Below are 72,089 nucleotides of genomic sequence, written 5' to 3' on the forward strand. Positions count from 1 at the left end.
CATATCCCAACCCACACCTTTTTGAATTACTTCCTAGGTCAGAGGTTAGTGAGCCAAAGGGCATGGATGTCTTTATAGTGCAGAATAATGTCCTGCCAAAAGAACATTATCAATTTGTAGAACTACTAGTGATGGCTGAGTTTAACTGTTTCCCTATTGTACACAGTAGGTTTTATTCAACATTTTAAAAATTGCTATAATTGTTTACATTTCCATTTTATCTACTAGTGAGTTTGAATAACATTTTCAACGCTTTATTTTTTTAATGAGTAAAACTCTTAATCTACATTCTTACTGTAAGGAGAGAACTCAGAAGTGCATCAAATGCAAAGAAGTCACACTGAGAAGAAATAAAACGGGATGAAAGTTAATTCCAGAATGATGGGGAAATTTCTCCTTCTCCCAATCAGAACTCTCTGGAAAAACTGTAGAACCAATGTTTCTTGGTTTAGCATCTCCCTGACACTGAACAAACCCTAAAGGAGGTGGGGTTTCTTCAATAAGTATCTTTGCTTTTAAATTCACATATATTGCACAGAAAACATGTGTCAGTTTTCTGTCACTATGATAAAATACCTGAGATAGACAACTTGTAAAGAGAAAAGTGGTTTTTTTTTTTGTTGTTGTTGTTATTGTTCATTTGTTTTTCAGTTTGGCTGTTTCTATTGTTTTTGGACCTGCAGTGAGGCAGAACACAATGGCAGGAGTATATGATAGAGCACAGCTGTGTACCTCATGGCAGCCAAGAAGCAGAGAGAAACAAGAAGGGCCATGATCCCCAAATCCCCTTTAATGGCATGTCCTCATTACCTAACTTTCTTCTACCAGGCCACTAGGTTCTGAACACCACCCCTCTGAACACCACAGTCTCGCAACCAAATCTTAAACATGGAGGCCTTTAAGGGACACCACAAATCCAAACTATAAAGTACAACAGAGATTACTGAAATTTTGGTTAAGATTTCAAACATTTCAAAAATAATTCCATTTTCTAAAGATTCTGCTAAATAGAAAATTATATGAGAAGCAAAAATTTAGGAAACTTATAATACAATAACATCCTAGTATACTAAAAGTCCAACTGAAAAAAAACAAAGTTTGGATTGAGATAATTGTCCTTTTCCTAAGATTACATATTATTGGGTGAATATAGTTCACACTGATCTGTTCATTTTTCCCTCTGGAAAGAGATACAAATGAAGTAATAGTAGGAGAACATTAAAAATAAGATTCAAACATGAAAGTGAGGAATTAAAAGTCCTTGCTCTCACAGCAACTGCCACAAAGCCACATGTATATGTGACAGGCTTGTCCTTAGACATGAATCCTTTTTCTTGAAACTTATTAATTCCTGAGCAAAGGTAAATACAAAATAAAATCAAAATGAACGACATATGAGACCAACATGCTATAGTTGTCTAGGTAATAGCAATCTTATACTTCCCATGGAAACTGGCTGATAGCTTTGTATATGTTATTCACCTCACAGAGCCAGCAAAAATGTTCCACTCCTCTCACAAGATGTGCTCGAAGGTGTAAGATCTGGAATGTAATGTGAATAATGTTTTTTTTTTAAAATGCTATTATTAGAGTTGTTTTCTAGATCTCCAGGAAAAAACAAAAATTCTGGGAACAAAATAATGCCTGTTTCCAAAGAAACATAACCTAGATATGAGCCTAGTGCCTAGTAATGTTCAATAAACACCCGCTGAAACATTGAATGAACATATTTGTCAATCAATCAAGAAGTATGAATTGGCAAAACACCAGGTAGTATATTCTACAGGACTTTTGTCAAATTCTTCCCCTACTCTAAAAGCTTAGCAGCGGTTTGTACCCCAGGCCTTGTGCATGCAAGGCAAGCACTCTACCAACTAAGCTATATTCCCATCCCTGTACTGATCTTTTAACTTGCCTGTCTCTATATATTCTGTGACTTCTGAGTCCCAACGTACAACTTTCTGTTCATTCTTCAGAAGACATAACTTTTTGACTTACCAATTTTATTAGCTAGATTTTTGTTGCTATGCCAAATAACTAAGAGAAACACGTTAAAGGAGGAAATATTTATTTTTACTCAGTTTCAGAGGTTTCAGTCAATGGTCGGCCAGCTCCATTGCTTTGGCCTGAGGTAACATCACAGAAGGGCATGGCAGAAGAAAGCTACTCACTTCAGGATAGCTGGAAGAGGGGAGTGGGGAGAGGGAGAAAGAGAACAGGCTAGGGATAAAAGATGCCCTTCCCGGGCATACCTCCAGTGATCTACTTCCTCCAACTAGGCCTTACCACCTAAAGTTTCTACCATCTCCCACTAATGTCATCAAATAATTAATCCATCAATGGATTAATGAAGTAAGAGCCTTCATGATCCAATCACTTCCCAAAAGTTTCATCTCTGAATATTACTGTGTTGGGGATCAAGTCTTCAACACACGAAGCTTTGGGTAACACTCTGGTTCCAAACCATAAGACCAAGATAAGGAATATAAGCAAAAGAGGGAGAGCTTCAAAATGTGCCTTAAATTCACAGGGTTGACAGTAAAGGGTTGATGTTCTCTGCATCAATATGTGTGTGTGTGTGTGTGTGTGTGTATTTATATATATATAAAACTTTGAGAAGATATGAAGATATCAAAGTTTTATTTTTTAAAAATAGGTCACTTTTTAATAAGAAACAATAGTAAACCTAAAATTTAAAAAATAAAAATGTTGCTATTAGAGGAAAGGTATGAGACCTATCAGGGATGTTTCTGAGTTCTATTGGTGACATTTGTTTTTGTTTTATATATATATGTATATATACAAATTAAATAATTATATATAATTATTAATATATAATATTATATATAATTATTAAATAATTTAACTATAGAAATTATATATAATTATTAAATAATTTAACTATAGAAATTAAATATATATTTATATATAATATATATGTATTATATATATTTATATTATATTAAGTACCATCCTCCAGGGTTTTAAAGGCTTTTAATAAAGAAATTAATCTAGATTCATTTTCTTTCTAATTTGTGATATCCAAAAGCATACATTCTAGGCCAGCAAAAATGTTCCACTCCTCTCACAAGATGTGCTCCAAGGTGTAAGATCTGGAATGTAATGTGAATAATGTTTTTTGTTTAAAATGCTATTATTAGAGTTGTTTTCTAGATCTCCAGGAAAAAAAAAAAAACAAAAATTCTGGGAACAAAAGAATGCCTGTTCCAAATGAAACATAACCTAGATATGAGCCTAGTGCCTAGTAATCTTCAATAAATACCTGCTGAAACATTGAATGAACACATTTGTATGTGTAATGAAAACTAAGAGGATTTGTGACAGAGATGAGGTGTGAGAAACTATGCACAAGAGTTCATGTGTGTATGAACCATGTGTTAGTTGTGTGTGTGACAGAGAAAGTCTGAGGGAATCTCTACCAAAAATAGAAAACAGGTCTAACAGATACATGCAAAATTAATTTAAATGTCATTAATTTAAATGGCATTAATTTAAATGTCCCTCGATTTCCCTTTAACAAAATGGATGGGGTAGTAAGAGAAATAATTATAAATTGGATATGTCCCCTATTACCCACTGAGACCTATTCTTACCCATTTATAGAAATATACAGAGGCTACATTAAATGATCCCAAGTCTCCACCAAAGACCACATACCAGGGAGCACTCAATACAGAGAAAAAGACACAGCCCTTTAAAGAGATACTAGGACAGAAGGCAAAAGAAAAGAAACACACAGAAATGTGTGTTCCTTGCAAAGGTTGGACAGCTGTCCTTAACAGGCAGCCAGCAGCATAACCAGCATATCCAGTGCCAGGCAAGAACAGAGGGTCCCTCCTGGAGAGTGTAAATGGGTGTACGTGTATGGCTCCCACACTCACAATACTGCCTCCCTCACCCACAAAAGCACTCTCTTACATCACACATTGTCTCTTTCACACACCTTGCTCCCTTCACACGTAAGTCTCTCAGTTTCTCACTTTCTCCCTCATGCCCACAATTCTCTATTTCACACACACAAAGGCACACACACTCACAAATTTCTCTCATACACTCCTTCATATCACTATAGTCACGCACATTCAAATCCTCTTATAGACATAGATACAAGATACACACACACACACACACACACACACACAAACACACGCACGCACACGCGCGCCTTGGTCCCGCCCCCGCCTTGGCCCCGCCCCGGAGGGCTCCTCCCGGCGGCGGGGCGGGGCGAGCCTGTGACAGGAGGGGCCGGGCTGCTACTGTACTTTGGGCGCCCAGGCCGGCAGACGCGCTTCGCAGTCTCCTGTCATCCACAGGCGCTGCCGACTAGTGCGACCCTGGGGCGGCGGCCACCGCCTCGTGCGACTCGGCGTGGCCTTCCAGCGGCCGTCCCGGGCGGCGGGAGTTGGCAGCGGGATGTGCTCGGCTGGGGAACTGCTGCGGGGCGGCGGCAGCGGGGATCGCGACGAGGACGGGGACGCTCTGGCGGAGCGGGCGGCGACTGGGACGGAGCGGGAGCCCGGAGCGAGCCCGCGGCGGCGCGGGCTGCAGCCCCCGGAGGAGAGCGAGCAGGTGAGCGCCAAGAGGGCCGGCGCGGCCGGGCCCCGAGCTTCACCCGGCGGCGGAGGGAAGTGGCCCGGCAGGCGGGCGGCGCCTGGGCTCTCCCCGCGCGGGGCGCTGGGGGCCGCCGCGTCCTGGGAAGCCGCCGGAGGAGCGGTTGGACGGCGCGCGGGGCGGGGCTGCAGGCTCGCGCGTGTGCGGCTGCAAGTGCGGGCCACCGGGCGCGTGTGTGGCGGGGCAGCTCGACCCTCCTGCCGCCGTCAGGAGGACAGTTGTCTGTCCGGCTCCCTGCGGAAATACCCTCCAGAGCTACCACTTGCCTAAAAGCCCTACCTGTGAACACTCTTCAACTTGGAGTCGGTGCGCCTGAGCCTGGCTTAGGGGACAGCGGCTCCCCTCCTGCCCTCCATCTTGCATCTGAACACACACCTACCGTCTCGGCGAGGTGTGGGTGTATTTCTCGCCATAGGCCGTCAGTGTGTGAAGACGTGTAGGTGCGACTATTACAATAGATGTCTTAACAGGGACTCTCCCAGACCAAGTTCTGTATAAGAGCAGATGGAGATCTAAACTTCATTTAAAAAAATAAAAAAAGCAGCAAAATTGCTTTCACTGGGCACCAGAGAGGCCAGACATAAGGGAAAGGAGAACAAGCCTTCTGGATTTGATCTCATTAAATTGAGTGTGATCAGGGACATTTTAATATCAAATACCTTAGGTGAGAAGTTTAAGAAACTGAATTACCTGTCGGAAGAATTTTCATGGGCAAATGCAATAATTAGATCTTCAGAAATATTTGAGATAAGCTGGTCTTCAGAATCACATTAAGAGGCAGGAATGCAATTGATTATTGGCCTTTACTGTAACCTGTACTGTTGGGTCAATTAATACCTGTCACTTCTCATCCTTTTCCATCCGTCCTTTTTGTTACATTTCACAAACTCCAATACCATCACTAAATACATTAATAGGTATGTTACTTAGGAAAGAAATTGTATGTGGCACACAAAATAAGCCTTAGTAGGTTTGAACATCATGTGGATTGTAATTGTTCATGTGTGTGACAATATAGGAGATGGTGACTGAAGCAAATAATTGGTCGCTAGGAGATCTTCCTGATTCCCTTCCTGGTAGTTTTCCCGTTAACTGTAACATGCATGACTCAGTAGATAAAGGTCTTGGTTTCCTCTTACCTTAGTTGCTCAACTGGAAAGGTAAAGGAAACAGCTACAAGAACTTCCTTGGGAGTAGGGGTTCATTTGAGGAAGGTTTCCGAAGTACATTTTCAAATGACTTTTAAGTAATTATATAAAATAATTTACTTAAGCTTCTATGGACTTCATCAGTACAATGATGTGGACATCATCATTAACTCTGATTTTACCAATATTATTTATGGTTAAAAGAAAAAGGATGAAACAAACAACTAACAACAACAACAACAAAAAGAATGAAACATTTACACTAGAAAACAAATATTCCTTTGCATTCCTGCTTCCTTCATTGCATGTCATGAAATTGTTATTCTTATCATTTTTATCCCATGATGTATGTACCCTGAGCCTATATACAGAATAATTGAAAATGTGCTTACTACATCAGCACCAAAGAAGAACTTTTTACCAATAAGCCAAAAACAAGCACCAAAAAAAAAAAAAAAAAAAAAGGTGCAACCCATTGGTGTTAAGAAGCAAGCTTTTGAGCTTTTGTGATAAATTATCATCACGAAGCCTTGTTTCCTAGCTTTTTTCACATCCTACAAATGAAGTTTAAAAATTTTATACACTGCCATGTAATGATGGAGGAGATGATTTTACACACACTAAGATATTTGAGGAGAATTAAATGAAGTTCACAACTATAAAACATCCCAAGAAGAAATTTTAGTTTTTCTTATTCATTTTATTTGTTTTGTTGACATTTTAAAGACACAAGGATTCCAAATTATAAACATAATACTTTGAAAAATTGGTTCCCAAGCTAATGATTTAGAACTTACACTGAATTTTTCCATAAAAGCAATGACATAAACAGAAACAGAACCAAAACTAATTAGCTGGAAATGAAGCAGAGGTCATCTTCCTGCTTGTTCTTTCTGCTTAGCATGCTCATGCTCACTTGGTGTTCCAGAGTCTTAGTATCCTTATGGATATTAAGAGGAAATTGAGCCTTCTGAGGCTCCTTATCTTGATCAATGCCTTGAAGGTGTAATCTTGAAGTCAGAAGCTCCAAAGGCACCTGACTTGTGCTCCTTCAGTCTTTGTCAGCACCTAATTTTCTGTGTTAAATCCCTTTCTGTTTCTGTTTCCTTCACAGAGTTTCCTTTCCTGATAATTTGATGAAGCAGGTTTCTTCCTTGGGCTTATTTCCCAGGCTAAAGACTCCTTTGCGTACATCCTTTGTCCTTCACTGATTTTCTTTCCATTCCTTTTTGAAAGACTCATTCCCCTCCCTCAACTGGGAAGTCTTGCATATGCTTTGACTATACAAAACCTACCTTTGGCTCATTGTTATTATAATACCAGTTCAAAAGTTATTGTATTTCGGAACTTATTTCATGTAATACTGAAATACTGGCATTTATATCTGTGATTTATTAATAACTAATAGATTGTCAGCCTTTTATAAATTGTCTTTAGCTGCTACTCTATTTGAGAAAAAGCTAAGTAAGTTTCTCAGTTCTTCTGACCTGAATCTTAGAGGTAGGATGATTGACAAAGGAGGTGTAGTGAAAATCAAGTATCCTAAGAAAGGAGGCTTTGAAGAAGGCCGTGAAGAAGAAACCTGTGTTAGGTTTAAAGTAGAAGTCAGACCTTTAAGAGAGAAGAAGGAGCAATTTCAGGAGATGTTGAGGAGACAGGACATATTCTGTAGGTGTGTTGATAATCATGTGCATGAGAGATAATCCGAGTATGTTCATGACAGTCAATGCCAGAGTGACTTTAGGCAAGAGACTCTGTGCCCTTCTGCATAGCTGGAATGTAAACATTACTGAGATTTTTATTATGTCTGTAGCATCTGCTTAGATGTGGCACACAGTACAGTTCAAAATCTGAATAACCTAAGATGTCCACACTGACATAGAATATGGGACATCCCATTATTCTTACATTAACTTTAGAATCATTAACTCTAGTTTTAGGGTCTTTATGATTATAAAAGTAATGTGTACTTTGAAAAATAAAAATAGAAGTATCTAAAGGAAAAAAGTATTTAAAATCCTATTCTGGGTAATATTTTGATATCAGATATTTGTTATTGCTATATCTGTGTTTGTATTTGTACATGTTTTAATATAAGCACAATTTTATATCTTCTTTAATGAAGATGAATGCTACATGTTACAAAAATTATGTAAAAACTATTTTTAGGATTGCCTGATAGTATGTTCTCTTAAGCAGTGTACACTTCATATCATTTCTTTTATAAATAATTGTTTTGTGTATAAATAAAATATATGAAAATATTTGCTTTTAAATCCTCACACTTCTACCTCGAAACAGATTCCTAGAAGAAAGAACTAACTCAGTAAATGAAATGCATTGAAACCCCTTGAAACATCCTAAAGAATAGCATTTAAGAGTGTATATGCTAATGTGCACTTCCAGCACTGATGCTTGAGTGCCATTGGAATCCATATGTGCCAAACAATGAATAATATGTGTTCATCTTTGCCATTTTAGTAAGCAAAAATTCTTATTGTTGTAAGACATTACTAGAGAGGTTTGCTAAAACGTGGCATATGTTTATTATGCATTTGTATTTCTTTTTAATCATGTTCTTTGACCATTTTTTTCTTTTGCCATTATTACAAGGATATTAATATCTTACTTCACATTGATTATAAATATCTACATTGTTTGATATTTACTTTGTAATTTTATTGTGATTTTTTAAATTTAGAAATGTTTCAAAAGAAGAAATGCTTTAAATTTTTGTCAGTCAAAGGTATTTCTTTTTTGGTAATTTCACACATACACACGTACACATTATACAGATGTACACATATTTAAGTATTTTTGTTTAGAAATTCTAATACTATAATGAGTTAAATAGCCACCAAAATTTCTTTTATATGTGTACACTTGTGCTCTCTATATTTAATCTCTTTAGAATTATTTTATGTATTGTATAAGGTATGGAGCTAATTTTTTTTCTATCATTGAAAAGTCCACATTTTCCCTTGCTTTACTATTCTTTATAATAATATGTGTGTATATATATTTATATTTATAGTCATATACATTCATATATAGTAATATAGCTATTGACACACATATATACATGTATACATTTCATGTATACCTACAGACTAAAGCCTGTATAAGCTTTTTTATTTTTGTTGTTATTATGACAAGGATTTATTTTCCACATTATGTTTTCTTGCTGCAATGTATAGCTATTGGCATTTATGTATTTATTTTTTAACTTGCTACCTTTCTGAATTCTTTTATTAATTCTAACATTAAGAAATACTGATTACTTTTAGACTTGATTGTTTTGCATCTTCTAGTTATATAAACATCTTGTCTATATGTAAGGATGACTTTGCTTCCTTTCAAATGATACTGTCTTCATTTCTACTTCTTGCCTTTTGCTATGCCTGGAATTTTTCAAAGACCAATGCTGTTTCATAGATATTTAAGTAAATTAATGAAGAAACCTCTATAACAGCATTGAACAAAGTTTTCAATTAGATGACCTTTCAAAAAGGGAGAGGCAACCCGTGTGTCCTTTTTATCTATCATTAGAAATATGACTAACTATACCAATTCTATATCCAGAATATCTAGGTTTATACTTACTAACTTTAGATTAAAGTTAATAGCCTTGTTCATTTTTTTGGTATACACAAAGTATTAACTGTTGGACCTAATCTTTAAGCAGAACCATAACTGAAAAGAAATCTAACAAAGGTTGTCTTTAATATATCCAGCCTCTACAGTTAAAAAGGAACCCTGGGAGAAAGGCAGAATATAATACTTACTCCTCAACTTTAATTTTTATGGCTATCATCTCTTTCTTGTTAAATACAGATTTTGGTGCAGTTGGTGTAAGTTCTGAAATTTTGCATCTCCAACAAACTTCCAAGCGATGCCAGTGCTATGCCCACAGACCACACTTTAGAGGATAGATAAGCAAACCAATACAGTACGCGCCACATTTTCCCTTCGACATACTATCAGTAATAGATGTATCTAAGGAAGTTAGTTTTTTTTCAGAAGTATATATTTGAACTTTTTGTAAGGTATATGAATACAACAGGCCAAGTGATTTGGTCTAGGTACTACAACTGGTGTATACCAGAGCAGACCAGAACCCAGGTCTCTAAACTGCAAAGCCAGATCTTATGTGCAAAGAGCCAGTCACATGGTAGGAAACCAGTTTCTGAAATCTGCTGCTCTCCTTAGATTGCGTAGTTCAAAACTAGATATTTGCTTAGACCTAATTCCTTTCACATCCTTTAAAAGTAATTTTTAAACAATACTATAACAAGTACTATGAACTTAAGATAAATTCTACACTGATTTAATTTTCTCTTGTTCCTGAGGACGTTTAGTCAGAGTGATACAGGAAATAATTTTGCATAATTAGGCATCTTTTGTTCATTTTTATATCATTATCTGGAGCATAATCTCTAATCAGTAGTCCTCAAATGGGGGTGATTTTGCTTCCAGGGGACATTTGGTAATGTCTGGGAAATTTTTTATTGTTGAGACTTTAGGGGGTGCTACTGTCATCTAATAGGAGGTTCAGAGATAACTGTTAAACATTCTATAATGCACAGAAAGTCCTTTACAACAAAATATGTCTGACTCAAAGTATCAAAGTTGAGAAACTCTACTCAAAATATATAAGGGTTAGAATTTAGAATGCCTGAGTTGTTAAGAATAATTGCTCTAATCGATATTCAAAAAATAGATAAAAATTGTTTTTCCCCCTGAAGTCTACGTTCCAAACAGGTAGTCTCCCAAATGACTCCTTTCCTGTTTCTTCTTCATGTTGTACCTTATTCCAACTTGTTCAGTTTTGATTTGATCTCCCTCACATTCCTTTCCTGCCTCTTTCCTACCACCCATCTTCTTTTCTATTCCTATTGATATTCTTTCTTCCATTGTGCTTTTTTTTAATTGGCTCATATTAATTATACAAAATAGTGGGTTTTATTGCAGCAGATTGTTCCATACTATAACATAATTCTATCAAAAGTAAAATTGATACTTTTCTTTACCCTCTCGGTCTCTTTTCTTTACCCTAAAGATCTCCCTTCTACTTTCATGGCATCCCTTTTGTCCCCCTGCACCCCAGCTTTCACATAAGAGAGAAAATACATGATATGTATCTTTCTTTCTGTGTCAGGCTTATTTCACTTAACATGATATTGTCCAGTTCTATCCATTTTTCTGCAATTGACATAATTTCGTTCTTTTTTATGGCTGAGTAAAAATTCATTTTGTATATATACCACATTTTCTTTATCTTTTCATCTGTTGACAGACACTTGACTAGTTTCATTCTTCTAAATATGGATATCCAGTTTCCCAGTACCATTCGTTAAAGAGGCTGTTTTTTCTCCAACCTGTTTTTGATACCTTTTCCAAGAATCAGATGACTGTAAACTTGTGTCTATTCCTTTGATCTACGTGTCTCATTTTAATATCAGAACCATGCTATTTTTATTACTATGGCTCTGTAGTATATCCCATTGTGCTTTTTTCTTTCCTACACATCTCAGCCACTTTCTCTGTTTTTTCATTCATCTTCTCCTCTTCTTCATATCCTCTTCTTCTCTGTTGAAGATAAGCTTTGTGAAAACAATAAAGAAGTTTTTGGAGTATGAAAGTTTTAGGTTTGAATCCTACTACTTATTAGTGTGATCCTTGTTACTTAATCCCTCAGAGACTCAATTCCCTCAATTGTAACAGGTCTAATACTACCCATCTCTTAAAGTTTCTCTGAGGATTTAGTTAGATTTTTTATTACAAAATGCTTAGCATACAGCAGGCCCTAAAAAAAATGTTAGTTCCCATCAATATTGAAGTTCCTTAAAAGAGTAGGAATGGAACCACCATATGACCCATCTATACCATTCCTTGGTATTTTTCCTAAAAAATTAAAATCATTATATTATAGTAATACCTGCATACCCATGTTTATAGCAGAACAATCTACAATAGCCAAATTATGGAACCAGCGTAGGTGTCCATCAATGGCTGAGGAAAATGTGATATAAAACAATGGAGTTTAGCTGGGCATGGTGGTACATACCTATAATCTCAGTGGCTCTGGAGGCTGAGGCAGGAGGATCATGAGTTCAAAGCCAGCCTCAGCAACTTAGTGGGGGCCTAAGCAACATGGTGAAAACCTGTCTACATAAAATACAAAAAGATGTGGCTCAGTGTTTAAGCACCCTGAGTTCAATCCCAGTACAAAAAAAAAAAAGTTTTACTCAGCCAAAAGAAAAATAAAATTATGTAATTTGCAGGAAAATGGATGGAACTTGAGAATATTATGTTAAGCAAAATAAGCCAAACTCAGAAGATCAAGGGTCATGTGTTTTATATGTAGAAACTAGAGAGAAAAAAGGAAAAGAAAGGTTGGGAGGTTCTCATGAAAATCTAAGGAAGATCAGTAGAAGGAAGGAAAAGGGACTAGAGGAAGGAGGAAGGAAGGGAAAAGGGAAGTACTGAAGAGTGATATTGGCCAAATTACATTGTTATATTGTGTGCATATATGAATATGTAACAACAAATCCCACCATCATGTAAACTTTAATGCACCAGTAAAAAGTAAGGGAAAAAATCCCTTCCTCACAATTAAATTTCTTCCTTACAGTTTATATACATCCACACACCCACACACACATCCACACACCCACACACACATATGAGTGTGTGTATGTGTGTGTGTATATATATATATATACTTCCAATTCCTTCCTTACCTTCTCTCTTCCCCACTTCTCTAGGTTTTATTCCCTCAACTAATCACATTATGGAACTGTATTCTTAGTACATGTATTTCTCTAATTTATAGAAGAAATGTTATTTATTGAATAAAGCATTAAATTTCCTAATCTAAAAATCAGATAAATCAAGTGATTTCTAATTCTCTAAGAAAAAAATAAACCTGTCAATCTAAATTAATACTGTTTTTTTATGTAGATATTTTGGTGATTTTTTTCCCCCTGTGTGTCACTGATCCTTAAACAAGTATACCCATCCACTTCTATGTAAATTTTTCTCAATTTCCCATTCAAGAGAAGTAATAAAGCAAAATCAAAGGGAAAAACTAAAAGTACCATGACATCAGTCTTGCCCTAAGAGGTATAAGTAGAAACTATATTTATTTGTTACCTTCTTTAAGCCTTTCTTTTTTTCTTTTTTCCCTTTTTCTCTGGAGTAACAATCTTATCTTGTGATTCTGGCCTCTCTTATCCTCAAATATCTTAAGAGTTCCTACCAGTTATTTTTTGGATAAGTAAGTATATTCGTGTGTATTTAAAGAAATTGATAAAACATTTGAAAAGTAGCTTCGTCTGAACAAAGAATCTGAATTTCCATTTAACTTGATGTAGAAGATACTTTCTATTTTACTCTCTGATCTAATTTTTTCCCTATGTCCAGTGGTTTTTCTTTATTTTTTTTTTCCATTTAACTTCATTGGCAGCTGTGCCTGTTCTTGGAAATGATTAACTTTATTTGTTCCTGTTTTTTAATAACAATAGCTTCAGCTTATCAGAGTTATAATCAAAAAGAAAGCATGGTACACATGTTTTGAATTTCATGGAAATGAAGGATAAAATTACTATTAATACTTACTATCTAAACACAATGTTAATTATTTCCATTTAGGGCTCTTACTATATTTCCTTGGATAATTTTTTCTAATATCTGTGTTTGAGAATTTTTTTATTCTTATTCAATTATTAAAAAAAAGATTTTTGGTTTTTTTAATCCTTATTAAATATCAAAATTTTACTTGGATATATGCATGGAATATAAGTTTTCAAATTCCATCAGCCTAAATGATTTACAATTCCTTATTCTGTGCTTTTCAGAGATAATAACATGTAGCAGAATCTAAATTTTTACTGCTACAAGTTGAGAATTGAAAAGGAATGTCATTTTTTAGCAAACATGTTTGATGTTGACTGCTTTGAATAGACAAGCCCCCTCCCTCATCTTGTGGGTAGCATCTAGCATACTATCTGCACATACAAGGTAGTCAGTCAGTAATGTCATCAGATATCACTTTACAAAAAAGAAGTCAATTTTAGGAAAAGTACAAAATGTATAAATTTTTTAACCTGCAGCTTGAATTAATAAAGATGTTTAAATTAGTCATATTCTTCACTTCATGGCTTAGTATTATCTGTCATTATTTCATGCAAAGAAAGACTCTCTGTTTCTTTGTCACATGACCATTTCCTTCCACTATAATAAGCAACTGTGTTAATATATTTGATAGATGTCACTGAAATTGGGTATGTCCTTGTGAATACCTGGTTGTTCATTTTTGTATGTTTACAATCTGTGGCAATTTAAAAAAATATTGAAAATTTAATTAAAATGAAAAATGAATAAAAATTTTTGTACTTTTCAGTTTATACTAATTTCATAAACTAAGATCTGTACATATTCTCATTGATTTTTTATGAATCTCCTCAAAAAGTCTTTTTTTCCTTAATTGGATCTATGTAGGTTAGTGTGAAATAATTAAGAGAATGCTGTAACTTAATGACAAATGGCAGGTTGTAAATATGATAAACTAGTTATATTAAATGCTATGATTAGATAAGGCTCTATATAGTTAGTAAATTTATAATTATTCCATAATTTACATTTTATAAAAAATGAAAACTGTAACAAAAAGTAGTGTCCAATAAGTAAGAAAACGTGTCCATCCTTACTAGAAATAAAAGGAATATAAATATAAATATAACAATTACAAATGAGTTTTCACCTAAAAAGTTGACAAAATTAAAAAAGATAAATAATATAGGTTTAGAGAAATAGGATATATGATAAGAATATGCTAAAAGTTAGAGGTATATGTGGGTTCAGTCTTTCTGGAGGGAAATCTCGTGCCAAACCTTGTGATGAGGAACTATTATTACCTAGACTTTAAAATGTACAAATTGCAGCACAAGGAGGTTAAGTAACATAGTGAAAACATATCCCTAATCTGAAAATCTGAAATCCTCCAAAATCTAAAACTTTGAGATCTACATGTTAATGTGAAGAATTCTATAACTGACCCAAAGTAACAGGTTGTAAGTGAAACACAAGTATACTAAAAATGCTGTATAAAATTACCTTCAGGTAATTTTTTATAAGGTATATATGAAACATAAGTGATTTTTGTATTTAGTTGGGCCCCAACCCTATGATGTCCCATTTTGTATGTGTGTGTATATATGTATGTATATATGTATATATGTATGTGTATATATGTGTGTGTGTATACAAAAAAAATTCCAAAATCTGAAATCTAAAAGGCCAGTGTTTGGCCATTAAATCAATTTAGTGGAGTGCAACAGGATAGGATAGGGTTAGGATAGAACAGGTAGAACACAGAACAGGACAGAAATAGTTAGAATGCACTACATGTAGCTCTTTTTTTTTTTTTTTGATACCAGGCATTGAATCTAGGGGCGCTTAAGCACTGAGCCATATCCCCATCCCTTTTTATTTTTTATTTTGAAACAGGACCTCTCTAAGTCGCTGAGGCCTCCTGAACCACTGGGATTACAGGCATGTGGAACCACATCTGGCTAAAATGCATTTCTTATCCTGGGTCTCAGTCATGATCACTGCACTAGCCCCACCAGATTGGTTTTCTCAGGATCTCTGCCTAGAATTCTTCCCTAGAACTTTCCTTAGCATATCTTTGCATTATCAGTTTAACAGTTAGTTCTTCAGATATACCAGCTCTAACTATTCTATAAAAAGAACCTCAAATTCCTCCATTCCTCAGCCCTGTTTTATTTTCTTTATAGCTCTTCTCACTATTTGAAATTATCTTGTTTGTTGTTAGCATGTTTATTCTCTGCCACTCCTTACTCCCCCCTCTACAGGCACACTTGTAAGCAGTCTCCATGAGAACAGAGATTACATCATATGGCAAATATTTTATAATATTATTTTGGCATCTCTAAGATAGTATACAATATGTCAAAACTTCTATCCAAAACAACTCCGCTGTTAAAAACTCAGTTGATGTTTTTGCCAAAGCAGTGTATCTTCCTAGAAAAAAATCACCATGACAAATTGGTTTTAAAGAGGTAGAAACTTGGTCTTCAGTGTAACAAGAAATATAACTCTCTTGTCAGAATCAATAGAAATGAGACTAGTCATGTTAGTTGTGCATGAGCTTAAATGATCCCTGTGAAATATTTGTTAAAAAAAGTATATGTGTATGTGTATATATATGGATTATAGTCCTGATATGCTGTATTTAAAAACCACCATGATACAATGGTAAAATGCTAATATAAGAGTTGGAAATATTAACTAGTATATAATTGGTCTAGATTTGAAATTTATTTTTCTTGAGCATAGGGTAACAAGAAACTCAAATAGTATATGAGACTCAATGTTAGTAGAAAGATACAAAATAAAACCCACAGCTAACCAAAATTAAAATTCAGATCAGCCATCTCATTTATGTCAATGGTAAAACATAATTTTCAAAAAGAGATAAAAATTGTGGTTCTCATTAAATATAAAATGAATACATATTAAAGAGTTTATTTAACTCATCATTAATGAAGGAGCCCAGCAAATATTACAGCCAATTTAAAAGTAAAATCAAAGAACCAAAAACATTTATGATGAAAAGATATGTTGAGCCAGGCACAATGGCACACGCCTGTAATCCCAGAAGCTCTGAAGGCTGAGGCAGGAGGATAACAGGTTCAAAGCCAGCCCCAGCAACTTATCAAGGCCCTAAGTAATTTAGCCAGACCCTGTTTCACAATAATAATTAAAAAAAGGGCTGGGGATATGACTCAGTGTTTAAGCACCCCTGTGTTCAATCCCCAGTACTAAAAATAAAACATGTTGAAATTTGTTTTCAAATGGACATGAAACTGTATTTTTCTACAGGCAGAAGAAGGGAAGCCAACTGAACCTCCCCTGTAGCAGAACTTATTTGTGTGCCTATAGATAAGAATAATTTGCATTGCTATCAGTTATCTGTAATTTGCAGACTTGCAAAATAGCACAAGACCATGTGCTAAATAACACAGTTTGATATAGAGGCATCCAGTAATTTTTTTTCCTTTTTGCTTATTCTAAATCAAGTAATGGAAAAAGATAATTTTTTGCTTTATAATGTAAATTAATTTGTGAATAGCAAAGATATTTGATCTCTCCCTTTATGCAGTGTTTTGGGCTGCTATAAAATATCGATTCTATTCTGACCTTTTCCCATGTTAATATTGAATGTACACTTCTATGTAATTGTGAAATGCATGGTTTATACATACAAGAAAACCAAAGATTGATTTCATATTTGCATTCTTTCCAATGAGGTTATATAACTCAATAACCCTGAAAAACAGATTTTGGTTAGAACAACGTTATTGCCCCCCAAATTCCATATGTACCTCTTGGTTTTTTTTTTTGTTTTTTTTTTTTTTTTGGTATGTGTGTGTGTGTGGATTTGTTTGTTTGTTTGTTTGTTTTAGTATTAAGAGATTGAACCCGGGGCACTTAGCCATCCCAGCCCTTTTTATTTTTCATTTTGAAACAGGGTCTCACTAATAAATTGCATAGGGCCTCATTTAGTTGCTGAGTCTTACCTTGAACTTGCTATCCTTCTGTCTTAGGCTCCTGAACCACTGGGATTACAGGCATGAGCCACTACACCGGGCTTTCAGTTCTCTATATTTTATGACTATTTTATTCATTTTTTCCTACTATAAACAAATTAAAATCCCTCACAGAAAGATCAAAGAAAACAGTAAATTATGGACTTACTGAAGTAGCAAATTTCGTCTTTCAAAAAGTTTGTTTCTTAAGGAGGATTATATAACTATGCCTTATAAGGAATCTGTTTAAATACTTTGCTTTCTTTTTAATAGCTGGTTCAACTTCTTTGTATTAAGGGATTTAGAGATTTTTGAGTTATTGGTGTAAAGGAGTGAGAATGAGAAAGATAATGAAAGCTATTTAGAGTGAAGGACAGTTCTGAAAAAGGTATTTTCCAATAAACTGTAAGACTGTCTTACAGTTTCCTGGAATGGGATCAGGATTTCTTGTCAAATACTACTGCTTTCAAATCCTGCCAGGTTGTCTGGCTGATTCTGAGGAAGTCTTCTACAGGCTATTAGACCTCTAGAGTCTATAACACCCAACTTACAGCATCTTTTGGAGGAACAAGTGTTTAGAATATATGTGTTGAATGAGTTTATTTAGCAAATGGCTAATGGGCAAAGAAAGGTGGGGAAAGTTAAACTACAAGGATCAAATTAAAATACAACAATTTTTTTTAAAGACATTAAAAATATTTCACCAGTAATTTTCTCTTGGCCAGGGTATGATTTAAAATTTGAGCATCTTCAGCATATAAACTATGTAAGTATTAATAAAGTCATTAGAATAGAAATGAAATTTGCGTCAATAGAAAGTACAAAGTAAACAGATAAGATCAGCTGCAAATTAGCCCCTCACTTCTCACACATAGTCTCAAAAGGGAATGAACTAGAAAAAATAGAGCAAAGACAATGAGACAGATGAAAACATCTGGAATGACTAAAAGGTTATTCAGTTGCACTTCTGGTGGTGCCATTCATTGAAGCAGGGAATCCTGGAGGAAAAGTAAATTCGGGGCAAATAATTTGAATTCAGTAGTGAGCATGTTGTTTTTGAGGTTTCTAAAGACATCCACATGGAAATGTTGAATCTGCATTTTCATACAAATCTAGAATCCTGAAGAGTTGCCTGAACTTTAGAAAGACAAGAAAACTATGAATCTTTTGTAAAACTATGGTTCCATTTGATTAGAAAGGAATAGTGTGGCAGTGTTTAAATATGGGGATTGTGTACATATCTTTCATATTAAGCAGCTTAGTGGCAGTGAATATGGATTTTTTCTTTTGTGTACCCCATAGGACTTATCTTGCTTACAGTAGGTAATCAATTATTATTTGTTGTTGAACTAAATTAAAGGATTTATTTTTGCAAACCTGCATGTTCTGTGAATCAAGAATTATGAATTATCAAATTTAGACTTTAGTAATCAAAGACAAGTCGTACTTGGAGAGGACGTGACACACACCAAGAACCAGAGTGTGGTTTCCTGAAAGTAAGCAGCCATCAATCAGTCTGACAAATCAGTCAGATCTGTGCAGGCTTGCCATAATTAGTGCACAGCGTGCTTGCATAAAATGCAGGTGCAAAACTTGCTGAGAGTAGAGGATCATAACTTTGAAATATAACTATTATAGACTTAGTCATAGTAAGCAGAACACTTAATCATTTTCACTGTATCACCATTCACCTGAAATTAAAACTAATGGATTCTGTTATAAAATTATGTGGCTTTATATAAGATATACTATTTTTCAAAGAATTTCTTCTGTAGGAAATGTCATAAACCCACATATTTTTCTGTATTTACATGACCAGATTCCTGCCAATCATTTAGTTTTATAAATAATGAAAAACTATTAAACCTTTTTTCTCACTTAGTCTAAATGATTGAAAACTTAATAGACATTTCATTTAATAAGAATTGCACAGCAGTGGTTTAGAACTGCCAACAACAACAATAAAAATCAGCCAAGTTACTAAATTTAACAGAAAGACCAGTATACAAAACAGAAGCTTTGATTATACAGGACACAATAAACAACTCCCAAACATCTTATATGAATGGTATTTTCATAACATTTAAAAAATTGTCAGATTCATTAGTACTGTTAACTTTGCTTTGAGACAAAATTACACTTACAGATCTCAGTAAGAAAATGATAAGGAAAAAAATTTTTAAGAAGTGATGAGAAGTTAATTTTAAAGGAAGCAATTTTATAAGCATATTGTGTATATTTGTATACTTTGATTAGACATATGAACATGTTTAACTCTTCAAATATAATATAGAAAAGATATTTAACAGCAGTTTAACAACTAGAACAAGAGCATCAGCATTAGATTCAACGCATTTAGGGACCATTCCTCATTTAGTGCTTCAGTCTGATACCTCTGATTTTTATGGCATCTTTGCTTTTTTTAGTTTTGTCCTAAAAGGAAGTCTGGCTTGCCTGATATGCAAGTGCTCCAGTTCCAATCAGAACGAGTATCGGGAACAGAAGACAATATTTTACAACAAGGCATCTAAGCTCAATTTTTACCAGTGATATATAGCAGCCTAAAAAAAAAGAAGCAGGGAAATTGGAAGCTATCAAAAGGGAGTGGGAAAGAACATGGGGCTGTAAATTCATAGTTGAAATGATGACTATGGAATATAAATTGCAAGGAGAAAATAAAAGATAAAAGAGCTAAATAATAATTTACCTAGAGGCTTTCAAAATTCATAACCGCTTCTTTCTTAGTATATATTTTCTTTTTATGGGATACAGTGTGACTCTTTTTAAGTTTTTATTTATTCTTATACATGATAGTAGAATCTATTTTGATTATCAAACATGGAATATATATCTTATCTAATTAGGATCCCAGTTTGTGGATGTACACGATGTTAATATTCACTGTGTTATATATTTTCATATATTCCCTTTCTATATAATACTGTCTTATTGGTGTTTCACAAATATGAAGAGTCTTGCCCTTTTTAAAGAAGGTAACAAGGCCTTTCTCAAAAAAGCCTTTCTTTTGAGAAGTTGAATGGGATGATGGAGTGGATTAAATGGAACAAAACTTCATTTATTTTTTGGGAGGAGACTTTAAGTCCTTGGAGACTGCCTCCCAATTTACTTCTTTTCTTCTTCTTCTTCGTCCTTTTTATCTCTTCATAACTACATTCAGTTTAAAACTATGTTATCTATAAAGGCAGTCTTGCAGTGCATTCTGCTCATGTTAGAAATTCTTTGTTCTTAGTCATTATTAAGCACATTACTACAAAGGCCAGAAAATTTGGGGGACGTGGTTATTTTCTAGCCAAATAAAATAACATTTTCTCTCTTTACTGGATATAACTAGAAAACTGGGGGAGAGGGGATAAGGAGGGAATCCACCTCTGAAATTTTTTGTGTGCTTAGTCTTTTTTAAACTTCTATTTGCTTTGCTTCTGAGGGGCAAGGATGGGATTAAAGGTTAGAAGTTGATTTGGGTTTTTATTTTTAAGAAAATAAGAAAAATGTTAAATCCTGTTCAAATCTAAGTACCACGATTGAGACCAGGTGCTATACTGTATGGCAAGCCAAGTACAAACCACAGGACCATTTTAAAAAATTATTTTAGCTGAATAAACCAAAACAAGACAAATATAACTGAACTGCTGTCAAAAATGGATATATTAAAACAAACAAAATGTGAATAATCAAAAGATTAGTGTTGTATTTATAAGAAGCATATAGCATAGGGCTTTAAAACATGGGTTTTAGAACAAATTGCCCAAAATGGATGTTTTCCTTCCACCAATTATGAGGTGATCTTGACTAAATTACATAATCTGTCCTCAGATCTACTGTAATTAGTTTCTTTTATGTTTTTAGAAGATCGATGTACTTAAAACATTGCCCAGGACATACTAGATATTTAACAAATATTAATTGCTTTTGATTAATAAATGTAATGTAATATAATTAAATACTTTATTTAAACATTTTTTATTGATTTTAAGGCTTACATGTTTCAAAGCCTATCTGCAAGGGGCCAACTTTTGAGATGAAGAGGAATAGAAAGGAAGAAATGAGTCTTTGGAAGGAGCTAAATGCTGAAGTAAAGATGTTTTTGACAACCACAGGTTCAGTTTGTGGTATATCAGTACTGTAAACAGCTGTCCTATTATAACAATACAAAGGCAGTTAAATACACTGTTTTATCCATATTATTTTTTCAAAACATCATCTCACTAAATATTTGAAAGCGTAGCATTAATGCTTTTGCCAGCTCTCCTAGATTAATTTTTGGCCAAATTGAGCAAAAAATGCCAAAGCATTTTGAAACTCTTAAATACTTATCACATTTTGACTTAAAATATACGTAATTGTAATGAAGGTTGACTTTTAAGGAGGTAGTCCTTTACCTAACATATTATTGCCATAAGGAAAATTGAATTTAATTGGTTCTATAAAATAGAAGTTTCTTTAAAGCAAAAGTCATGCTGAATATAAATGATAGCTTAAATATTTTTATTTGTGCTTCTTGTGTATGTCAATATGCATATTTTTTATTTTTATTTTCTGGGCTGCCAAAGATTTAATGTGGAGAGTACAAAGGAGATCTTTTTTAATACAGAGCACTTTTGATTTACTTCTAATTGTTCTGCATCTTTTAAGAACTTTTCTGGTGGTTCATACATATTGATATAAAGTATTTTACTTAAGCTGATTGTTTTCAAAAGACAGATTTGGTTATAATATTTAATGTACTGACCACAAATAAGGGGAAAATGGGGCTTTTCTGAGATTTGAATTTCCTCTTAACTTTCCTTAGGCTTAATGAAAACCATGAATTAGTTACAGCCTGAAGTATTTGTTACTCTGCTGAACAAAGAAGCAAGATTGCCTACTTATAAATTATAAGTGTGGAAATTATAAGAAGGAAGAAAAGAGGAACCATTGATTTTTATTCATTTAAACTTTAAGCAAATTAAATATTTAAAGCCTCTTTTTAAAGCATTAGAAGAACATCTAATTTAATGGGTCCTCAAAAGTCAAACTTTGATACCCAGAGCTTGAGGGCTACAGGACCTATAAAGAATAACAAGTATTCAAAGTGCTTAAATTTCCAAAACTGATTCCAGAAAACTAGCTATAAGTCATCTAGCATCCTATGATTCAGTCTTAGAAAAAATGTCTTTAGTTCACATTAAAAGTAACTGATGTCCAGAAATAACCAAAGTAGGACTTCCAGAATAGTGAAGTAAGGAATTCAGCAGAATCTCAACCCAGCAAAGGAATGATTAAGAGGTGAAAACTTTTAAGTAAAATAGTCTTCTAAAATCTCTGGAATTATTCTAAGGGCATAGAGCAAATGGAGAAGCATGCATTCAAGAAACTAGTAAATCTAGGAACAGGGAGTATTTGGGTATGTAAGTCACAATCCACTTGCCGTCACAGGTCACAGTGCTGTGTTACAGAAGATCCACCCCAAGAAAATGGGATCTATTCTCCTCCCAATCCCCCATCCAGGGCTGCAGTTTCCCTGCAGTGGAGAGGTAGGCCACTGGTATTTCTCACCTCTTCCTTCCCTCCCAGCTCCATTTACAGAAGCTCTGTTCCAGGTAGACATGACCAAAAGGACCATCTCTATTTACCCTAACAGCCTCCACTTTAGGTGAAGCATCTGGGAACACTGAATCCCAATGTTCTCTGCTATAACTCACCATACAGCAGAGTTTCTACACCAGAAAACAGGCATAGAAGAGCAACAGCTGCTCTGGGGTACAGCTCTAATGCCTAATACTACAGCAGTGTTGTCATCATGGGGCAAGTGCATTGCTGCCCTCAACCAGTGCAAATGGTGCAGGAGCTGCCTAGGAGCAAGGACAAGTAAAAGAGGCAAAGAACCTTATAGAGCTTCCTGGTTTCACTTGGAAATGTGATTAGAGAACTCCGTGCCTAATTTTGTTGCAAACAATATAGATCGTTATGAAGAGCAGTTAAAAGGACCCTGATAACTACAGAATATATCAAAACAACAAAGCACCAAGAAATTTAAAGAGAGAAGCAGGTGGAGTCAGCCAAGAAAACCCTTCCTGAGTTAGAGCAATGCAGACTGGGGAAAGCAGGGTTCATGTGCTAGGCTGCACCCACTCAGGAGCAACCATAGCAGGATGTGGGGTGAACTTGAAAGCTTTCTGCATGCTACGTATAGACCCCTCAACAAAGAACAAAAGCCTCAATGGCACAGGGGCTTAAATTCAACCTCTGACATAGATTGAACAGTAAGCCACTCTGACAAAGGAATAAGTATTAGAAAACCAGAGTTTAAAATAATATCACAGTCATATCTGGCCGTCGGAAAAACTGTGTATGTGTCTAAGGCAACACAGGAGCAGTGAGGAATGAATGTGGGGTAAATGAGTAAAATTCCTCAACTGTGATAACGGTCTCCAAGCAACCCATATATCCACTGATAAAAGAATAAAAATCTAACTAGCTAAAGATTCTACATATATCCTTTAACCAGCAAATAAATGGCCAGAGGTAACTATATCTTCTTACTCCTTAACTGGTTAAATGAGGCAAAAGATGAAAATAAGAGGGATAGGAGACAGATGTAAGGGAGACTATCAGAGGCTGCACACTGCAGGAGAAATAGACTTTACAGAATTATTCCAGCCAAAAGCAATAAATAAAACCTACTATTATTCTCCTTGATTTTTTAAATCAAATGGAAATTTTAGAATTGAAAAGTAACTCAAGTGAAATTATTTCAGTTGGCAGAAGAAAATAAAATCAGCAAACCTTGAAAATAAGGTCAGTAGAGGTACATATTCTGAACAACAGAGAAATAGAGCCAGGTGCAATGACTCAAGCCTATGATCCTAACAATTCAGGAGGAAAAATCGTGAACTCAAGGCCAGCCTGGTCAATATAGCAGGACATTTATCTCAAAAAAATAAAAAAAGGAAAGGGAAAAACAGCATTAGAGAAACATGAGACATTACTAAGCACATCAACATACAAATAATGGAATAAGGGGACTATCAAAAGGAGACAGGTGCAGAAAAGATACAATAGTTGGAAACCTTTCAAATTTGATGAAAAGTTTCATACATCCAAGTAATTCAACAAAATCCAAGTAAGAAAAACATGAGGATATCCACACCCAGATATCACCTATGTTGGTAGACAGAAAATCTTGAAAGCAGTAAGGGAAAAACAACTCATCACATGTAAGGGAAGATTAATAAGATTAATAGCTGACTTCTCATCAGAAATGAATGAGGGAAGTAAAGAAAGAGATTGAGAAAAAAACAGAAGTCAGTAAACTACAATAAAGTAGAAAACAGTGAAGTTGAAAAATAGTCAATGGGACTAGTTGAATAAACAAGTTAAAAGAAGTTATAGCAGGAAGATTTTCCAGTTGTTCATTTACTCCTTCAGTAAGCCTCAGTTCACAAATTGCTATGCTATCCACAAATTATTTCCCTTTTACTTGGTGTGCACCCTGTAATGTTTACTATAATAAACTTACCTTCCTTATCATGACTTCCCTAGGCTCACATTATTGAGGCTGGCATTGTTGTATAGGGAAAGCCAACCGAAGTGACAAGAAGAAATCAAACCAATTTTTACTCTGTATTCTTTTGTGTTGTCTGAATTTACAATGGCCATTCATCCAGGTATTCTTTTGTAGTTTTTAAGAACAACATTTATAAAGTTCTATCTAAAAATGTCCAGTTGTGTAACTCCCATTAATTGTTTAATATTAATATATTCTTCAAATTCATTATTGCTATAACCAAATTAATGAGGAAGTCATGAACACTACAGTTAAGCACACAGGCTTTGGAATTAACTAACAGCACTCACTATAATAAATGAAGATTAAATGACATAATGAATGTAAAGTACTTAAAACAATACATAACATTAGATTAATAGTGGCTTATTACTTTTATTATATTTATCATCTTTCATAGTCAGACTCTTAGTTTCAAGTGACAAAAATTCACCTCCTACTAGAGCTTACAAAATAGGAAGTTATTGGCTCATGTTATTAAAAAAACAGAAATAGATGTGCTCGTTGAATCTAAGTATTCATATCAACAAGACTCTGTCTCTATTCATTCCTTGGCTTGACTTTATATTGGTTTTATGCTTGTTAAGCTTTAACAAGCTTTCCTCTCATGGTAATAAAATGTCCTATATCTTACTAGCTAACTAATTATGCTTTTTAAAAAAATGTCTCTTTTTCAAAGGAACCCAATAGAAAAGTTTTGGGTAGTTTGCAGAAAAGTTGTGGGTAGTTTTCACTGTTCTTCCATGGGTTACATGCTCACTCCTTAGCTAACCATGTGTCCAGGAAAATAAATTTTTTTTATTGTACAGGCCATTAGCTGGTATATGAGAACATCTTCACCCAACACATGGACCAAGAGTGAGTAAGAAAATGATTTCCCCAAAGGAAAATCAAGGTATTATTAGTAGAAGAAGGTAGAATAAATAGTAGGCAAGTTAAAGTAGCTGATTCCCAACATGGCATATGTGATACCATATAGTAATACAACAAAATGTTGTGATTTTGCTCACAGGAAAACAGTTGAAATTGAATCTTAAATTGTCATTCACTCAGGAAAAGCAGTAGCTTGTGCCCTTCTATAAGTGAAGAAACAGAGGTTCTACCATATTAATGTATTCAGATTGTTCTATGGTAAGGATGTTGCATTAAAAAGTAAACAACCTCAATTTCTATATAATTGTCATAACACTTGAAGAAAAATACAACTGAATTTAATTATCATGAGAAAAAGTATCTCTAAGGCATTAATTGTTTCAGTCAGGATGGTACAATAGAATAGAAATAAAAATCACAAGACATTAATTCTACAAAAATATAGTAACAATAGTATTCACAATAAGCACTCATGTATCTGGTATATCTTTTGTAATGTTATTACCACAGTAACTCTATGAGGCAGATATTATTATACTCCTTTTATAAATGAGGAATCTGAGGATCAGTGGTTATTTATATTTGCCCTGTGTAACACAGCTGATAACTGAAGGATTTCATTCTGTCCTGTCTGCTTCCAATGCAGGTGGTTTTTTGTTAATGGGCTGTGTAACTTAATCTTTATTTCATGTTTCTCAAGCAAGACTTTGATTTAATTGTCTCTAAGGATTCTTCTCTAAAATCTCATGATTACTTAAGAGTTCACCTTTAATTTGTCATCTTTAATTTTTGAATGCCTATTAAGAAAGATTTCTAATCAGTTAGAATACCCTTTTATTTTTATGTCTTGTTTTCAATAGTGAACAACAACAAAAAGAATAATATCACTCTTTTTTTATTAGCTCCACAAGACAGTACAATGATCTTGACAATTCATATATTTGAATCAAATGGGGTATAATTTCTCATTTTTCTGATTGTACAGGTTGCAGAATCACATTGGCCATACAGTATAATATCACTCTTTTTGTGAGAATACTTTTCAGTGTGCATGTCATAGTTAGTACTCTGTATAACCATGAAGGAAACTATTCAATTGACAAATGTTCTTCACTGGGGTCTCACAAAAAATAAAATTTGGCAGAGACACAAAGTAATGTTGGAACAGGAGAAGAAAGCTCCATCTGCATTTCAGCTCTAGGGTACTATTTTATGTTTGAAACATGTGTGCGTGTGTGTGTGTGTGTGTGTGTGTGTGTGTGTGTGTGTTATTGCAGTTGTGCCAAGCATATCTCCTCTTTCTTGGAGTCTTTTTTTTGACATTCAAATCTAAATTCTTCTAAATACTTACACTATGAAAATGCACTTATCTGCTATAAATAGCTTACCTTATTTAAATTTTTATACAAGAGCAAAATAAAAATTGGAGCAATTTTTTGTTTGATAAACTTACTTTAAACTGTGAATAAAAATATAAAGCAAAAATGATACTGGTGTTCAGTTTGCTGTATTAAATGTACTCATTCTGTATGAAATCAAAATGTGAAAAAAGAGAGAATGTTACCATAGCTTTTCTTTTTTCAGAAATGAAATACATAAAATTTATCTGAAAATTGAACAGCATTAGATAGGTATTACCTATTAATAATATAATTATACTGGAGGAAGTACAGTATGGGAATTCATGCTGTGGTCCTAGAGTACGAATATCTGGATTCATATTACAGATCCTTCAGTTAGTATAAGTCAATGTCCACACCTTTTACTCCTTTGAGACTTCACAGTTTTCTCATCTATAAATAGAAATTAATAATGCTTTGGGATGATCAAACAAGATAATGCATGTAAAGTGCTATACCTGGTACATAGTAGGCACTCAGTGTTTGCATTTCAACTATACCATTAATTATACTACCACTACTACTATTATTCAGTTACAAACATCTGAGAAAGATTAAGGGACCCAAAATTCTATCTGTTTCTATTAGTCTCTGCTCTTAAGGTGCAATGGTGTAGGAATTAAAGCTGAGCACTTATATTTTAGCTCACTGCTCTTATATCTTGTAATTTAGTCTAGAATTTATAAATACTTGAAAAAATTTACAACTGGCTCATGGGAAAGTAAAATGAATATTGATGTTACATTTAAGTTTGGGCTTTATTATTGCTTAAAGTTATTATTATGGAATATTTCTGTTTTCCATTCAGCAAATAATTATTATAATCCTACACTAGGCTGTGTAGAGTGTACTAAGTACGTACGTTAAAATATATAACACATAATTAAAACATGGCTCCTGCCTTTATTGACCTTAATAAATTCAAAACTAGAGACAGTAAATAATAATAATAATAATAAATAATTTTACAATTAAATACTTCAGTAGGCAGAATAATTGTCTCCCAAAGATGTCCAAAATCAAATCCTCTGAACCTGTGAATATGATAACTTAACATGGCAAGAGGTCTTTTACTTGTGTGATTAAGTTGAAGGACCTTGAAATAGGAAAGTATCTTGAATTATCCACATGGGCCAAACCTAATTACATGGGTCCTTAAAAACAGAGAACCTTTTTCTGCTGTAGTCACAGGGAAATGTAAGTTGCAAAAGAAGAGTCAGATGCAGCATTAAATTTGGCTTTAAATTTGGAGGAAGTTGTCTAGGAGCCAAGGAAGACAGGTAGCCTCTAGCAGTTGGAAAAGTTAGATAAATAGGTTCTTTCCTAGAGCCTACAATAAGAAACTAAATTCTGCTGACATGAACAGAACTATAAAATAATACATTTGGGTAGCTTTAAACCACTAAATTCATAATACTTTACTGATATTAAGGGAAATCAGAAGTCAGCAAAAATAGATATTGCCCCACCCCATGGAGCTTGTAATACAATTAGAAAACATTAATCAAATAATCTCACACATTTGCATTAAATGATAATTCATTGAAAGAGCGTTATATGCTGCTATGAGATGGAGGTAAGGCTTAAACTGAGAATGAAAGAAAACTTTCCTTAATTAAGCGAAGAAGAAAGGAAAGAGTGTCTTAGGCAGAGAAAACAGCTTGTTCAAATCCCCATAGCAGGCAACAGCATGAACTACCCAAAAAGCTGAAAGAAGGATTGTAAGACTGAACAGAAAGACAGAGAGAGACTGATGACAGAATGAGGCCATAGAGTCAGATAAAAGCCAGACTAAGGAAGACCTCATAGATCATGTTAAAGATTTTTAGCCTTATCTTAAAAGCAGGCTGGAGGTTCACGATTGGATTTGCAGTTTGACAGGATCCCTCTGGCTGCAGTGCAGTTTACATATTATAAGGGAGCTAATGGATGTGTGCTAGGGCAGGGATGGGAACTATTGAAATAGTCAAGGGGAAAGATGGTAGTAGATTGTTTCAGGGTGATAGCAATAGATTGAATAATCCGAACATTTTAGGGATATTTAAAAGGTTAATTTAAAAAAAAAGAGATGAGCAGAATGTGAAACTTATAAAGAGGGAGGGACTATCCACTGAAACAGCACCTCTTTCTTACTCATCATCCAGACAGTATGTCATTGTAAATAGGAACTTCTAAAAATTACTGTATTATATTCTCTTTCAATATCTGCATGAGACAGACTAGTAAAAGCAAAATGTTGTTACTTATTGGAGTAGTTTTATGTCACTACAGGCATTTCATTCTGTCTAACCATATCCACTACTCACTCGAGTGATAATTTCCTAACACAATTTTCCTGATTTCTGTATCTTTGTATTCAGTTATTCTACCAAACTATACCAATTTGTCATTTTTATAAACTTTTTAAAAAAACGTAAAAATACACCAACTGATGGAAAGAAGGGAGGATCAAATTCAGTGATCATAACCATGCAGGTCTTTATCTCAACTTATCTCAACTATCATTTCTACAGTGGAATGCTGGCACTAGATGCTAAGAAACTATAAGAACCAATTGTTAATTTTTCAGGAACTTTGTAAATTACCTGTTGGTAACTTGAAATGGGCCACAATGGGAGTCCTAACACATGAATTGGAAAACACTGTAGAATTGGCAAATTTTAAAAACCTCCTCCCTCTCCCATCAAAGCCTATTGTTAAATAAACAGCACACACTGTTTGTACACTGTAAAACTGTGATGCTTGAAGGGATAGTTTGGTATAAAAAATACTAATAAAATAATATTAATAAAAATAGTAATGAGATTGACTATAGTCTCACAGATTTAAGAATATTGCCCATTTTCTTTCCCATGTTTTCTGGTGTCATCTTTAAATCAAACCACCTGTTCAGAATTATTGCTGGATCTTTTGATGTTTCTACAGAACTTGTGAAGATGCATTACTTTTAGGCATTCTGATTTTACTCTTCCAAATTCTAATTTTACTCTTCTCCATTAGATTGTCCAAATTAAGAAGTGCTACAGTAAAGTGACAAAATTTAAGTAATTATTTAATCTGGTTGATAGGTATATAGGAGTTCATTGTACTATTTTTCTCTAAATTTGTGTGCACTTGAAGATCTTTATAATAATAATAAAAAGAAGCAGATATAATAGTCAGAGCTTGCCTAAATTTGTCCTTACTGGGTCTTCTACTTCTAGTCTTAATCCCACCAAGTGTTTTTATATTCTTTTTTTATTTGTTCTTTTTAGTTATACATGACAGTTAAGTATATTTTGACAATTTTGTACAAGCATGAAACACATCTTATTTTAATTAGGACTGTCTTGTGGTTGTACATGGTGTGGAAATTCACATGGTATATTCATATGTGTACATAGGAAAGTTAAGTCAGATTCATTCTAGTACCTTTCCTGTTTCTGTCACCACTCTTTTCCCTTCATTCTCCTTTGTCTAATCTAATGAAGTTCTGTACTTCTCCTCTCTACCCTCCTATGTTATGGGTTAGCATCCATATATCAGGGGGGAAAAAAATCTTCAGCCTTTGGTTTTTGAGGACTGACTTATTTCACTTAGCATGATATTCTCCAGTTGCATTTATTTACCAGCAAATGCTATAATTTCATTCTTCTTTATGGCTAACTAATATTCCACTGTGTGTGTGTGTGTGTGTGTGTGTGTGTGACACTTCCTTTATCCATTCATCTGTTGAAGGGCACCTAGGTTGGTTCCATAGCTTGACTATTGTAAATTGAGCTGCTGTAAACATTGGTGTGGCTGCATTACTATAGAATGCTGATTTTAAGTAATTTGGGTATAGAACAAGGAGTGGAATAACTGGGTCAAATGGAGGTTTGATTCCAAGTTTTCTAAGTAATCTCCATACTACTTCCAGAGTGCTTGTACCAATTTGCAGTCCCCACCAGAAATGTGAGTTTACCCTTTTCCCCACATCCTTGCCAACATTTATTCTTGATAATTTCCATTCTGACTGGACTGAGATGAAATCTCAGTGTAGTTTTAATTTGCATTTCTCTAATTGCTAGAGATGGTGAACATTTGTAATAAATTTGTTAGCTGATCATATTTTTTCTGTGAAATATCTGTTTAGTTCCTTTGCCCATTTATTAATTGGGTTATTTGTTTGTTTGTTTGTTTGTTTGTTTTTGGTGTTAAGTTTTTTGAGTTCTTTAAATATTCTGGAGATTAATACTCTGATTAATGCTGTATCTAAGGTGCACCACCAAGTGTTTTGAGAAGAGCTGTTTCCTCACCTGGCCTCTAGTGGTTAACTCATCCCCTACTCTGATTTAAGTGTTGTAACACCTACTTCCTCCCCTGAAAAATGCAGGAGGATTTGTACATTTAATTCATTTTACAAAGAGTTTAAAATAAATCTTCAGAGAATACCTGTCGTATCACATTAGGGTACTTTCTTTGTACTCAAACCACAAAACTACTGAAAAAAAAAAAGTCTTAAAGAGCTTCAGTAACAAAAAACAAAGTACAATGTGCATATAGATTATAAGAAATCAAGAGTTATAAAAAATAACTTTAATTAAAAAGTGAATAAAAAGAAGCCAGAAATAATATCAATAATGCTAAATACTTGAGGAGTAGAGAGAGATGAGGGATTAGAAGAATTATAAGCTAAAGACTTAAGATTCTACCCTAAAGAAAAGAAAGGCTTAATATCAGAACAAGTTGTCTTGCTGTAGTGTATTATCATGAAGCACATAAAAGTACAGGATGATGAGAAACAAAAATTAGCCCAATCATAGCTTAATGGGAAAAGTGAAAAATAATGTATAAATCAAGTTTTTTAAAAAGGGGAGATGGAGGGCTGGGGCTGGGGCTCAGCGGTAGTGCACTTGCCTGGCATGGGTGAGGCACTGGGTTTGATTCTCGGCACCACATATAAATAAAGGTCTATCAACAACTAAAAAATAAAACTAAAAAATTTTTTAAAAGGAGAGATGAACATATAAATTATAACTTTAAAGAAAATTATAAGAATCAGAAAAGAATCATATAAATCCATTTTATGGATTAGAAAACTGAGACACAGGAAATCAGGAGAAGATCACTCAGCTAAATTAAGTTTTGCAGCCTGGTTTTAAACTCCCTGGATAATTTTATAGCACATTGTTTTTCACAAGCCCTTTCTGATGAAAATTAAAATCAATCCCTTGTGGTATCTTACATTTTAAAAAATTTACTAGTATGTGGAAAAAGTCCACTTCTTAAGTCATATTGAAAATCACTTTGTCAGACTATTTCTAACAAAAAAATTTCCATTCTCTCTTCCCTTAAAGATGTATTTTTAAACTGTAATACAGAATAGAAAATAAGACATTGTAAAGACCTTTTGTGTGTGTGTGTGCAAGCCAGGGATTAAACCCAGGGTGCTTAACCACTGAGCCACATCCCCAGCCCCTCTTTTTTTTTTATTATTATTTTTTTTTATTTTGAGACAAGGCCATGGTAAGTTGCTGAAGCTGGCTTTAAACTTCTACCTCAGCCTTCTAAGCAGCTGGGATTACAGGCATGTGTTAAGCAAGCCCTCCTATTTAAAATGAAAAATACATATATTCTTAGTTATTTAGGGGTAGAAGACTAAAATGATCCAGATAAAGGAATGTAAGTTTGATTCAGGTGTGAAGAACGCTTTACGACTTCCTCAAATTTATTAGCACTTTGTGGCAGCTCCTTGTCCAAGTTAAGAAATGCTACAGTAAGTTGGCAGAATTTTAGGAGTTATTAAATCTGGTTGATAGGTATGTAGGAATTCATTGTGCTATTTTCTCTAATTTTGTGTGTGCTAGAAGTTTTATAATTAAAAAAAGAAGAAGAAGCAGGCTGCAACAGCCAGAGTTGTTGCAAGAAATCCCTTCTTCCTTTTCCACCTATGCAGTGTTGCTTTGGTTCCTCTGTTGGCAGAGCCTAACAGGGAACCAGAAAATTTTGCAGAATTCCGAAGGGAAGATATATTAGTCAGTTTTTCATTACCTAAGGAAATACCTAAGACACCCTCTTTTTTTAATAATTAGCTTTACTTTCCTTCGGCCTGCACAGCATATTTATGTGAAACCTTCCTTGTTTTTATGTGAAACCCTGTGTCTACAGGTTTTTTAAAATATGAGTAATTCTCCATCTTACAGCTACTGTGAATAATATGAGCAGGGTTCAATAATTATTTGAATCATGCCTCCTATTAGCTTTAATGTTATAATTACATCAGCTACATGACACGGTTTTTCTTTTATGATTGCACTACAGTCTAGTGAGGAGATTGAAAGCATACCATTATTTTAACAAAGATAATAAATAATTTTTAAATAGGTGTTCAAAAAGAAAAGCCAGAAATAAAACACTAAGGTAGTGATTTTCAAAGGATGGTCACCGTAACAGCATCATAAACATCACCTGGAAATTTCTTTGAAGGGCAAATTTTTAGACTCCAAGCCTCACCCCGATGACTTACTGAATTAGAAACCTTGGTAATGTACCCAGCAATCTGTGCTTTAACAAGAAATCCCAGGGACTCTAATGAATGCTAAAGTTTAAAAACCACTGCACCAAGATGTCATAGTGACAGCAGCAGCAGCCAGAAGCAGCCACTACTCCAAGGACTGGGGCAGTGAAGAAAAGAGATAAAATTTCTAAAACTGAGGAGATTGAGGAAAGACCTCCATGCAACTGAAACACAAACTTCTGAAAACGGGTAATTGCTTACTAGGTAACAGTGTCTATGATTTCAGAAAAGGAACAGCATAGACGTAGGAACCAAATATCTGAGGAAGGGGTAACCATGAGTTGGAACTGATATCTAAAGAATGCACATTGATACAGATTCTAGAAGTACTGAGAGGCTTCCAAATTGCAATCAGTTACTGCTACTGGAAGGATTTATCACTGCCAGAGTGAAGAACTGTCACTAGAGAGACTAACGGGATTAAGAAATCCATCCAAAGCCAGCAAAAGAGCAAATCCTTTTTTCTTTCATCATCTATGCAGTGTTGCTTTAGTTCCTGTATTGGTGGAGACTAACGGAACCAGACATTTTTGCAGAATTCCAAAGAGTGGGTATATTAATCAGTTTTCATTACTGTAAGAAAATGCCTAAAACAGAATAAGTTTTTAAAGAAATTTGCTCACAATTCTGGATGCTACATGGCATGGTGCAGGCTCTGATGTGGGCTTCCCCCTTGACTACATCACCTCAAGGTGGATTGCTTCACTGGAGCACATTCTGGAAGAAGAAATACCTTAATCCCTTTTGAGGGCATGCCCCTGTTGACATAATGACCTCCCACTGGGCCCCAACTTAAAACTGAAGACCATGTTCTCAAACATGAAGCTTTGAGGAGACAATGTGCAAACCATAGAAGTAGATTTGAAGCTGAGACAGTGCTTAATAACTGACATGATGGCCTTAAGCATAATAAAGTTGGGAAATACTAGGAATAGCATTTGTATACATATAATTGAGTATACCTGAACATTTTCTGGGGCACTGACTTTGGCCTTAGTTGTTTCTCCCAGTGAGATTAATTGCTGCAGCCCGGTTGGCTGGGCAAAATAACTGGGGAGGGGAGGTGATGATCAACTTGTGTACATTGATACAGCAGGAGTGGGAGCCGTTTATTGTAGGACAGGAGGGGTATATATACATTCCATACAGCTTATCTTAATTAACATAAACTAGATACAGCAGTCAGCCAATAAGGAATCTCCACACTTAATGGCTCGCTGGCTTTTCTTCACAAACCACGCCCTCTGGCAAAATGCCAGGCGCCATCTTGACTTGTTTACAGACCCTAACTATTAATAAAAGGCATTTAGGACCTTTGTAGTATTTGAAGAGGAAACTATGCAAGGGCTTACCCCAAAGTCTGCATAGCTAAGACTAAGCCTGAAAGATCACAACAATAATGGCGGAGGATTGCTTAATAGTAACAACAAAATATGCTCCAGTCATCTGAGTCTCAGTTCATTAAAATCTTGATGTCAAAGGAATGAACTAAAAAGAAGCTTAACAGGACCAAGTAATCAGAAGCCCTCCCTTACAAAACAGGGAGTGGCTGAAAAGGTTGCTCTGAAAGCATGGTCACTGACAAGAGATACAAACATGGTTCTTCATTTAGGCAATCATCTCTGTGCAGTTCCAGGAAACTAAAAAATAAATGGAAATGAATCATCTGTTTCCTTAGTTTTGTAAGTCAGTGTTGTGGTAGTTGCAGATTCCGTTTGTGTTTATTCCATAGAAATCAATGAATTAGTATCTTTTATATTCTTGAAAGGTGGGTACAGACATAGTATTCTGTGTGTCGGTTAAAAAGAACATATCGTTGTATTAAATTAATGTGATTTATAGAATGATTATCAGATGTATACCTACTGTTTTGAGAGGTGAAGAACTATAAAATAGTTGTTATTCTTGAAGTCCTTTACATAGTTCCCATTTTATGTTCATGTTTTGTTTTTTCTTTCTTTTTTGTTCTTTAAGGATATTGAAGAATCACAAAACCACACTGGTGATTCTGTTGGAGATGACTACAAAAAGATGGGAACACTTTTTGGTGAATTGAACAAAAGCCTCCTCAACATGGGCTTCACAAGGATGTATTTTGGAGAACGAATTGTGGAACCAGTAATAGTCATTTTCTTTTGGCTCATGCTGTGGTTCCTTGGCCTACAAGCCCTTGGACTAGTTGCTGTCCTTTGCCTTGTCATTATTTATGTGCAGCAGTAAAACTTGGCCGAATGAATTGTTAGTGGACATTCATTAGCCATGTATGTAATCAATGAAGTTATACATTTGAAGGCCAAAAAGGTTTGCCCTATTTCAGGTTGTGTGCTGGCTGTTTTGTAATTAAATCTATAAGTATGTTGTTTAAAGCTAAACTCAACTCTTGATTATAACAAAATTAAATATATATTTTGAATAGAAATTAGCTTATTCAAAACTCTTTTTTCACTACTGTGATCTGTACCCACGTTTAGACACCTCTAGCCCCATGCCGAATTTTAATAACACCACCAAACAATGATCATAGGATATTGAGTTCAAATTAAGCAATATACTTATTAGAAAGAGTTCCAATAAAATACTTGGAGGAAAAAGGAGGAAACAAGCTAAACGTAAATTTTAATTGGAAAATTGTTCCACCCCCACCTCTATCAAATAATCCCATATTATTTGGGAATTAGTTATATTTCTGTTGTCCCTGCTTGGCCCAAACAAAGGTAAATAATATGTATATACACTACCTGAATATTGTGGTGAAAATGTTTAAAGCTAGCATATTTTCTGAAGACTGAAAAGAATATGTTTATTGTTCCTGGGGAAAGTTCTCAGGTTGAATATAAGTTTTTTATAATGCAACAGTTGGACCTGGAATTTCTCCAGTATATCATTTGAAGTTTTAGACAATTTTGGTGCTAATTACTTTTTGTGAGTTTTTTTTTAAATGTTTCATAAACCAGGCCTATAGTTGGCTATACCCTATGGTAATCCATATTTTCTTGTATATAACAAGTTGCATATTTTTCCTAGAGAGACATTTTCAAGTGCATTTTTTCCAATTATTTATAATTTTATAGTTCTTTTATAACAATTATTTTAAGATTTAAAACAATGTATTTCCTAGCGTGGCATGGATTTTCTCCCCCAGAAAATTGTTCTGTATTTTACTATATTGTTCTAAGAAAAAAAAATCATCTCGTTTTTCCTTGATGTCTGTATTAGAAAGTACCATATTACAGTATAAAATTAGATACTTAAATTTGGAAATAACCAGCCAATTCTAATATTCTTCTAAGGCTAAAACCAAGTCAGTAATTGGTTAGCTATGTGTTTAGTGTGTCTTAATTCAGCACTGCAGGGTTTGATATTTAAATAAGCATTTTTTAAAAATACATTTTGGAAGTGGAAATGGCTTTGATGATATTTTGGATTTCGTTAGAGAACCTAAAATCTTTATACTTTCATCTCAAAGACTATTTAAACAAGGGACAGGTAGTTAACATAATTATCTAGGAATTCCAGTTAAAAAAGGAAAATAGGACTCTGGGGCATTTTTATCTTGGGTAGGTCAATAACTACTATATGTAAAGTGTTTAATATTCTACTTTATAAAGTTTTTACCCAATCCAGTTTTTAAAATTATTCTGTGAATTCTCAGTGTCTTCCATTCTGAAGCAGAAAATAATGAAAAACATTGAACTTACATTTCTAAAATTAGACAATACTAAACAAAAACACCAGTCAGGGGCACTAAAATGTATTGTACATTTGTTTGTATAAATACAGGCCTTTTAAAATTGACTTTTAAAAAACAGAAGACTTTGTATATTTCATTGTGTTTTTATTGGGTCTGCAGTATTTTTATAGTAACCTTTATGAGCTCAGTATAAGTGCAAGTTGTTTGAAAAGGTGTTTTTATTTGTGTACAATAGAAGTTAGGAGATTTTGTATATCTGCATAAAATATTAATAAGTAATTTTTTTCTAATGTTACCAGGGATTTTAATTTCCCTTTGGAATACAAAAAGACGTTGTCTACATAATAAATAATATGGTTCCACCAGTACCTACTGTTGAAAATATTTTAAAAGGAAGTTTTAATATACTAAATATTATTTAATATACTGTCAATACTGTGCATCTGCACACTGGTGTTAATAGGGTATTATTAAATTATATAAAGAAATAAGAACTATTTTGCTGCTCTTCTTTCTATATATGTTATTGGTTTGATATGGGAAAAAAACTAGTTATTTGATGGAAATAAAATATTTTCTTTTGTGAAATATTATAATGTAGATTGTACTGATATCCTAAATGAAATTGGTAAAATTTCTTTGGTTCATGGTATAAAAAAAGTAGATTGAAAATTATTCTCAGTCATTTCAATGGCAAATACAAGCCATTTATAGAAACTTGTTGCTTATGAATAAAGAAATAGAAGTTACAATGTTAAGGCCATTAGATTATTAATGTATACATCACCATGATGTCAGCCCTCAATTCAAAGAAAAGGTCAAAATCCAGAAATAAACTGACTATACACATGAGTAATCAATTTTCTTTAAAGTAAATCTGAATATTTTGTAGAATTCAGTCCTTTCATATCTTGCTGTCTTATACAAGGTGTTTTCTTTTATCTGTTTACCAGTTACATCTTTCTTAGTCCAAGTGTGTGCTGGAGCCAGCTTGCACTAGCTTATGGGAACAAATTGTGTACATTTTTTTCTTTTCTGCCTTTAATGATATCAAGCTGGTAGCTTAAATTGGCTGTGGTGGGAGTATTTATACCATAAAAATTGACAAACACTATAAATCAAGGTTTGTTTTTGTTTTTGTTTTTGTTTTCTGAGCAGTCAGTTGTTAAAAATACATCAACACACCACTGATTAGTCACCCCTGGAGGCCATGTTTCCATTTTCATCCAAAACTGTATCTTGATCTTTCCCATGTGAGGATTAGGGGCCATAGTTACCTTCTGGAGCATGTTTCTATGAATCATGTTTTGATCAGAGAAAAATCTGGGTTGTCACTGAGCTGGAAACCCATGAAAGACTCTCCAGGCAATCAGAAAAAGATAAGTTACAGAACTATTGAAGCACAAACCACAGTATAAGTAAAGGTCTGTTGTGATATAAATTCAAAATAGAACTAGACATTGAGCAATCAAGGGACATTTGGTGTGTAGATTATATTTTAAATTATTTTATAAATGTTTATTTCTGGTTACTTAAAATTCTGTCATTATTGGTTTATGTCTTTACAAGGTAAAGGAAAAAGAAAAGTCAAGTAATACTTTTATACCTGTTAGTACATCTAGTACTAATAAACAAATTAAGGCTTCAGAATTATTAGTGGATATGGGGGCCTTTCATAACTCCTATTTCTATGCCTAACACTTAATTTTTGGTGTTCCTAGGGGTCAGATCAACAGCCTGTTCTCTCATCTCTCCATACATCACCTAGGACAATGTCACCCCTACCATGGTTTCAGTTGCCATTTACATACTAACAATTCCTGAGCTGCATCTCCAATTCAGAACAGAGTGCTGGACAGAATAAAAAATTCATCCATTTATTTGCTTGCCCAGTATTTGCCCCTGGTTATCCCATAATATTTCAAATTAAGCCTATCCAAAAAAGAAGAGCTCAGCATCCTTCCAAATCCTTTCTGCCTGTAATTCCTTTCTCAGCAAATGACATATTCCTCTTATCCATGTTCAGATAGGAATTGTTCCTGTCATCTTTAACTCCTGTTTCTCCTACACTCCCCACATATAAAAATTACCAACTCTTCTCTATTTTATTTCTAAAAAAATTATTTTACCTTCCTACTGCACTCCCAGCATCACTAACCTCATCCATTACCACCAGCATCTTATCTGGAATGCTATCTTAGAATCCTGATTAGAATCCCTGTAGTTATAGTAACGTTTCTAAAATAAAACTCTAATCTCCTTAGCCTAAAGGTTTTTAATGGCAGCTTGTTACCATTATGATAAACGTCTTATTCTTTCATACATTTTACAAGCCCTTCATGAAATGTTTGTTTTGAAAGAGGCATGCTTTCTTACTTCCCAAACTTTGTACATAATTTCCCTTCTTTCTTTTAACCTCGCCTCACCAGAATGACCTATATCTGCATACCCTTAAGTCCTCAACTTGGACATCATGTAGTTTCTCTCTATGTGTTTGCTTCCTCATCATGTGGAACCCAGTACTTTCCCTATTAGCACTTCTCATGCTATATTGTAATAGCCTATTTGTCAGCTTCCTCCATTAGATAATAGACTTCACAAGAGCAGAGAACATGCCTGTCATGTCCACAATTGCATTGTCAGTGCCAAACACAACACCTGGCACATGATATGTGCTCAAAATATTTGTCAAATAAATAAACTAATTTTGTTTATCTGTGTTTTAATGTTCTTCCCATGGTCCATTAACAAAGAAGATCTACAGTTGGTTGTACTTTACTGTTCTTTGACTCCAAAATATAGTTTTTGTGCATAGAGTGGTCTGCTGTATACATTATAATTTTTAAGGGTTATTCACTTTTGATGAAAGAATATTGCTGTTTGAATATATGTATACAGTATTGCTATATACACTTGCATTTTTTAGGAGAAAATGTATTATTATTGGGCTAGATCAATTCACTATTTCTCCAGAAAGAGAGTTTTACAATACATATGGTCACTGATGCTATTGAAATTTCATATTTTTGCAGTATTTTTCAATAGACCTTTATCTACTAAACTTAAATTAAAAAAAAAACTCTAGTTGTAAGCAGGAATTCTTAAGTATTTAAGCTTGGTATTTTAGGTTCTATAATAAATTCACTATTACCCTGGAGCCTAATAGCCCAGACTTTCTATGTTACATAACATGTGTATAAAAGTACTTTGTTATTCTTTCTAATAAATAAGACTCTTTTACAACCCTGCATTCTGGGTATCTCTTTTGACTACCTATTCCATGTCCTAATCTGTTAATTGCTGCCACATCGAGTTTGAAATGACCAAAGCAACAGCACACCTCAGATTGACTAGATATGTGTGCTTTCCTCGTCTCCATTGCTGAAGTACAAAGCCAAGGCCTGATGTGTGTAGATGGCTTCTCAGGCAATAGAGAATTAGGACAATCAAGAAAGATCCAGATCAGCCTCTGCCTCCAAGCTGTATTTCTTTTCTGTTGACTTGACTATTGTATAAGTTAGAATTATTGAGTGAATTCTGGTGAAGCAAATGAAAATCCAGAACATTAGCATTCAAATACCTACAAAGTTCAAGTTCTCTCTCCAGCAATTAAAGTCTACCACTTAATTTTTCATCAACTTAATTAATTTGGAATTTCCTTGACAATTGTCCAAACCACCACAAAAAACAGTGACTTTCATCCTAAACTGGGCCTTTTTATTATTGGCTTACCCCTGTATTACAGAGTTTAGTTGATTATGTACTTTTAATATGAAATGTTTTTAAATGGAAGAAATTAGAAGTGTATATCCAATTTTACTTAATAACACCATAATTGACATTAGACAAAAATCTTAGAAATTATTTTTCTGGGAGTAGAGGATTATTTATATTTGAAAATATATGCTGTGCACTGAATGCCCCTTTCATAATGTCATAATTGTTTTGTTTGTAGTTTTCCTGGTTTTAAGAACATTAAAATGTAATATGTGATATTAAAAATAGCAATGATTTTATTATTTAATGCACTTTTCTATTTTAAGAGGTATAGATTATGTTTATAATGTTTATAAATATGACATTAATAAAGTTAAGAAGAAACAATTACAAAAGGGAAACATGTCCCCTGGATATTGGTTTAAAAGATGAACTAAAATAAATTGGTCTTGCATAAAACATGGTTAATATGATAATTTTTCGTATTAGGTGAAGCATTTGTTTAATTGTGAATCCAATGGCTTTCAAAGGTATTTTGTTTGTTTACTTGAAGTGAAATCTTACATGAATACCCAATAGACAGATGCTTCTCAACTTACCATGGTTATATCCTAACAAGTTCAATGTAAATACAAAATACCTTATGCAAGTGAAAAAAATGCATTTAGTACACTTAAACCTACATAACATTAGAGTTTAACAACAGCACACTATTGTTAACCCTCATAATTGCGTGACTGAGAAGTGTGGCTCGCTGCCAGCACCTAACATCTCACGAAGAGTGTCATGCTCATATCGCTAGCCCAGGAAAAGATCAAAATTCAAAATACTGTTTCTACTGAATGCATCTTGCTTTTACACAACTGTAAAGTTGAAAAATAAGTTGAATCATGTAAGTCAGAGACCACATACATTCACATTAATGATAAAAGTAGAACTTTGAATTTGCAGTATGTCAAGTTCTCTGAGAAGCAGACTCAAGAATGCAGGAATCAACAGCTGAGTACAGTGAAAGCAGAGTTGGGCAAAGGGAGTTAAACATCCACTCACAACAGGCCTCAGTGACCCTATTATGTGCTCTAAAATGCCCATGGTCCTTCAAGGTTGTCACATGCTGAGAGAAGGCAGCTCTCTTCAGCCAAAAGCAATTTTCAAAAAGGGCCAACAGCTGGAGGCTGTCACCGAGCCACACTCCCAGCAGCTATCAAAGTAAAGGCTTCAGTTTGGAAGGGAGGATCTGAGCAGCAAAACAGCATCTAATGTAGTCTCCATTCTTATCTCACACTCTGTGGTACCTGAGTCACTTCCAAAAACCCTGTTCTTGAGAGTACAGTATGGAAGTGACTAATTTAAACCATTAACTTGTTCAAGATGGCTAAAAATAAATTGAGGGTTACAGCTTTTCTGTTGTGTTGCCCAGCTTCTCTTATGAGAATCAGTTCTTCAAGTATGATAAAGCTCTAGTTGATTCAACAGTGTGTCCAAGGTCCAACAAAGACCTGAGAATATTTGGAATAGATGAACAAATGATTGACAGAAAAGGCCACTACCTAAAGTAGGAAATCCATGAGATTTTATATACTTAAGCTAATAAGTCCTTCAAACGACATTTATAAGATACCAGGACAAACCATCAGGGCATATCTGGGGAGACGGATAGATTCAAGCCTAGATGTGGGTGTTTCCAACACTCTGGTTTGTGCTTTCGGACTCCTTTGCCAAGTTCCCAAAGCAGTTTTAATTCTCAAGCTTTTGGAGCGTGCTTGAAATGAGATTTTTCAATAAGAGAGAAGAAATCATTAATAAAGAAACCATATTCTGTGCCCCCTACCCCCACCCTAACATGCCATTGCAACTGATTTATGACTTGGAAATTTGGCCCTAATCATGACTTTCCTATTTATTTTTAGCACAAACGATCTCAGCAGCCAGATTTGGTAATTCAGTAGGCACTAAAAAAGAGCTTCCTCAAGTCTTAATCCATAGTTTGGGGGGACCTTAAGAGTAATTTTAGTTGCTATTTTTATCCTTGGAATTTTCAGAGTGGGCAAGATTAAGCAAGACAATGGCTCCAAGCCAGTTATGTGCTAAACTACAGCAATGTTTAGGCATGATTTTCCCTTTGCTTATAGAAACATGTTACAGCAATGTCCAAACAAACTTGTAGATAAAAAGATATTTTTATGTCAGACTTGAATTTTAAGACTTGGCTCTGCTATTTACTAACAGTACAGTTTGTACAAATCATACCTACACCTCTTTAACCTTCAAATCCCTCATGTCTGAAATGGGGTGATTATTATGACTGAATAAATTATTGCATATGTTATCACAGTGCCTTCCATAGAGCAAACTTTCCATAAATGCTAGTCATTATTATTAAATATAAACAAAGAAAGGTGATGAATTCCACTGTCCATGGAGAAGTCATATGCTGAGTCATAAAAGGTTTAGTTGTTTTGTTGCTATCAAAAGATAGAGAGATATAAGGGAATTTTATTATATCTTGTTTCCAATTCTTGCATGATTGAAATCTTTGTGAACTCTTTTTAATTTCAACTCTCAGTGCTTTTTTCCATTAAAATGATCATAAAATTAGGAATAAAGAACCCAAAGAGTTGATGGACAGAAATGGAATGTGCTCTGTGCACATTCTTCAACAAGATGCTTCATTTTCTTTAAACGCTTACCACAATACCATGCATTTTCTGTTGCCCTTTTCTTAGTAAATTTAGGTGCAAAACCACATTCAGCAAAGCACACAAAATTCTGCTGTGGATTTAGACATTTACCAAATGAAATCAATTCTGAAAATAGCATTTTTACTCCATTGCATATGCCAAGATTATAATGGTGTGTTTATACAATCACATATAGTGCCTTGCTTTGGTTTCAAAGTAAAATTTTGAATTAATCCATTGGTCTATATTTTCAATACACACTTAAAAATATTTGAACAAGTTACATAAAATTGTAACCAGTGTAATCTCTACTCAAAATATGTGGCCTACACCAGTATTCTCACCTAAAAATATCCAACCCATGACAACACAATGGATACATTGTGTTTATAAGAAGATAGTATAAGCCAAGAAAGGTGATTAATATGTAGCATTAAGAAGATATTATTACTATTTTTGCAAGGTCTTATCTTTTTAGTCTGTGAAAACACTGCCAAATACAGATCATGATCTTAGCCTTTCTCTGTTGTAGTAAACCTTCAATTAGGTTTTCCATTCTGCACTCCCCTTTCATATTTAATTTCCTTTCAAGTAACTCTCCACACCTGAAAAGTAGAAGTTTCTCAAATCAGATGTTTATGTATATGAATTTTTATGAAAAGCAATGGCATATCTTTAGTGCCATCTCTTATTGCATTACAAAACTGGTTCTTCCACATTTCCTTAATTGTCGGATTATGTTTGTAGGTGTTTTCATAAGATGCTCAAATAGATCTGATCTTGGCTAAATAGAGCTCTCCTTAGGTATTTCTTCATTCTTTGAGTTAAAAGAGTAATTTTTTGAGAACTCCATGCCTGGCTACCTGATCTTCACAATCACCTCTCTCTGAATAGAAATGAACTGAACTTTTCTTTCCTGGATTATATCATTGACACCCAAGTCCATGATGCAGGCTTTCTTCCACCAGCCTCACTTGCAAAAGCTCCAGGGTAACAAAGACATTATTTTTGCAATGGCAGGAAGACCTAGAAACAAAAAAGCCTGCACTTTAATACTTGTTTTAGGTTACAGGTACTTTGCTAGCACCATTTCCTGATGCAGGGTGGTGCACCCTCATCTTTGCCAAATAGAGTAAGACAAAGTGCTACTGAAACTGCTCTCTTTACCAGATGATTCATGTCTCTTTGTTAAAGACTGCCAGAAATACTCATAGCAGGAAAATGGGACTAGTGAATTCTCAGAGAACATCCACACTTCCTATTAGATGTCTCCTTTGTCATCTAGTCAAAGAGCAAGATGATTGCAACTCCTGCCCAACTTTCTCTTTCTCCTGATGATTACTGTTCTTCTGTTCCAGGCAGGGCTGTGTTTCTAGAATTGTGATGTTCATACTAACTAATCCTCAGAGGAGGCCTACAGAATGGACTTAAGACACTGATAATTTTTAGTAGATTTTATAATCATAGCAAACTGAAATAGAATTTGCTGTAAGACACCATCTGTTGCCAATTTTTTTCTTTAAATGCAGAGCAAGGGACATTAGTATGAACTCATCTTTAGCTTAATATAGACACAGATGAATCAATATAGGAATAATTATAGATGCATATATGTGTACTGGGAGTGGGTATACATTCATGTCTTTCCAAGTTGAGAGGTCCTAGAAGCAACAACATTCCAGTAGCAACCAGCATACCAGCCCCCAGATCTTTGTTTCTAAGGCCACTCTCCAATAAAAGATGCAATGCTCCCTAGAGAAATGACTGATTCCAGTCATTTGCAGGGAATATACAAGATGAACCTAAAACATCTTGTAGTACCAGAGAGTAAAGAAATGTTAAAATCACACACACACGTACACACACATACACTGCACACTCACAGATACATGGGGATGGGGATGGAGTGCAGGTATAAGAGCCAATTGAAAAAGCTCCCAAAGTTGGGTGCACGCCTGTAATCCCAGTGGCTCAGGAGTCTGAGGCAGGAGGATGGCGAGTTTAAAGCCAGTCTCAGCAATTTAGCAATGCCCCTAAGCCACTTAGTGAGACTTCAAAACAAAATACAAAAAAAAGGAGTGGAAATGTAGTTCAGTGGTTAAGAGCCCGTGGGTTCCATCCACGGTACCATGAAAAAAGAAAAAAAAAGAAAGAGCTCCCAAGAACCAAACCTGAAATAATCAGAGCAGCAGAACATATAAAGTAGTATTAAACACAAAATATGAAGTAAGTGTTCATGAGTTTATCCTGATACAAATAAATGATTGCATAAATAAATCAGTAGAGGAGAATAGATAAATTTCCTGTACAGAAGAATTCCAAATAATTTACAGAGACACTGCCCCATCAAAATTTAATTTTTTAATTTTCAAAAAATACAGTATGAAAGGGAATGGGGGAGGGGGCAATTTGACAGTGAAGAAATATGACAAAAACTATTTCTGCTAGGTTATCAAGCTTAATAGGCTCAGTGTGTAGGTCAGGGTGGTGGCATGTGCCCTTGACAGGGTAGGAGAAGAATGATACTTTACATGTGCCCCTTGAGAAACCATAAGCCCAAGACAATTATGAGAAAAATATGTGACGAACCCAAAAGGAGGCCCATTCTACAAAATACCTGACCAGTGCTTCTCAGAACTGCCAAGGTCAGCAAAAACAAGGAAGTTTGAGACACTGTCACAGACCAGTGAAAATAAAGGAGACATAAAAATGAAATGTAATATGGTGCCTTCAATAGGATCCTGACACAGAAAACGAAGGCATTCTGAATAAAGCATGGGCTTCAATTAATAACAATGTTATCAATATTGATTCATCATTTTTAACATATATACTATACTGTAAGTATGAAGAAGTTAACAGTAGGAGAAATTTGATGGTGGATATACAGGAATCCTCTGTATGTTTGCAACTTTTCTGCAAATCTAAAACTATAATAAAATTAAAATTTTGTTTTTCTAAATAATTATTTTAACAAATTCTACTTGAACCTGTAGTTGCATCAGTAATCATATTATTTATCCCCTTTTCTATAAATGTAATTTTGTTATCAGACAACATGAGTTTTATGACTTCCTCTTTTTATACATTATTTTATAACAGCAATATAAAATTCGTATTAATTTACACTCTCCAAAAAAATATTGACCCACAACTTTCCATGTGAGCATTTGATTAATGTTTAATAATATTTCCAAGGGAGGGGAAAGAATATAAGAATCTAAATGTCCTAATATAAAACCATCAGCTCATGCCCAAGAGAGTCTTTGAGTGCAACATATTTTTTCCAGTGTCTTTGGGTTTGGGAATGGAGTCACAGGCTCATCTAGAGATCCCAGGTAGCCTTCCATGGTGCCTACAAACACTGTGGAAGTTGGCAGGCTGTCAGGACAACAGTGTCTACTGGCTCAGAAGTCCTCAAGAGCCTCGAAATGGCCGTCTTCTGATATACTCAGAACAGACTAGAACAGTGTTTCCTTTCCACACCATCCCCCAACTAGTCTCAGAGCCAGTCTACTAAGAGAGTTCTTAGGCTGGAAACATCTCTTTCCAGGACAGCTTCCCACATGGATATCAAGGGACCTCAGTGGCCTTCAAGGACCCTAGAGAGCAAGCATACAGGGATGTGTCCCGCAGCCTGGCAACCTCCATTCGTATTCATGCCCAACCATGGGACCTCCTCAATATATCAGCTTATCACTAAGAAGTCCTCCTCAGGGGAAAAGAGCAGGTGCTGAGTACTCTCTGGAGTATAAGGCTTCACAAAGTTTGATAACTGCTTCTGACAGCAGCACCTGTTTTCTCCTCATTAAGAGATCTCCTGGTTTGTTAGAATTTAAAAACACTTCTGTCTGAATATTTCCAATATGCTCTATCATTTTTTGAAGGTCAGCTATCCTAACTATCCAATTGTGATTGGGAAGGATATGTGCACATGGAACAGGAGACAAAATGGAGGAAAAGGCACCTACAGTCTATTTTTGACCCTGTCCTCTAGAAATTGCACTGTGCCCTGCTTTCCCAACTTAATCTAATTCTGAGAGAAGGAAAATATTATTGGATGATGTTGAAAACATACCTTGACTTTGGTTAAATATTTATGTATATTTATTCTGAATTTTTATATTACTTACATATTTTTAATTTTTAGATACATCTTTCAGGAGACTTAGGTGTAATCTGACATATATTTTTATTTATCAGTTTTGCTTAATTTATTTTCTAAAATGCAACACATGCACACTGTAATAATAAAAGTTCAGAGCAGCCTGCAGCAGGGCCCGGAGAGCCAGGCCAACTGATTCGCGTGGCCTGCCCTGCGGCTACAGAAGGCGTGGCGCCTCAGTGAAGCCATTAATTGGCAAGCAGGGAGGTTAGGGAAGGCCATTAGGTGGAATCCCACCAGCCAAGCCCACACGGACCCTTGGGCCGAGCACGGGTTCTCAGAAGGGGAAGGAAGCGGTACAGTCCCATCCCCCACAGCGGACACTCCGCCGAGCCAGTCAGCGGCCACCATCCGGGAAAGCTGAAGGATACACCGCCACTCTCCTTCAGAGTGCGACATCAAAACAGGTCGGTGTCATTCAGCTCACCCCCCAGACAGCGGGAATTCGCATAAAATCTCTCCTAGGCTTGCCGGGAGAGGGAGTATCAAGCTGAGCCTCCATACAGGCTAGGGGGAAACCAGAGACACCTGACCTCCAACCCCTCCTCCCAGTAGCAGCCAAAAGGAAACCTGGCTAGCCAGCGCTGGGGGAGGGGCAAGCAGAAAAAATCAAAGTGATAGAGTGCCAGGGATCCCAGCAGCCTGCAGCAGGGCCCGGAGAGCCAGGCCAACTGATTCGCGTGGCCTGCCCTGCGGCTACAGAAGGCGTGGCGCCTCAGTGAAGCCATTAATTGGCAAGCAGGGAGGTTAGGGAAGGCCATTAGGTGGAATCCCACCAGCCAAGCCCACACGGACCCTTGGGCCGAGCACGGGTTCTCAGAAGGGGAAGGAAGCGGTACAGTCCCATCCCCCACAGCGGACACTCCGCCGAGCCAGTCAGCGGCCACCATCCGGGAAAGCTGAAGGATACACCGCCACTCTCCTTCAGAGTGCGACATCAAAACAGGTCGGTGTCATTCAGCTCACCCCCTAGACAGCGGGAATTCGCATAAAATCTCTCCTAGGCTTGCCGGGAGAGGGAGTATCAAGCTGAGCCTCCATACAGGCTAGGGGGAAACCAGAGACACCTGACCTCCAACCCCTCCTCCCAGTAGCAGCCAAAAGGAAACCTGGCTAGCCAGCGCTGGGGGAGGGGCAAGCAGAAAAAATCAAAGTGATAGAGTGCCAGGGATCCCAGCAGCCTGCAGCAGGGCCCGGAGAGCCAGGCCAACTGATTCGCGTGGCCTGCCCTGCGGCTACAGAAGGCGTGGCGCCTCAGTGAAGCCATTAATTGGCAAGCAGGGAGGTTAGGGAAGGCCATTAGGTGGAATCCCACCAGCCAAGCCCACACGGACCCTTGGGCCGAGCTCGGGTTCTCAGAAGGGGAAGAAAGCGGTACAGTCCCATCCCCCACAGCGGACACTCCACCGAGGCAGTCAGTGGCCACCATCCGGGAAAGCTGAAGAATACACCACCACTCTCCAACAGCTTGTAACATCAAAACAGCCAGCAGCAGGACCCCGGAGATCCAGGCCAACTGATTCGCGCGGCCTGCCCCGCAGCTACAGAAGGCGTGGCGCCTCAGAGAAGCCATTAATTAGCAAGCAGGGAGGTTAGGGACTGCCATTAGGTGGAATCCCACCAGCCAAGCCCACCGCCCACGCCCGGAAGAGGCCCAGCGATCTGCCAGCATTGTAGTCACGACACCCCAATTGGAATAGGGACAGAGCAGAGCCGCCTTCCACTCCCGGAACAGGCCCAGAGAGCCGCCAGCGTGGTAGACACGTCACCCCAATTGGAGTAGGGGCACAGCCGCCGCCCGCACCTGCAAGGGAGACTTTTCAAGTATACAAGAGCAACATAAATAAATAGGGGGTAAATTTCAAAACACAACAGTTGCACCAAGCAGAAAGAAACGCGGGCAGTATGAAAAGACAAGGAAAGAAAGGACCACAAGCAATGCAGGTCAACTCAACTTTAGAAGAGGTAATAGCTGCAACAGATGGAATATCAGATAAAGAGTTCAGGATATATATGCTTCAGATGATCTGGAGTCTCAAGGAAGACATGAGACAGCAAAATCAGACAATGAAAGATCACATTGACAAACAAATCCAGGAAGTCAAAGATCAATTTCACAGGGAGATAGAGGTAATAAAAAACAAACAAATTGAAATTCTAGAAATGCAGGAAACAATAAACCAACTTAAAAACTCAATTGAGAATACTACCAGCAGAGTAGATCACTTAGAAGAGAGAACATCAGACAATGAAGACAAAGTATTTCAACTGGAAAAGAACATAGACAGCTCAGCAAGTCTGCTAAGAAACCATGAGCAGAACATCCAAGAATTATGGGACAATATCAAAAGACCAAATTTAAGAGTCATTGGGATACAGGAAGGCACAGAGCTCCATTCCAAAGGAATAAACAGTCTATTCAGTGAAATAATACGAGAAAACTTCCCAGAATTGAAGATTGAGACAGAATCCCAAATCCTAGAAGCCTACAGGACGCCGAATGTGCAAAATCATAAGAGATCCACACCTAGACACATTATAATGAAGATGTCCAACATACAGAATAAGGAGAGAATTTTAAAAGCTGCAAGAGAAAGAAAGCAGATTACATTTAGGGGTAAACCAATCAGGATAACAGCTGATCTCTCAACACAGACTCTGAAAGCTAGAAGATCCTGGAATAACATATTTCAAACACTGAAAGACAATGGGCTCCAACCAAGAATCGTGTATCCGGCGAAATTAAGCTTCAGGTTAGAAGATGAAATTAAAACCTTCCACAATAAACAAAAGTTAAAAGAATTCGCAGCTAGAAAACCATCTCTTCAAAAAATCCTTGGCAAAACATTACAGGAAGAGGAAATGGAAAACAACATTGAAAACCAACAATGGGAGGTAGGACAGTAAAGGGGGGAAAGTAGTCATAGAGGATAACAAATCAGGTTTAGTAACATCAATAAACAAATATGGATAGAAGAACAAACCATATCTCAATAATAACCCTAAATGTTAATGGCTTAAACTCACCAATTAAGAGACACAGGCTAGTAGAATGGATCAAAAAACAAGACCCAACAATATGCTGTCTACAGGAGACGCATTTGATAGGAAAAGATATACATAGACTGAAGGTGAAAGGTTGGGAAAAATCATATCACTCATATGGACCTCGGAAACAAGCAGGAGTGTCCATACTCATATCTAATAAAATAGATTTCAAGCCAAAGCTAATCAAAAGGGATATAGAAGGACACTTCATACTGCTCAAGGGAACCATACACCAACAAGACATAACAATCATAAATATATATGCCCCAAATAATGGTGCAGCTGTATTCATCAAGCAAACTCTTCTCAAGTTCAAGAGTCTAATAGACCAACATACAATAATCATGGGAGACTTCAACACACCTCTCTCACCACTGGACAGATCTTCCAAACAAAAGTTAAATAAGGAAACTATAGAACTCAATAACACAATTAACAACCTAGACTTAATTGACATATATAGACTATACCACCCAACATCAAGTAGCTACACTTTTTTCTCAGCAGCACATGGAACCTTCTCAAAAATAGACCATATACTATGTCACAGGGCAACTCTTAGACAATACAAAGGGGTAGAGATAATACCATGCATCTTATCTGATCATAATGGAATGAAACTGAAAATCAATGATAAAAGAAGAAAGGAAAAAGCAAGCATCACCTGGAGAATGAACAATAGGTTGCTGAGTGATCAATGGGTTTTAGAAGACATCAAGGAGGAAATTAAAAAATTCCTAGAGTTAAATGAAAACACAGACACAACATATCGGAATCTATGGGACACATTGAAAGCAGTTCTAAGAGGAAAATTCATTGCTTGGAGTTCATTCCTCAAAAAAAGAAAAAACCAACAAATAAATGATCTCATACTTCATCTCAAAATCCTAGAAAAAGAAGAGCAAAACAACAGCAAAAGAAGTAGAAGGCAAGAAATAATTAAAATCAGAGCTGAAATTAATGAAATTGAAACAAAAGAAACAATTGAAAAAATTGACAAAACTAAAAGCTGGTTCTTTGAAAAAATAAATAAAATTGACAGACCCTTAGCCATGCTAACGAAGAGAAGAAGAGAGAGAACCCAAATTACTAGCATACGGGATGAAAAAGGCAATATCACAACAGACACTTCAGAAATACAGAAGATAATCAGAAATTACTTTGAATCCTTATACTCCAATAAAATAGAAGATAGTGAAGGCATAGATAAATTCCTTGAGTCCTATGATCTGCCCAGATTGAGCCAGGAGGATATAGACAACCTAAACAGACCAATAACAATAGAGGAAATAGAAGAAACCATCAAAAGACTACCAACTAAGAAAAGCCCAGGACCGGATGGGTATACAGCAGAGTTTTACAAAACCTTTAAAGAGGAACTAACACCAATACTTTTCAAGCTATTTCAGGAAATAGAAAAAGAGGGAGAACTTCCAAATTCATTCTACGACGCCAACATCACCCTGATTCCGAAACCAGACAAAGACACATCAAAGAAGGAAAACTACAGACCAATATCTCTAATGAACCTTGACGCAAAAATCCTCAATAAAATTCTGGCGAATCGGATTCAAATACATATCAAAAAAATTATACATCATGATCAAGTAGGATTCATCCCTGGGATGCAAGGCTGGTTTAATATACGGAAATCAATAAATGTTATTCACCACATCAATAGACTTAAAAATAAGAACCATATGATCATCTCAATAGATGCAGAAAAAGCATTCGACAAAGTACAGCATCCCTTTATGTTCAAAACGCTAGAAAAATTAGGGATAACAGGATCATACCTCAACATTGTAAAAGCAATCTATGATAAGCCACAGGCCAGCATCATTCTGAATGGAGAAAAATTGAAGGCATTCCCTCTAAGATCTGGTACAAGACAGGGATGCCCTCTCTCACCACTTCTGTTCAACATAGTCCTCGAAACACTGGCCAGAGCAATTAGACAGTCAAAAGAAATTAAAGGCATAAAAATAGGAAAAGAAGAACTTAAATTATCACTATTTGCAGATGATATGATTCTATACCTAGCAGACCCAAAAGGGTCTACAAAGAAGCTATTAGAGCTAATAAATGAATTCAGCAAAGTGGCAGGATATAAGATCAACACGCATAAATCAAAGGCGTTCCTGTATATGAGCGACAAATCCTCTGAAACGGAAATGAGGACAACTACTCCATTCACAATATCCCCCCAAAAAATAAAATACTTGGGAATCAACCTAACAAAAGAGGTGAAAGATTTATACAATGAAAATTACAGAACCCTAAAGAAAGACATAGAAGAAGACCTTAGAAGATGGAAAAACATACCCTGCTCATGGATAGGCAGAACTAACATCATCAAAATGGCGATATTACCAAAAGTTCTCTATAAGTTCAATGCAATGCCAATCAAAATCCCAACAGCATATCTTGTAGAAATAGATAAAAGAATCATGAAATTCATATGGAATAATAAAAGACCCAGAATAGCAAAAACAATACTAAGCAGGAAGTGTGAATCAGGCGGTATAGCGATACCAGACTTCAAGCTATACTACAGAGCAATAGTAACAAAAACAGCATGGTACTGGTACCAAAACAGGCGGGTGGACCAATGGTACAGAATAGAGGACACAGTAACTAATCCACAAAACTACAACTATCTTATTTTTGATAAAGGGGCTAAAAGCATGCAATGGAGGAAGGATAGCATCTTCAACAAATGGTGCTGGGAAAACTGGAAATCCATTTGCACCAAAATGAATCTGAATCCCTATCTCTCGCCGTGCACAAAAGTTAACTCAAAATGGATCAAGGAGCTTGATATTAAATCAGAGACACGGCATCTGATAGAAGAAAAAGTTGGTTATGATCTACACGCTGTGGGATCGGGCTCCAAATTCCTCAATAGGACACCCATAGCGCTAGAGTTAACAAATAGAATCAACAAATGGGACTTACTCAAACTAAAAAGTTTTTTCTCAGCAAAAGAAACAATAAGAGAGATAAATAGGGAGCCTACATCCTGGGAACAAATCTTTACTCCACACACTTCAGATAGAGCCCTAATAACCAGAATATACAAAGAACTCAAAAAATTAGACAATAAGATAACAAATAACCCAATCAATAAATGGGCCAAGGACCTGAACAGACACTTCTCAGAGGAGGACATACAATCAATCAACAAGTACATGAAAAAATGCTCACCATCGCTAGCAGTCAGAGAAATGCAAATCAAAACTACCCTAAGATACCATCTCACTCCAGTAAGACTGGCAGCCATTAGGAAGTCAAACAACAATAAGTGCTGGAGAGGATGCGGGGAAAAGGGCACTCTTGTTCATTGCTGGTGGGACTGCAAATTGGTGCAGCCAATTTGGAAAGCAGTATGGAGATTTCTCGGAAAGCTGGGAATGGAACCACCATTTGACCCAGCTATTCCCCTTCTCGGTCTATTCCCTAAAGCCCTAACAAGAGCATGCTACAGGGACACTGCTACATCGATGTTCATAGCAGCTCAATTCACGATAGCAAGACTGTGGAACCAGCCTAGATGCCCTTCAATAGATGAATGGATAAAAAAAATGTGGCATTTATACACTATGGAGTATTACTCTGCATTAAAAAATGACAAAATTATAGAATTTGGAGGGAAATGGATGGCATTAGAGCAGATTATGCTAAGTGAAGCTAGTCAATCTTTAAAAAACAAATACCAAATGACTCCTTTGATATAAGGGGTGTAAACAAGGACAGGGTAGGGACGAAGAGCTTGAGAAGAATATTTACAGTAAACAGGGATGAGAGGAGGGAGGGAAAGGGAGTGAGAAGGGAAATTGCATGGAAATGGAAGGCGATCCTCAGGGTTATACAAAATGTCATATAAGAGGTAAGGAGGGGTAAGTCAAGAGAATACAAATGGAAGACATGATTTACAGTAGAAGGGGTAGAGAGAGAAAAGGGGAGGGGAGGGGAGGGGAGGGGAGGGGGGATAGTAGACAATAGGACAGACAGCAGAATACATCAGACACTAGAAAGGCAATATGTCAATCAATGGAAGGGTAACTGATGTGATACAGCAATTTGTATACAGGGTAAAAGCGGGAGTTCATAATCCACTTGAATCAAACCGTGTAATATGATGTATTAAGAACTATGTAATGTTATGAACGACCAATAAAAAAAAAATAAATAAATAAATAAATAAAAAAATAAAAGTTCATTGTTTTTAATGTATGCTAACTTTTGCATTCATGCATTAAATTCTCTACTTTCTACCTGTTACCTACCTGGCATAATAATTTTTAAAGAGAATTGTGTATTAATGAAATATTTAAAAGCTGAAAAATACATAAGAACAATGTGAATTCACTGAGTTTCTATTAGAAAATAAAATGCTTCTTACAGTTTTTCACAAGAGGTTGGCCTTTCAGATGGAAATTTCCAAACTATTTTCACTTGCTACAATAAAAACTGCATGAGTGGTCAGGTCTGATCACAGATGGGGAAACTTAGTGATGCCCGGATGACAAAAGGATAACAAGACCCAGATGTCGAGCTGTTTTTCTTCAGACTGCACCTGGTCTATGGAGGCCCAAAGGGCTCCCAAGCCTGGGTCATTACTTGTTGTTAGGAAAGTAAACTTGATGTCATGGAAAGTTCAGTTGGAACCCTGAAAACTATCTGAAGGGAGAACTTCTTATCACTACTGATTCCTTTGAGCCTAATTTTTATACAGTTATTTGCTCAGTTGTTTGTATATCAGCAATCACTTAGTAAAGTTTCAATTCTGGAATCTCTGACGACATTTTTCAGAAAGTTCTCTGCCGCTGATGCTCTTCCACTACCACCATTAACAAAAAGCCAGGAAAGAAAGGGATAGTCCCAATCCAAGGCCAAGATGAGTGCCCTTTGGGAAACCTGCTGAGCAATCCTATTTTTTCAAACCTCATATTAGCAAGAATGCCTATTTTAACCTAACTAAAAAAACAGCAGAGCCTAAAATCTTAATTAAAAAAAAAAAAGATTTTTATTTGTTTATTTTTAATTTTAGTGCTTTCTTTCCCCGTCTGTGATCAAGCCTGACCACTCATGCAGTTTTTATTGTAGCAAATGAAAATAGTTCTTCCATGATAAGTCAAAGTGCCTTGCAATCCTGCTCAACTGGGCTTTGCCACATCCTGGGTAGCCTGGGAACTGGACGCAGTGGCTGAAACTAAAGAATTTGGCCCTGCCCTCAAGGAATTCGCTCATCACTGCTTTCTTTCTTTCTTTCTTTCTTTTTCTTTATAGAAAAGTTATTTATTTTGCCTTCAGTTCTAAAGCACTCTTTTCCAAGATAGAGCATTTTTTTATTTTAAATTAATTAATTTATTTATTCTAATTAGGTATGACAGCAGAATGCATTTTGAGTCATTGTACACAATTGCTGCACAACTCTTCATTTCTCTGGTTGTACACAACAATGTAGTGTCACACCATATGTGCAGTCACACATGTACCTAGGGTAATGATGTCCTTCTCATTTCACCATCTTTCCTGCCCTCATGCCCCCTCCCCACCCCCTTTGCCCCATCAAAGTTCCTCCATTTTTCCTATGCCCCACCCCCTCATTATGGGTCAGCATCTACTTATCAGAAAGAACATTTGGCCTTTGGATTTTTGGGGATTGGCTTACTTCACTTCCCATCACTACTTTCTTCATTTCCTTTGGCATAGGATTTATTTCAACAACATAAAAGGGTATTTTGGTTTTTTTTTTTTAGCTTAAAAACAGATTTTAAATTTTTTATTGCTTTTGTCAATATTTTCTCAAAACAATAGTCAAAGTAAAATTTCTCACTGATTTTTTATCCTAATACTTGTGTAAGGAAGAACCTCTTGAGAAGCAGTTTGTGATTTGACTTGCTATTCATTTCCCATACTGTTATTTTTGCTTTGTTGTTTTAAATCGTGTTTTTTGGCAAGGTTGTAAAAGTCTGATTTTTCTATTGAATCACTCAATCCACAAATACTAAGTATCTTCTATCTATAAGACAGTGCAGGCATTAAGTGTTATAAGAAATCCAAGATATAAGACTTGGTCCTTGCTATTACACAGTTTATAATCTAACTGAAAAAAATCAGATGTAAACATGTGGAAGTTTTAAAAATAACAGCAAGAGATAAAAGGTGCTTATAAGTTCCCTTCTGAATATGGTAAATAAAGTTAAGTAAATAAATAGATGATGAGCATGAAGTGGTATAAAAATATTTATTAAGTATGCATTAATTTTAGTGGGCATTCTACCTGTGATTAGTTTCTATTTCTTTTCCAAGGAAAATAAAATGCATTCCAAGGCTTCTGTGCCTCCCTGGAGCCTACAAAATGGTGATGAACACCACTCTATGGTTTCCCTCCTCCCTCTCTTCCTGACAGTCCACAGGCTCCTCCTCAGGTAATTTTACTTTCTTGATCTCTTTTTTTTAAATTTATTATTTCACTTATTATTTTTTAACTTTCTTATTTATATAAAAGCAGAATGCATTACAATTCTTATTACATATATAGAGCACAATTTTTCATATCTCTGGTTGTATACATAGCATATTCACACCAATTCATGTCTTCATACACGTACTTTGAAATAGTAGTGATCCTCACATTCAACCATCATTAATTACCCCGTGCCCCCTTTCTTCCCCTTTCACCTCTCTGCCCTATTTAGAGTTCATCTATTCCTCCCATGCTCCCTCTCCCTATCCCACTATGAATCAGCCTCCTTATATCAGAGATAACATTTGGCATTTGTTTTTTTGAGATTGGCTAACTTCACTTAGCATTATCTTCTCTAAATCCATCCATTTACCTGCAATTGCCATGATTTTATTCTTTTATTGCTGATCAATATTCCATTGTGTATATAGGCCACATTTTTTTTATCCATTCATCTATTGAAGGGCATCTAGGTTAGTTCCACAGTTTAGCTATCGTGAATTATGTTGCTATAAACATTGATGTGGCTATGTCCCTGTAGTATGCTATTTTTAAGTCCTTTGGGTATAGACTGAGGAAAGAGATAGCTGGGTCAAATGGTGGTTCCATTCCCAATTTTCCAAGAAATCTCCATACTGCTTTCCATATTGGCTGCACCAATTTGCAGTCCTGCCAGCAGTGTATGAGTCTACCTTTTTCCCCACATCCTCAACAACACCTATTGTTGTTTGTCTTCCTAATAGCTGCCATTCTGATGGGAGTGAGATGAAATCTTAGAGTGGTTTTGATTTGCATTTCTTGATCTCTACACTTTTCTGGAGCTACATGAAGGAAATTCAGTGGAAGCCATTAAGGTCACCTCCACCCTATCGCCTACCCAGCTGTCTCCACTGCTTCCATCTCAGTAGGGCAATGGGCTGTCTGCCAATATGGCACCTCCCAGAGTGTAAGGCAAGAAGTAGAGCACTTCAAACATTAGGTTTCCACATTCACTTGGGGGAGATAATGGTCATACAGCCTCCTGCAGGAGACTTAGGAGGATTTAGCAGCAGAAGATGACGCCCAAGAAATGGTTGCATTTACTTCTCATCTAAGTGCCTCCAAGTCCCTCACTGTTTCCTAGAAAGTGACAACCAAGCCACTGTCCAGAACCTGTTACACCCATCTCCAGAGCACAGGCAGAGCAGCACAGGACATCATTATTTAGGCTGTGCAAAGACAGAGGCTTTGGAAACTGGTTACACTTGAGGGGCCCTCTGCCAGGAGTTGCTACTTGACCTCCTTGGAAACACTGAACTTCTCCCCCTACTTTTAAAAATTGAGTTTTAGATGTTCTCTTCTGCACTTCTGCCACCAAGAACCTTTGCTTTGCTCACTTAGAGATTCAGTGAAAACTGAAAAACTTCTGCATCTGGTTTCTGTGTAAGCTCAGAACTACTCATGTTCAGAGAGCTGCAGAAATCAGGGTAGAGCCTAGACACTAGAACAAAACAGACCTGAGTTTAAATCTCAGTGTCCCTAGCTCCTAAAATCAGGTTTTTCAATTTTCTTAATTATAATGCCTTGTTGAAATGTTCTGAGGATTAAAGATAATGAGTCTGAATTAATATAAATGTTATTTTCTAATTCCTTGACTTTTTTACTTATGTCCATATTACCTGGATTTGACCAGATGTAATGTTTTCTAACTCAGGAGAACCCAGTCTTGAACCTGACCAACCTGTCTGTCAGGGAAGAAGATGAAGAGCAGCAGATCCTTCCCCTTCACAGTCACCATTAGACAGAAACTTGCTGGAGCACTATGATTGTGCTTCATGCTATGGAGCCAGCAGAGGTGGGTTAGGGGATATGGTGAGCTAGAATTTGTCTTTGGTCCTTGTCTGCCAGTGCCCACTATTTATTCATACGTTTGCCCACTATTTATTCATACGTTTGTCATTGTGTTCCTCCTCCGTAGAGCTTTCTTTCTCATTCTATCAGTCTTTCTGAACTAAAATCTTGGTGTTAAGTTGAGAGGGACTTTGGAGTCAAGGCCATCTATGTCATTTTTAAATTTTTTAAAATATTTTTTATTTGTTCTAGCTAGTTATACATAAAAGTAAAATGCACATCATACTTAGATGGAGTGTAACTTCTCATTAATCTGGTTGTACATGATGTAGAGTTACGCAGGTCATGTCACCTATGGAATTTTAAAAGTTATGGTTCAGATTACTAAAATCATTGGCTCAAGTGAACCCAGCTTAGTTGCTCTGGACACACCATTATCACCTAGATCTCAGTGCTCCTAGTCATGTCCTGGATTGAGGCCTCCCTGGTGCCACCACATTACAGCTGAAGTAAAACCACTGAAGAAAAATGTTAACAATTCAATGATATGCTTTTGGAGCTCATATAAATATTTGAAATTCTTTAAAATATGTGATAAAAATAAGCACACATTAAACATGATTATGCATTTTAATTAAGAGAATATATTGTTAATAAAACAGACTATGAATATAAATATTTTATAATTACACTGCTTATTTAAATGATCTAGTTTTTTTTTCTATTAATCCAGAGAGTATCCAGTACTTTACTTAAGAAATATCACTTTATGATACCATGACATACGATCAGTTATTAGAGAAAATAAGTACAGGTTAGGAAGACTAACAATGAGAAAATTAGCTTTGTAGGTAAAGTCCTCTTTTTTTGAAAGAATGAAATAATCAACTGTTGAGAGAGAAAAAAAATGAAAGTGCTTACTGAGTTCAGTTTCTAATACTTCCTTAGAAAGGTTTCACAGTAAAGTAGCAACAAATTCCAGAAAGCCAAACTTATTTTCAGTATTTTCGGAAGACAAAATATTGAGAGTGAAATATTTAAATCTTATGCCCTAGGAAGTATTGATAGTATTTCACAGTCAGGATAATGAGGCCCATGGTTCTGCCTGACAGAGAATCTATTATTAGCTAAGTCTTAATCAAGAAATTACTCTTTCTACCAAAAGAAATAGAATTTCAAATACTTCTCCAATCCCTACAGAGGTCCAAAATAGAGTGCTCAGAGCCAAGTGTAAGGGAACCATGAAAAGGACAACTTTCTTTTGTGTAACTACTAGAGACATTTCTCAGAGCACATGGTAGAATAAAACTGTCTTAGGAATACCATCTATAAAAACTCAGTACTTACAGTGAATTTGGAAACACAGAGACTGATATTAGGCAAAGAGTAGGATCAACAAAAGTGAAACAGCACAAAAAGAAAAGAAAACCATGTTGGTCAAGAAAATAAAGCATGGCCTTACATCATCCACAGTTTGTAGTTTTCACCATACCTAAAAGAGGAGGAATTTAGAACACACAGACTCATGCGCACACACACATGCACGCACATTTCTGTGTCTGTTTGTGTGTCACTCAAAGACTATCGCAGGTACTGAGAATAGAGGTTACTTCTGGGTAGGAAAACTGCAATACAAGGAAGAGAGTATGCATGTCCTTTCGAGCCTTTTAATTTTGTGTGTGAACTAGATAAAAATATTTAAAAGTAAATTATTTTAAAATGCATAGATATAATATCTAAAAAGACTCATACCAACATGTTAGTAGTGATTATATCTGAAAGATTCAAGACTCTTGTTTTTCTCTTTTCTCTTTTATATTTTTAAATTTTCTATAATAAATGTATATTAATCTTATGATCACAAAAGTACCTATTTTTAAATTTCTCTAACAATATGGTGAACAACCAATGAACCAGAAAAAGTAAAATTAAATTAAATAGTAATACCAATATTCTCATTGTATGTTATTAGTAATAATATATTATCTTACTTAAGTAAACAATACAGAAAACCAAATACAGTTTTCATTAAACAATTTGTTTTCAACTAACATTTTTTGTTTTCTTTGTAATTACACATCTTAAGAAGTCCACATAGGAATTATTATAGATATTTGAACTAAGGGGCCCCAACATGTGGATATTTGGGTGTCTAGGAAGAACAAAATTAGATAAAACACATGTTCACATACTTCAACTTGACTAACTTCTACATATTGTCTACTCAAAGCTGGATCTAGAGAACTTAGCTTAGTAATGCAGTTTACAAAGGAATATAGATAACTTTAAAATGTTCGTATTTATAACTACAGCTGTTTGAATTAATAGATGGCAGGAGACAGTTTTAAATGTTTTATCATAGAAAACATGTAGATTGTCAATAAATACCTTAAATTGATACTCAGCATCATTAGTCATTAAGAGATGAAATAAAAATCACAAGATATTAGTTCACATCCAGTAGAGAGCTATAATCAGTAATAGACAATAACACGTGCTAATGTGTGGCAAAATTAGAATGTTGATACATCACTGATGGGAATGTGAAATCATGCAACTGCTATGAAAAACCTTTGGTAGTTCCTCAAAAAGTTAAACATAGAATTTCCATGTGACCCAGCAGTTGCACTTCTACATATAAACACAAAAGAAATGAAAACACTTCCACACAAAAAGTTGCACAAGAATATTTACAGTGTTATTCATGATCACCCAAACTTAGAAACAACCCAATGTCCATCAGCCAATGAATGGCTAAAAAAAAGGAAGGAATAGCTACATAATGGATATTCTTCATCCTTACATTGACCCATGCTACAACAGGGACAAACATTGTTACATGGAAAAAGCCACCCACAAAAAGTCACATATCCTCTGATTTCATTTACATAAAGTGTACAGATTCAGAATGTTGATTAGTGGTTGTCAGGAATTGAGCCAAGGAAAGAATGAAAAGTCACTACAAATGGGCATTGGGTTTCTTTGGGAGTGATGATAATATTATGAAAGTAGACAATAGTGATAGTTTCACAATCTTTCTGCATTTACTAAAATTACGGAACTATACACTTTAAAGGAGTGAATTCTCTGGTATGTGAATTATATATCAGTGATTTTTTAAAATTTCATTTCAAGGGGCATGTCTAAAGTCAGGGCATCAACATGGTCACATTCATAGACCCATGGACATAAGGATCACCTGGACTGATTCTTTGGGAGACCTAATGTCATTATTATCCATTAAATACCATGTTAAGAGTAATGCCATCCTGACCACATTTAAAATCTCTTTGGGGGATATGCTAATTCTTAAATGTTACTTTGCAATCTATCACCAAAAGAAAGGTAACATGGCACACAAATAAAAATAATTTCACTTTTTCTCACAGACTTTCAGTATAATAGTCTGGTGAAGTCTGCTTATTTTTAGAGATTTTATCACCAAGCTTGAATTACCACACAGTGAAAACTGACAATATGGCACTGAATATCCAATTAGATCCTTTATAATAAATGATTAGCAGCTTGTATGAATATGACCAAAGTCTGACTTCTAATATCCATCAACCCATCTCCTGTATGTTGCACACAGATTATGCAATCTGTATTTTAACTACTATTCACCAAACAGTATTATGACTATTTTTTCTAATCTTTTTTTATTTGTTCTGATTAGTTATACATGACAATAGACACATCATACAAAAAATGGAGTATAACTTCTCCTTCTTTTGGTTGTACATGATGTAGAATTACATGGTCATGTAATCATGTATGTACATAGGGTAATAATGTCCAATTCATTCTATTATCCTTTCTATCCCCAAACCTCCTCCCCTCCCTTCACTTCCCTCTGCCTAATGCAAAGTACCTCTATTTTTCCCTAGCCCACCCCCCCCATTGTGAATTAGTAACCATGCATCAGAGAAAACATTCAGCCTTTGGTTTTTTGGGATAGGCTTATTTGGCTTAGCATAATATTCTCCAGCTCCATCCATTTACCTGCAGATGTCATAATTTCATTCTTCTTTAAGGCTGAGTAATATTCCATTGTGTTTATGTACCACAATTTCTTTATCCATTCATCTGTTGAAGGGCACCTAGGATGGTTCCATAGCTTGGCTGTTGTGCATTGAGCTGCTGTAAACATTGATGTGGCTGTGTCACTTCAGTATGCTGATTTTTAGGTATAAACCAAAGAGTGGGATAGCTGGGTCAAATGGTGGTTCCATTCTGAGGAATCTCCATACTGCTTTCCATAATGGTTGCACCAATTTGCAGTAACAATGTATAAGTGTGCCTTTTCCCCCCACATACTTGCCAACATTTATTGTTGCTTATATTTTTGATAATTGCCATTCTGACTGGAGTGAGATGAAATCTTAGGGTGGTTTTGATTTGCATTTTTCTAATTGCTAGAGATGTTGAACATTTTTCATATATTGTTGATTGATTGTATTTCTTCTTCTGTGAAGTGTTTGTTCAGTTTCTTAGCCCATTTTTGATTGGGTTGTTTGTTTTTGTGGTATTGGGTTTTTGAGTTCTTTAAATATCCTGGAGATTAATGCTCTATCTGAGGTGCCTGTGGTAAAGATTTTCTCCAATTCTATAGGCTCTCTCTTCATATTATTATGACAAATTTTAAAACAACTATATGTTGAGCATATAGTTATTGATATTTTAAAAGTATCATTGACATTCCAATAAACATCTAAATTCTGTGAGTTTTTCTTCTGAAATTTTTTTGTTATTTGTTAATATAATATGGTGATAGGGCAAGAAAAACTACTGAATAATATTTCTCAATCCCTCCTTTACCTCTTCCTTCTCTAGACACAGGGAGTACTCACAGTTTTATTTAAAGTATTATTTAAAATGTTTTTCTTTAAGAGGACTCAGTGGCACATGCCTATATTCCCAACAACTCAGGAGGCCTGAGGCAGGAGGATTGCTATTTGGAGGCCAGCCTGGGCAACTGAGTGAGACCCCAGCTCAAAATAAAAAATAAAAAGTATTGGAGGTATAGTTCAGCTGGGTTCAACAACAGTACCAGCCCACCAAAAAAGTCTCCTTTAGCATTTCAATAGGGAATTTTTATGCCAATAAAGTAGATTTTATCTTATAACCCCGAATTAGTTATCTGCTGCTACATAACAAAATATTCCAAGTCACAGTGACTTAAAACAAAAGCATTTATTATCTCACAGTTTCTGTGGATTTGGTATTAAACATCAGCTGACTGGATGACTTAGGATCAATCGGGAAGTGAGTTGTCAAACCCAGTGCGGTGGTACACGCCTGCAATCCCACCAGCTCAGGAGGCTGAGGCAGGAGGATCTGAAGTTCAAACACCAGCCTCAGCAAAATGAGGCCTTAAACAACTCAGTGAGACTCTCTAAGTAAAATACAAAATTGGGGCTGGGCAACTGGATCAGTGGTCGAGTGCCCCTGAGTTCCACATCTAGTACAAAAAAAAAAAAAAAAAGAAAGTGAATTTTTAAGTGTTGTCCACGCTCAAAATGGGCGAGGGATTAGAGGAATGAATTTCTTTCCCTTTAGAAAAGAAGAATGACAAATGTGTGGTTGTATTTAAAAATCATCACAAACTCTTTTGAAAACAGTTGTTTGCCATGAGTACAATTAATACTTAAAAATCAATCACAGGGGTGTATTAGTTCCAAATTTCTCTTAAAACAAAAGCTCCATTATCTCACAGTTTAGAAGCTCCATGATGAGATTCAGGTTCTCTTGTCTGAGTGTTTTCTCCACTTAATGTGTCTTCTTTCTCTATAAGAAAAAGCTAAGGATTAACAATAAAAGCAATGTGACAAAAACTGTTAATTCTCATCAGATATTTATGTGCTTTTGTGTGTTTCATAACCTTCCTAGAGTCAGGTTGGGGCTCTTTAGCAAGTTTTTGGCAAATAAAATGTAAGTGGAGTGTTTCACCTGTGCTGAAACAGGAGCTGGGTTGTCTTTCCATCCTCCATTGGCAACCTTGAACAACACATATTCCAGTTGGTGGATCTACAAGAAAAAAGAAAAAAGAGGGTGCCCAGACACTGGTGGACTCTTAAGCTGCTAAAATGTGGGGATTAATTTTTCATTCGACCTAGCATTGCATAAAGTTACTAGTTATTACTGCTACACTGTACTGAAATGTTTAAAAGTAGAACTCTCTTATGTTCTAAACAAATGTTGCTCTCCTTATTAGAAATCAAGATCGTCTCAAACAAATAATAATATAGCAACTGAGATGAGAATATTCAAATCCAGTTAGTGAGCCTCATTCTGGAATCCAGATATCTCTGATCTAAATGTATAGACCAAAAGAAAAACAACCTCAGAAACAAAGAAATTTTAAGGAAGAATTAATGGTAAAATTAAGTTCATGATCTTGTGTTGAATTCACTCTAAGTCATAGTGGTAAAAGCAACTCTAAGGCTTAACAATTAATTAAAGGAAGAAAGAAGAAGAAAACCAAGTAAGCATATGCCTAACCCCTGGAAGCTGAAATCTAAGATTAAATTGTATGTGCGACAGGGCCTAGGGCTATGTATATACCAAATATTCCATAATTGAATTCCTAGATCTATTCTTTATTTTTTGAACAACTTTTCCCATATGTCTTTGGTGTTCTGAAAGACTGAATGTAGGAAGTGAAGAGGACACAGTGTTCTTCAAAAGAATAAGTTAAAGACTTGGGAATTAAGCAAACTTAGACAAAGAAAAAGCAGGAAAGACTCATAAAGTGGTTGGCAGAAACAGGAGGTCAGATTATTTTATGTAAATAAAAACAAATAGTGATAAGGAATTCCATTCCTTGAAGGGAGGAAAAAAGCCTAGTGAATTTATTATTTTACCTTTTTACCTGCCTGTGGCAGCTTCTGCTAAAGTCACTTTATAAGGATAATGTTCCTATTTCTGTACCTTCTTGGTGTAGGCAATCCTGAGGACTGAATCCCACCTGTCACCTAGGGAGAAAAAAATGCCAAAGTTATATTTTAGACACTTCTCAATATGATGCTAAATTAGAAATTTTTCAAAGTAACTTTGATTCTAAGAAAAATATAAAATGAATAACTTCCAGGGTATAAACAAAAAAATATCAGACATATATTTTTTCCAACATAGCAATATAACAATTATCAGTTAACTTTTTGAACTTCGTAGTTGTTTCTTGTTTTGATTTATTTTATTGTTTTTGTAAGTTTTTAATTGTACTGTCTTTTTGACCAGATCATAAAAGGCTAGAATTGGGTGGATGGAACAGAGAATTATATTAATTATATAAAAAATATTCAGCATACAGAAAGATTACTGTGGATTTTTTCAAAGACATATATATCTCCAAATAAGTATTAGGACAGTGTATTGAAAAATCATTCATTCTAATGTCTGTTGCAGAGAAGAAATGGGATTAGAAATAGAAGCTGAAAGAAGAAAAATAGTAAAATACATTTAGATTTATTTCAACCATGTTATGGTTTTAGTTGCTTTTGTAAATAGTATTATATTTCAATTTTTAGTTCCTTGTTCTTAGCTTACATAAATATGATTAATTTTAGTATATTGGCCTTATACTCTGAAATTTTGCTACATTTACTTAGTAGAATTTTTGTGGATTTACTGAGATTTTTTATGTAAATAATTATGTCATTTTAAAATAAAGACAAGAAATGTCCATAGCCAATCTACAGACTTGTTTTTTTTTTAATTTTTCTTGCTTTATGTCACTGTCTAGGATTCCTAGTTTAATAGAAATGCTGAGAGCAGACATCTTTGGCTGTTTCTTACTCTTCACAGGAAAGTAATCGCTGTTCCATCACTAAGTATGATGATAACTGTAAATATTTTATAAGCTCCCTTTATCAGGTTGAGAATGTTCCCTTTGTATTTAACATTTTTACAATGCTTATATATCAAATTTATTGAATGTTGCTTTCTTTCTTTATTGATAGCATCATGATTTTTCCTTTTTTAGTCTACTGATATGGTAGATTATATGATCAATTATTAACATGAACCAACTTGGCATAATGTATTATCCTTTTTATGTATATTATTGGACTCAATTAGCAAATAAATATTTGCTGAAAATATTTGCATCTATGTTTATATGTTATGTTGGTCTTTGTCTTTCTTGAAATGTCTTCGTCAAATCTTGAAATCAGAGCAATGCTGATTTCTATTTTCCAAAGGAATTTGAGTAGAATTGTTACATTTCTTTCTTAAATATTGGGTTCAATTCACTGGTGAAGCCACCTGAAACAAGTTTTCTTTGTGAAAAAGTTTTTAAACTAAATTATAGCACTATTCAAATATCTCTTCTTGAGTGAAGAAAATTTGTGGAACAGATTTTAAGTTCTCAAATACATTGGCAATGTTCACCATGTTTCATACTTCAAATGTCTGTGAGATCTGTAGTGATTCATTTTGACTTTTGTTCTACTGTATTTATCAATTAATTACTTAAATAGGAATGTTGAAATTCTAGCTATATTAGTGGATTTGTCTGTTTCTCCTTTCAGTATTTTCAAATTCTGTTGTGAAATGTGGATGCATTTAGAATTGATATGTCTTTTATTCATTGATCCTTTTATTTTGTTTCTTTTCCTTATCTCCACCCCTGTCCACATGCTCCTCACTATTATTGATTGGTGCCCCCTCTGACCAGACATCTGTTTCTCTTTTTTTTTTAATATTTACTTTTTAGTTCTAGTTGGACACAATACCTTTATTTTATTTATTTACTCTTATGTGGTGCTGAGGAGCCAACGGAGAGCCTTGTGCGTGCTAGGCGAGCGCTCTACCACTGAGCCACAACCCCTGCCCCCAGACATCTGTTTTTCTATTGGATCCCCTGCTTAGGAGCATGAGTAAGACCATGTCTGTCTGATTGGGTCCCTAACTTGTGTCCATGAGCACTTCTGTCAAGCAGGACGTTGACCTCATCAGAAGACTGTTTCCATGCTCCTTTGTTCTGGTCCTGCCCCCGACCTCCTCACTCACCATATTGCTCCAGCTGCCTAAACCCTTCTCTATATGTCCCTCATTTATCCATTCTAAAGTCGACTTTCTCTTGTATTAGTATGGCCAGTAAAAGCTTCCTTTGAATAAGCTAATGCATAGTTTTTCTCTTAACAGGTCTATATATTCAAATTTGAAGTGAGCTTCATGTAGGCAGCACATACTTGTATCTTGTTTTCATATCCAGTTTGTCAATGTTTGCCGTCCAAATGGGATATCTGATTCATCAGTATTTAACATAGTTATTTTAGGACTGGATTTAAATCTACCACCTCGCTATTTGTTTTCTGTTCCCTAGCAGTAGACTGTCATTGCTTGTTACTAGGGGGGTAGCTTAGGGTAGGATGAAGAATGTTCTCTTCCATTTTCAGCCTTAGGCAGGCCTTAGTAGGTTTTTTCAGTTGTTTCTGCCCTAGGGGAATCAAAATCTTGGTAGTCTTGGGCAGAAGAGTTTTCTACCCTCTCTCTAGCAGCATTACTCTTCTAGTGACTCAATGCAAGAAGCATGGTAGGGGCAGAGGTGTTCCCATTCCTCTGTAAAGCAGATGGCTTTTGCTTCTACCCGTCAGGCAAGAGCATTGTATATTTGTCTGGGCCTAGGGAAGGAGGACTTCCTCCTCTCCTCCAGCAGCAGGCGATTTTTGCTTTGAATCTTTCCAGAAGCAGTAGATGCTTGACTGGGGGTAGAATGCATTCCTGACTCCTCCAGAGATTTTGTTTTGCATGTGAGAAAAGTCCAGAAAATAGAGAGTACACCAAGTGGTGTACTTTCTGAACTCCTGGCCTAAACCCAATCTTTCTTGTGCACACTTGATGGAACGCATTAGAAAATCATTGACAAACAAATGAGTACTGCCCTTGTGTCTAGCCCTCCCAAGGATGCCAAACTGTCACACTAGTCCACGCTCAGCATTTAAGAATTTGTTAAAATATTAGCTATTTTCTTCTTTTTGCTCTTAACACTGCAACCCCTTTTGTGCTCTGCCAAATGTGGAATAGATTGTAAATGCCATTTCTCCTTGAAGGGACTTGTTATCCTTTAGAATTTATCTAATTGCTTTGTATTTTCAGTTCTCTAACACCTAAGAGTCATGATTTTTTTTTTTAGATTATCTGGATTTTTCTTGTTAGAAAGGGAGCAAAAATTTTTGGTGGTGTGGAGTATCTTGGGAGATGAATGAAACAAGATGAGCAAAGTATGGATAATTGATAAATCTGAGTAATAGACAGATGGAGATTCATTATATTCTTTTCTAAATTTGCATATGCGTAGCAATTTTTAGAATAAAAAGGTTTGCAACAGTTGCCTGAAGATCAGAACACTTTAGATATTAGGCTTCATATTCTAGAGATTACTTTAAATTAATATTTGTTCCCAAATAGAATAGTCTATGACAAACTGGGTTTACAAAGGAAAGGATTTCACCTCTGAAAGCAGAACATATTGGAAACAATAATGAATGACATGTCCTAAGAATGAACTGATAAGCTGTGATTATTGCACTTCCATCCCATGACCTCTACAATTGAGTAGTCTTCTTGTTTGCCAATGTTGTTAGCTTCTCTCAAAAGTTTATTTTCTTATCAAATGAACTTTTACTACAACTATTTTATTATTGTCTTTTCTTATTATCAGCTATTATAGATACATCTGTAGCTTTCAATCCTATTTAAAAAAAGTACTCAAATGATGAAGGAATGTTATGAAATGTTTCCTGTCCTTAATAAAAAGATTCTCCTGCCTTTTAAAATCTCTTTCATTGGCCTTTTCTTTGCATAATCCTCTGTTCCTCAATTTCTGATTCATTCTTAGCATTTTCCATATATAAGGTGTACAACATGTGCCAAGCCCAAGGACAGATACTTTATGAAAATTCCTGCTGTTTTGGGTATCATCTATATGTTCTCTAAAAGTCCATTTTGATTAAAGGTTTGGTCCCCAAGATGGCACTATTGGGACGTTCTGGGGAAACTTTTGGAGGTGGGACCTAGTGAGAGGTCTTTAGGTCATTGAAGGTCTGCCCCCCAGAAAGTAGTTCCCGCAAGAGGGTTGTAGTAGAAGCTTGAGTTTGGCCCCACCCAGTCCTCTGTGCTCTTAATTTGAGATGTCATCTCTTGCCTGCTTCCATACTCACTTCCACCATTGCTGTCCACCATGATACTATATAGCCAAGAATGTTGCCCATGCCTGCGCCATGCCCATGAACCTACAAAAATATAAGCTAAATAAACATTTTCTCTGTATAAGATATCTGGTTCAATTTATTTCATTCTAGCAACAAAAAGCTGACTAATCCAATTCCCTTTGCACCACACAACTTCTTATCTGTCAAGTTTTCTTATTGGCTCATTTCTGCTCTGCCCTCACTTTCAGTTCTAGTGTCATTAGGCCTCACCTTTATTCACAGGTCAAATTTTATGTCTTCAATAACCTCCTGGACTTTTTCATGTTGTCATGTTGTTTTTCATTGGTCCCTCAAACTCAATATGTCTGAAAAGGAAAGCATACAATTTAATCCAATCCAGTTCCCATCCTATGTCACACCAGAAGATACATGCTAGAAAATTACCATGAAAAATAATGTAGCCTGAACACTGAAAAAATAAATTTGTATACCTTACCATATAAAATTGTGTCTTTATGTGACATTTTTTACCTCTGTTACTGACCGTGCTAGGAAAACAAACTATATCACCTTTGAGCAAAAATGGTTAGAAAAATCATCACAAGATATAATACTTATGATGTTGGCCAAATTATATTGTTGTATTGTGCATGTACAAATATGTAACTATATATATATATATATATATATATATATATTCATATATGTAAAATAATTACCCTCTGAAAGCTAAAAATAGGATAATACAATACCTAAGAAAAATGAACTAGGGTGGAGAGTAAATAAAAGTCATTTTCTGAGTTAATTATTTAAATGTTATTGATAATATGGGAGTGTTCTCCTAACTCAATTAAGAAGACCATAACTACTCCTTAATTTTATCAAAGAGTAAATAAGACATTTCAGAAATTTTTTTGTTATCTACAATACTGAAATGCTACATAACTGAATAATAATGATCAACATGGGGTATGAAACAAGAGAACCAATGAGCAGTGTTTGTCAATGTTTATTTTCTTTATCCATAGCAAGCTTTCTAGTTGAATTTTTGGTTTTTTGTTTGTTTCTTTGTTTTTCTGTACTGGGCATGGACCCCAGGGCCACATGCACTTCACCCCTGAGCTACATCCCTTGCCCAAAGTTTCCTAGTTTCATGACAACAATCCACAGACTCTATATTTACTCTTCATATATACTAAGCAACTTTTGATAAACCAAGTGGTTTTTCTTACTGGGAAGAGTTATGCTCAAAAGTCAACTTCTGGATAACTAATAACCCCTGTGCCTCAGAAAATGAGACCTGGGCCTTTAACCAGATGTGACTGAGCTATGACACAGCTCCTCCCTATGGCTGAACAACAGCATCTAATTTCTCACTGTCTACATCTTATGTCAGCTTCCTTTGTATACAATTTTGCTTGCATGACCTAATGATCTATTCCAATTTTTATTATAGGCTGAGAATCTTATTCTCCATTCGCAAGGTAAATATGTTTGGTGATGCTTAAAATACTTGGAAATGTTTTTGTTGTTGTTGTTGTTGTTGTTGTTTT

At 35.5% G+C, this 72,089-nt stretch overlaps 1 protein-coding gene across 1 annotated transcript; it reads left to right on the top strand.

The window, feature by feature from the left end:
* The first annotated feature begins 4,297 nt into the window (after positions 1 to 4,297).
* Fam241a (family with sequence similarity 241 member A) lies at positions 4,298 to 36,009 on the top strand. Its single transcript, XM_026389715.2, has 2 exons — positions 4,298 to 4,590; positions 35,748 to 36,009. Exons 1-2 carry the CDS (start codon positions 4,435 to 4,437, stop codon positions 35,991 to 35,993), a joined length of 402 nt encoding a protein of 133 aa, XP_026245500.1. The 5' UTR covers positions 4,298 to 4,434; the 3' UTR covers positions 35,994 to 36,009.
* Positions 36,010 to 72,089: the final 36,080 nt, after the last annotated feature.

Source organism: Urocitellus parryii, chromosome 10 (assembly GCF_045843805.1).
Source record: "Urocitellus parryii isolate mUroPar1 chromosome 10, mUroPar1.hap1, whole genome shotgun sequence".
Classification (NCBI taxonomy): Eukaryota; Metazoa; Chordata; class Mammalia; order Rodentia; family Sciuridae; genus Urocitellus; species Urocitellus parryii.

Coding starts and splice junctions, on each gene's coding strand:
- Fam241a (XM_026389715.2), top strand. CDS start 4,435: ATGTGCTCGGCTGGGGAACTGCTGCGGGGCGGCGGCAGCGGGGATCGC. Junction 4,591..35,747: donor CCCCGGAGGAGAGCGAGCAG/GTGAGCGCCAAG, acceptor TTGTTCTTTAAG/GATATTGAAGAATCACAAAA.